Source organism: Dromaius novaehollandiae, chromosome 12, assembly GCF_036370855.1.
Source record: "Dromaius novaehollandiae isolate bDroNov1 chromosome 12, bDroNov1.hap1, whole genome shotgun sequence".
NCBI lineage: Eukaryota > Metazoa > Chordata > Aves > Casuariiformes > Dromaiidae > Dromaius > Dromaius novaehollandiae.
Genome location: NC_088109.1, coordinates 27,210,833 through 27,271,780, shown reverse-complemented (window position 1 = coordinate 27,271,780; position 60,948 = coordinate 27,210,833). Strand labels below are relative to the sequence as shown.

The window sequence follows — 60,948 nt, the reverse complement described above, 5'->3', positions numbered from 1 at the left end:
GAGACTAGAGGCTGTCTAAGGGGCCTGGAGATTCCAAATATATCTGGGGGGCCCAATTCTGTGGAAAGGAGGGGTCCAGGGCGCACTAGAGGGGTGCTAAGGCGTCTACACTGTCAAGAAATGGCTCTGGGGAAGAAGGGAGCAATGTGGAGGGGTTGCGAGCACACTGTAGGGTGTCTAAGGGTACTGGGGGCCCAGAAGAGAGCTGGGGGGGCCCACTCTGTGGAAAAGAGGGATCCAGAGCAAAGTAGAGAGGTGCTAAGGGGTCTACACTGTCCATAAATGCCTCTGGGGAAGAATGGAGAAATCTGGAGGGGTTGCGAGCACACTAAAGGCTGCCTAAAGGGGTTTCGGAAGCCAGAAGAGAGCTGGGGGGCCGAATTCTGTGGAAAAGAGGGGTCCAGAGTGCACTAGAGGGGCACTAGGGCGTCTACACTGTCCATAAATGCTTCTGGGGAAGAAGGGAGAAATCTGCAGGGGTTGCGAGGAGACTAGAGGGGGTCTGGGGGACCAAATATATCTGGGGGGCCCCCTTCTGTTTAAAAGTGGGGTCCAGAGTGCACTAGAGGGGTGCTAAGGCATCTACATGGTCCAGAAATGCCTCTGAGGAAGAAGGGAGAAATCAGGAGGGGTTGCGAGGAGACTAGAGGGGGTACAAGGGTCTGGGGGGCCCGAAGAGAGCTGGGGGGGCCAATTCTGTGGAAAAGAGGGGTCCAGAGTGCACTAGAGGGGTGCTAAGGTGTCTACGCTGTGAAGAAATGGCTCTGAGCAAGAAGGGAGAAATCTGGAGGGGTTGCAAGGAGACTAGACGGTGTCTAAAGCGTCTGGAGATCCGAAAGATATCTGGTGGGCCCAATTCTGTGGAAAAGGGGGGTCCAGAGCGCACTAGAGGGGTGCTAAGGCGTCTACACTGTCCATAAATGCTTCTGGGGAAGAAGGGAGAAATCTGGAGGGGTTGCGAGGAGACTAGAGGGTGTCTAAGGGGCCTGGAGATTCCAAATATATCTGGGGGGCCCAATTCTGTGGAAAAGAGGGGTCCAGAGTGCACTAGAGGAGTGCTAATGTGTGTACATTGTCAAATAATGCCTCTAGGGAAGAAGGGAGAAATCTGGAGGGCTTGCGAGTAGACTAGAGGATGGCTAAGGTTTCGGGGGGGCACCAAAAGAGCTGGGGGGCCACATTTCTGTGGAAAAGAGGGATCCAGAGCGCACTAGAGGGGTGCTAAGGTGTCTACATAGTCCAGAAATGCCTCTGGGGAAGAAGGGAGAAATCTGGAGGGGTTGCGAGGAGACTAGAGGATGTCTAAAGCGGTCTGGGGGCCAGAAGACAGCTGGGGGGCCAATTCTGTGGAAAAGAGGAGTCCAGAGCGCACTAGAGGGGTGCTAAGGTGTCAACATGGTCAAGAAATGCCTCTGGGGAAGAAGGGAGCAATCTGGAGGGCTTGCGAGGAGACTAGAGGGTGTCTAAGGGGTCTGGTGGGCCAGAAGATATCTGGGGGGCACAATTCTGTGGAACAGAGGGGTCCAGAGTGCACTAGAGGGGTGCTAAGGCCTCTACACTGTCAAGAAATGCCTCTGGGGAAGAACGGAGAAATCTGGAAGGGTTGCGAGCACACTGTAGGGTGTCTAAGGGGCCTGGGGGGCCAGAAGAGAGCTGGGATCTAGACTCTGTGGAAAAGAGCACCCCTCTAGTGTACTCTGGACCCCTCTGTTCCACAGAATTTGGCCACCCAGCACTCTTCTGTGCCCCCAGACCCCTTAGACACCCTCTAGTCTCTTCGCAACCCCTCCAGATTTCTCCCTTCTTCCCCAGAGCCATTTCTGGACCATGTAGACACCTTAGCACCCCCTCTAGTGCGCTCTGGACACCTCTTTTCCACAGAATTGGGCCCCCAGCTCTCTTATGGCCCCCTAGACCACTTAGACACCCTCTAGTCTCCTCAGAAGGCCTCCAGATTGCTCCCTTCTTTCCCAGAGACATTTCTTAACCATGTAGACACCTTAGCACCCCTCTAGTGCGCTCCGGACCCCTAAGGTGTCTACATGGTCCAGAAATGCCTCTGGGGAAGAAGGGAGAAATCTGGAGGAGTTTCGAGGAGACTAGAGGATGTCTAAGGGGTCTGGGGTGCCACAGGAGGGGTGGGGGGCCCCACTCTGTGGAAAAGAGGGGTCCAGAGCACACTAGAGGGATGTTAAGGTGTCTACACTGTCAAGAAATGCCTCTGGGGAAGAAGGGAGAAATCTGGAGGGGTTGCGAGGAGACTAGAGGGTGTCTAAGGGGTCTGGGGGGCCAAAAGATATCTGGGGGGGCCAATTCTGTGGAAAAGAGGAGTCCAAAGCGCACTAGAAGGGTGCTAAGGCGTCTACATGGTCCAGAAATGGCTCTGAGGAAAAAGGGAACAATCTGGAGGCATTGCTAGGAGACTAGAGGATGTCTAAGGGGCCTGGGGGGCCAGAAGAGAGCTGGGGGCCCAATTCTCTGGAAGAGAGTGGTCCAGAGCGCACTAGATGGGTGCCAAGACGTATACACTGTCAAGAAATGCCTCTGGGGAAGAAAGGAAATATGTGGAGCGGTTGCGAGGAGACTAGAGGGTGTCTAAGGAGTCTGGGGGCCAAAAGAGAAGTGGGGGCCCCATTCTGTGGATAAGAAGGGTCCAGAGTGCACTAGAGGGGTGCTAAGGTGTCTACACTGTCAAGAAATGCCTCTGGGCAAGAAGGAAGAAATCTAGAGGGGTGCCAAGGAGACTAGAGGGGATCTAAGGGGCCTGGAGGTCCCAAAGATACCTGGGGGGCCCAATTCTTTGGAAAAGAGGGGTCCAGAGCGCACTAGAGGGGTGCTAAGTGGTCTACACTGTCAAGAAATGCCTCTGGGCAAGAAGGAAGAAATCTACAGGGGTCGCGAGCACACTATAGGGTGTCTAAGGGTACTGGGGGCCCAGAAGAGAGCTGGGGGGGCCCACTCTGTGGAAAAGAGGGATCCAGAGCAAAGTAGAGAGGTGCTAAGGGGTCTACACTGTCCATAAATGCCTCTGGGGAAGAATGGAGAAATCTGGAGGGGTTGCGAGCACACTAAAGGCTGCCTAAAGGGGTTTGGGAGGCCAGAAGAGAGCTGGGGGGCTGAATTCTGTGGAAAAGAGGGGTCCAGAGTGCACTAGAGGGGCACTAGGGCATCTACACTGTCCATAAATGCTTCTGGGGAAGAAGGGAGAAATCTGCAGGGGTTGCGAGGAGACTAGAGGGGGTCTGGGGGACCAAATATATCTGGGGGGCCCCCTTCTGTTTAAAAGTGGGGTCCAGAGTGCACTAGAGGGGTGCTAAGGCATCTACATGGTCCAGAAATGCCTCTGAGGAAGAAGGGAGAAATCAGGAGGGGTTGCGAGGAGACTAGAGGGGGTACAAGGGTCTGGGGGGCCCGAAGAGAGCTGGGGGGGCCAATTCTGTGGAAAAGAGGGGTCCAGAGTGCACTAGAGGGGTGCTAAGGTGTCTACGCTGTGAAGAAATGGCTCTGAGCAAGAAGGGAGAAATCTGGAGGGGTTGCAAGGAGACTAGACGGTGTCTAAAGCGTCTGGAGATCCGAAAGATATCTGGTGGGCCCAATTCTGTGGAAAAGGGGGGTCCAGAGCGCACTAGAGGGGTGCTAAGGCGTCTACACTGTCCATAAATGCTTCTGGGGAAGAAGGGAGAAATCTGGAGGGGTTGCGAGGAGACTAGAGGGTGTCTAAGGGGCCTGGAGATTCCAAATATATCTGGGGGGCCCAATTCTGCGGAAAAGAGGGGTCCAGAGTGCACTAGAGGAGTGCTAATGTGTGTACATTGTCAAATAATGCCTCTAGGGAAGAAGGGAGAAATCTGGAGGGCTTGCGAGTAGACTAGAGGATGGCTAAGGTTTCGGGGGGGCACCAAAAGAGCTGGGGGGCCACATTTCTGTGGAAAAGAGGGATCCAGAGCGCACTAGAGGGGTGCTAAGGTGTCTACATAGTCCAGAAATGCCTCTGGGGAAGAAGGGAGAAATCTGGAGGGGTTGCGAGGAGACTAGAGGATGTCTAAAGCGGTCTGGGGGCCAGAAGACAGCTGGGGGGCCAATTCTGTGGAAAAGAGGAGTCCAGAGCGCACTAGAGGGGTGCTAAGGTGTCAACATGGTCAAGAAATGCCTCTGGGGAAGAAGGGAGCAATCTGGAGGGCTTGCGAGGAGACTAGAGGGTGTCTAAGGGGTCTGGGGGGCCAGAAGATATCTGGGGGGCACAATTCTGTGGAACAGAGGGGTCCAGAGTGCACTAGAGGGGTGCTAAGGCCTCTACACTGTCAAGAAATGCCTCTGGGGAAGAACGGAGAAATCTGGAAGGGTTGCGAGCACACTGTAGGGTGTCTAAGGGGCCTGGGGGGCCAGAAGAGAGCTGGGATCTAGACTCTGTGGAAAAGAGCACCCCTCTAGTGTACTCTGGACCCCTCTGTTCCACAGAATTTGGCCACCCAGCACTCTTCTGTGCCCCCAGACCCCTTATACACCCTCTAGTCTCTTCGCAACCCCTCCAGATTTCTCCCTTCTTCCCCAGAGCCATTTCTGGACCATGTAGACACCTTAGCACCCCCTCTAGTGCGCTCTGGACACCTCTTTTCCACAGAATTGGGCCCCCAGCTCTCTTATGGCCCCCTAGACCACTTAGACACCCTCTAGTCTCCTCAGAAGGCCTCCAGATTGCTCCCTTCTTTCCCAGAGACATTTCTTAACCATGTAGACACCTTAGCACCCCTCTAGTGCGCTCCGGACCCCTAAGGTGTCTACATGGTCCAGAAATGCCTCTGGGGAAGAAGGGAGAAATCTGGAGGAGTTTCGAGGAGACTAGAGGATGTCTAAGGGGTCTGGGGTGCCACAGGAGGGGTGGGGGGCCCCACTCTGTGGAAAAGAGGGGTCCAGAGCACACTAGAGGGATGTTAAGGTGTCTACACTGTCAAGAAATGCCTCTGGGGAAGAAGGGAGAAATCTGGAGGGGTTGCGAGGAGACTAGAGGGTGTCTAAGGGGTCTGGGGGGCCAAAAGATATCTGGGGGGGCCAATTCTGTGGAAAAGAGGAGTCCAAAGCGCACTAGAAGGGTGCTAAGGCGTCTACATGGTCCAGAAATGGCTCTGAGGAAAAAGGGAACAATCTGGAGGCATTGCTAGGAGACTAGAGGATGTCTAAGGGGCCTGGGGGGCCAGAAGAGAGCTGGGGGCCCAATTCTCTGGAAGAGAGTGGTCCAGAGCGCACTAGATGGGTGCCAAGACGTATACACTGTCAAGAAATGCCTCTGGGGAAGAAAGGAAATATGTGGAGCGGTTGCGAGGAGACTAGAGGCTGTCTAAGGAGTCTGGGGGCCAAAAGAGAAGTGGGGGCCCCATTCTGTGGATAAGAAGGGTCCAGAGTGCACTAGAGGGGTGCTAAGGTGTCTACACTGTCAAGAAATGCCTCTGGGCAAGAAGGAAGAAATCTAGAGGGGTGCCAAGGAGACTAGAGGGGATCTAAGGGGCCTGGAGGTCCCAAAGATACCTGGGGGGCCCAATTCTTTGGAAAAGAGGGGTCCAGAGCGCACTAGAGGGGTGCTAAGGGGTCTACACTGTCAAGAAATGCCTCTGGGCAAGAAGGAAGAAATCTACAGGGGTCGCGAGCACACTATAGGGTGTCTAAGGGTACTGGGGGGCCAGAAGAGAGCTGGGGGGGCCCACTCTGTGGAAAAGAGGGATCCAGAGCAAAGTAGAGAGGTGCTAAGGGGTCTACACTGTCCATAAATGCCTCTGGGGAAGAATGGAGAAATCTGGAGGGGTTGCGAGCACACTAAAGGCTGCCTAAAGGGGTTTGGGAGGCCAGAAGAGAGCTGGGGGGCCGAATTCTGTGGAAAAGAGGGGTCCAGAGTGCACTAGAGGGGCACTAAGGGGTCTACACGGTCAAGAAATGCCTGTGGGGAAGAAGGGAGAAATCTGGAGGGGTTGCGAGGAGACTAGAGGATGTCTAAGGGGCCTGGAGATTCCAAATATATCTGGGGGGCCCAATTCTGTGGAAAAGAGGGGTCCAGAGTGCACTAGAGGAGTGCTAATGTGTGTACATTGTCAAATAATGCCTCTAGGGAAGAAGGGAGAAATCTGGAGGGTTTGCGAGGAGACTACAGGGTGGCTAAGGTTTCGGGGGGGCACCAAAAGAGCTGGGGGGCCACATTTCTGTGGAAAAGAGGGGTCCAGAGCGCACTAGAGGGGTGCTAAGGTGTCTACATGGTCCAGAAATGCCTCTGGGGAAGAAGGGAGAAATCTGGAGGGGTTGCGAGGAGACTAGAGGTTGTCTAAAGCGGTCTGGGGGCCAGAAGACAGCTGGGGGGCCAATTCTGTGGAAAAGAGGAGTCCAGAGCGCACTAGAGGGGTGCTAAGGTGTCGACACTGTCAAGAAATGCCTCTGGGGAAGAAGGGAGCAATCTGGAGGGGTTGCGAGGAGACTAGAGGGTGTCTAAGGGGTCTGGGGGGCCAGAAGAGAGCTGGGGGGCTGCATTCTGTGGAAAAGAGAGGTCCAGAGCGCACTAGAGGGGTTCTATGGCGTCTACACAGTCAAAAAATGCCTCCGGGGAAGAAGGAAGAAATCTGGAGGGGTTGCGAGGAGACTAGAGGGTGTCTAAGGGGTCTGCGGTGCCACAGGAAAGGTGGGGGTCCCACCCTGTGGAAAAGAGGGGTCCAGAGCGCACTAGAGGGGGGCTAAGGGGTCTACACGGTCAAGAAATGCCTCTGGGGAAAAAGGAATAAATCTGGAGGGCTTGCGAGGAGACTAGAGGGTGTCTAAAGCGGTCTGGGGGCCAGAAGACAGCTGGGGGGCCAATTCTGTGGAAAAGAGGAGTCCAGAGCGCACTAGAGGGGTGCTAAGGCGTCTACACTGTCAAGAAATGCCTCTGGGGAAGAAGTGAGAAATCTGGAGGGGTTGCGAGGAGACTAGAGGGTGTCTAAGGGGACTGGGGGGCCAGAAGAGAGCTGGGGGGGCCCATTCGATAGAAAAAAGAGCTCCAGAGTGCACTAGAGGGATGCTAAGGCATCTACGCTGTCAAGAAATGTCTCTGGGGAAGAAGGGAGAAATCTGGAAGGGTTGCGAGCACACTATAGGGTGTCTAAGGGGCCTGGGGGGCCAGAAGAGAGCTGAGGGCCCCATTCTGTGGAAAAGAGGGGTCCAGAGTGCACTAGAGGGATGCTAAGGCGTCTACATGGTCCAGAAATGCCTCTGGAGAAGAAGGGAGAAATCTGGAGGGCTTGCGAGGAGACTATAGGGTGTCTAAGGGCTCTGGGGGGCCAGAAAAGAGCTGGGGGGCCCCATTCTGTGGAAAAGAGGGGTCCACAGTGCACTAGAGGGGTGCTAAGGCGTCTACATTGTCCAGAAATGCTTCTGGGGAAGAAGGGAGCAATCTGGAGGGGTTGCCAGGAGACTAGAGGGTGGCTAAGGGTTCTGGGGGGCCACAAGAGAGCTGGGGGGCCCCATTCTGTGGAAAAGAGGGGTCCAGAGCGCACTTGAGGGGTGCTAAAGCATCTACATGGCATAGAATTGGCTAACGTGCTAAGATGTCTACACTGTCAAGAAATGCCTCTGGGTAAGAAGGGAGAAATCAAAAGGGGTTGCGAGGAGATTAGAGGCTGTTTAAGGGGTCTGGGGGCCTCAAGAGAGCTGGGGGGCCACATTCTGGGGAAAGAGGGGTCCAGAGCGCACTACAAGGGTGCTAAGGTGTCTACATGGTCCATAAATTGCTCGGGGGAAGAAGGTAGAAATCTGGAGGGGCTGCGAAAAGACTAGAGGCTGTCTAAGGGCTCTGGGGGGCAAGAAGATATCTGGGGGGCCCCATTCTGTGGAAAAGAGGGGTCCAGAGCGCACTAGAGGGGTGCTAAGGTGTCTACATGGTCCAGAAATGCCTCTGGGGAAGAAGGGAGAAATCTGGAGGGGTTGCGAGGAGACTAGAGGGTGTCTAAGGAGTCTGGGGGGCCAGAAGATATCTGGGGGGCCCAATTCTGTGGAAAAGAGGGGTCCAGAGCGCACTAGAGGGGTGCTAAGGCGTCTACACTGTCAAGAAATGGCTCTGGGGAAGAAGGGAGCAATGTGGAGGGGTTGCGAGCACACTGTAGGGTGTCTAAGGGTACTGGGGGGCCAGAAGAGAGCTGGGGGGCCGAATTCTGTGGAAAAGAGGGATCCAGAGCAAAGTAGAGAGGTGCTAAGGGGTCTACACTGTCCATAAATGCCTCTGGGGAAGAATGGAGAAATGTGGAGGGGTTGCGAACACACTAAAGGCTGCCTAAAGGGGTTTGGGAGGCCAGAAGACAGCTGGGGGGCCCCATTCTGTGGAAAAGAGGGGTCCAGAGTGCTCTAGAGGGGCACTAAGGGGTCTACACTGTCAAAAAATGCCTCTGGGGAAGAAGGGAGAAATCTGGAGGGGCTGCGAAAAGACTAGAGGCTGTCTAAGGGCTCTGGGGGGCAAGAAGATATCTGGGGGGCCCCCTTCTGTTTAAAAGTGGGGTCCAGAGCGCACTAGAGGGGTGCTACGGCGTCTACATGGTCCAGAAATGCCTCTAGGGAAGAAGGGAGAAATCTGGATGGGTTGCGAGGAGACTAGTGGGGGTCTAAGGGGTCTGGGGGGCCAGAAGAGGGCTGGGGGGCCCAATTCTATCGAAAAGAGGGGTCCAGAGTGCACTAGAGGGGTGCTAAGGTGTCTACGCTGTGAAGAAATGCCTCTGGGGAAGAAGGGAGAAATCCGGAGGGGTTGCGAGGAGACTAGAGGGTGTCTAAGGGGTCTGGGGGGCCAGAAGAGAGCTGGGGGGGCCCATTCGATAGAAAAAAGAGCTCCAGAGTGCACTAGAGGGATGCTAAGGCATCTACACTGTCAAGAAATGCCTCTGGGGAAGAAGGGAGAAATCTGGAAGGGTTGCGAGCACACTATAGGGTGTCTAAGGGGCCTGGGGGGCCAGAAGAGAGCTGGGGGCCCCATTCTGTGGAAAAGAGGGGTCCACAGCGCACTAGAGAGGTGCTAAGACATCTACACTGTCAAGAAATGCCTCTGGGGAAGAAGGGAGAAATCTGGAGGGGTTGCGAGGAGACTAGAGGCTGTCTAAGGGGCCTGGGGGGCAGAAGAGAGCTGGGGGCCCCATTCTGTGGAACAGAGGGGTCCAGAGTGCACTAGAGGGGTGCTAAGGCCTCTACACTGTCAAGAAATGCCTCTGGGGAAGAACGGAGAAATCTGGAAGGGTTGCGAGCACACTGTAGGGTGTCTAAGGGGCCTGGGGGGCCAGAAGAGAGCTGGGATCTAGACTCTGTGGAAAAGAGCACCCCTCTAGTGTACTCTGGACCCCTCTGTTCCACAGAATTTGGCCACCCAGCACTCTTCTGTGCCCCCAGACCCCTTAGACACCCTCTAGTCTCTTCGCAACCCCTCCAGATTTCTCCCTTCTTCCCCAGAGCCATTTCTGGACCATGTAGACACCTTAGCACCCCTCTAGTGCGCTCTGGACACCTCTTTTCCACAGAATTGGGCCCCCAGCTCTCTTATGGCCCCCTAGACCACTTAGACACCCTCTAGTCTCCTCAGAAGGCCTCCAGATTGCTCCCTTCTTTCCCAGAGACATTTCTTAACCATGTAGACACCTTAGCACCCCTCTAGTGCGCTCCAGACCCCTAAGGTGTCTACATGATCCAGAAATGCCTCTGGGGAAGAAGGGAGAAATCTGGAGGAGTTTCGAGGAGACTAGAGGATGTCTAAGGGGTCTGGGGTGCCACAGGAGGGGTGGGGGGCCCCACTCTGTGGAAAAGAGGGGTCCAGAGCACACTAGAGGGATGTTAAGGTGTCTACACGGTCAAGAAATGCCTGTGGGGAAGAAAGGAGATATCTGGAGGGGTTGCGAGGAGACTAGAGGATGTCTAAGGGGTCTGGAGATTCCAAATATATCTGGGGGGCCCAATTCTATGGAAAAGAGGGGTCCAGAGTGCACTAGAGGAGTGCTAATGTGTGTACATTGTCAAATAATGCCTCTAGGGAAGAAGGGAGAAATCTGGAGGGTTTGCGAGGAGACTAGAGGGTGTCTAAAGCGGTCTGGGGGCCAGAAGACAGCTGGGGGGCCAATTCTGTGGAAAAGAGGAGTCCAGAGCGCACTAGAGGGGTGCTAAGGCGTCTACACTGTCAAGAAATGCCTCTGGGGAAGAAGTGAGAAATCTGGAGGGGTTGCGAGGAGACTAGAGGGTGTCTAAGGGGCCTGGGGGGCCAGAAGAGAGCTGGGGGGGCCCAATTCTGTGGAAAAGAGGAGTCCAGAGTGCATTAGAGGAGTGCTAAGGTGCCTCCATGGTCTACAAATGGCTCTAGGGAAGAAGGGAGAAATCCGGAGGGGTTGCGAGGAGACTAGAGGGTGTCTAAGGGGTCTGGGGGCCAGAAGAGAGCTGGGGGCCCGATTTTGTGGAAAAGAGTGGTCCAGATCGCACTAGAGGGGTGCTAAGGTATCTACACTGTCAAGAAATGCCTCTGGGGAAGAAGGGAGCAATCTGGAGGGGTTGTGAGGAGAGTAGAGGGTGCCTAAAGGGGACTGGGGGCCAGAAGACAGCTTGGGGGGCCCAATTCTGCGGAAAAGACGGGTCCAGACTGCACTAGAAGGGTGCTAAAGTGTCTACATGGTCCATAAATGGCTCTGGGTAATATGGGAGAAATCTGGAGGGGTTGCGAGGAGACTAGAGGGTGTCTAAGGGGTCTAGGGGGCCACAAGAGAGCTGGGGGGGGCCACGCTGAGGAATAGAGGGGTCCAGAGTGCACTAGAGGGGTGCTAAAGCATCTACATGGTCAAGAAATGCCTCTGGGGAAGAAGGGAGAAATCTGGAGGGGTTGCGAGGAGACTAGAGGGTGGCTAAGGTTTCGGGGGGGCACCAAAAGAGCTGGGGGGCCACATTTCTGTGGAAAAGAGGGGTCCAGAGCGCACTAGAGGGGTGCTAAGGGGTCTACACTGTCCAGAAATGGCTCGGGGGAAGAAGGGAGAAATCTGGAAGGGTTGCGAGCATACTATAGGGTGTCTAAGGGTCCTGGGGGGCCAGAAGTGAGCTGGTGGGGGTCACTCTGTGGAAAAGAGGGGTCCAGAGCGCACTAGAGGGGTGCTAAGGTGACTACACTGTCCAGAAATGGCTCGGGGGAAGAAGGAAGAAATCTGGAGGAGTAACGATGAGACTAGAGGGTGTCTAAGGGGTCTGGAGGTCCCAAAGATATATGGGGGGCCCCATTCTGTGGAAAAGACGGGTCCAGCGCACACTAGAGGGGTGCTAAGGTGTCTACACTGTCAAGATATGCCTCTGGGGAAGAAGGGAGAAATCTGGAGGGGTTGCCAGGAGACTAGAGGGTGGCTAAGGGTTCTGGGGGGCCCCAAGAGAGCTGGGGGGCCCCATTCTGTGGAAAAGAGGGGTCCAGAGCGCACTTGAGGGGTGCTAAAGCATCTACATGGCATAGAATTGGCTAACGTGCTAAGATGTCTACACTGTCAAGAAATGCCTCTGGGTAAGAAGGGAGAAATCAAGAGGGGTTGCAAGGAGACTAGAAGCTGTTTAAGGGGTCTGGGGGCCTCAAGAGAGCTGGGGGGGGGGCATTCTGTGGAAAAGAGGGGTCCAGAGTGCACTAGAGGGGCACTAAGGTGTCTACACTGTCAAAAAATGCCTCTGGGGAAGAAGGGAGAAATCTGGAGGGGTTGTGAGGAGACTAGAGGGGGTTTAAGGGGTCTGGGGTGCCACAGGAGGGGTGGGGGGCCCCACTCTGTGGAAAAGAGGAATCCAGAGCACACTAGAGGGGTGCTAAGACATCTACATGGTCCAGAAATACCTCTGGGGAAGAAGGGAGAAATCTGGAGGGGTTGCGAAGAGACTAGAGGATGTCTAAGTGGTCTGGGGGGACCAAAGAGAGCTGGGGGCCCTATTCTGTGGAAAAGAGGGGTCCAGAGCGCACTAGAGGGGTGCTAAGGGGTCTACACTGTCAAGAAATGCCTCTGGGGAAGAAGGGAGAAATCTGGAGGGGTTGCGAGGAGACTAGAGGCTGTCTAAGGCGCCTGGGGGGCCCGAAGACAGCTCCAGGTCACAGCAAGCACCCCAGTAGGGGTGTTCTGAGCAGGCGAGGAGTTTTAAGGGGACTAGGTGGCCAAAAACCCAACTGTGGGGAACCAGGACGAAATATGAAAGGTTTCTGAGGAGACCAGCTATTCTCTAGGAGGCCTGGGGTCCAGAGAACAGCTCTGGGGCCATACCAGCACCCCAGGAGGCATGCTCAGCAGAGCAGAGGGGTCCTAAGGGGCCTAAACAGCCAAAATGGAGAACTGGCTAACAAGGAAGACCTCAGGACGTGCTCTGAGGGGACAGGAGGGGATGGATTTTGAGCAGACTAGGGGACGCATAGAGGTATGTGAGGCACAACCAAGGAAGACAGAGGAGCCTTAAGGGGACTGGAAGGAAAGGGGAGCGGAAGGAAAGGGGATCTGATGGGATAGAGGGCACATGGAATGGTCATAGCGATAGGGCATAGAGAGGACTCTACAGTGCAGCCAATGGAAAAGAAGGGCTGTAGGGCATACTGAAAGGGCGCAATGAATGCATAGGGTTCTGGGGTACCCCCAAGGCAAACCAAGGCGTCCTGAGGGCAGCGTGTGGCACTCAGAGGGGTTCTGATGGGGCTAAAGGGCTAGGAGATGGACCCTAAGGGGCTCAGAGGGCAAAGAGAGGCATCCTGAGAGGACTAGAGGGAAAAGCAAAGGCGCCGAGACGCACCAATGGCAAACGGAGAGGTTTTGAGGAGACTAGAGGGAAAAGAGGGGGGACTTAATAGGACAAGAGGACAAACATAGGAGTCTTGATGCTACCAGAGGGCCTACAGACACCAAATGTCAGAATAACCTTGCAGGAACTAGAAAGAAGCAAAGAATTTTGAAGGGACAAGAGAACAAATGGAGTGCCTTGGAGCATACCTAAAAGCAAATGGATTGGTCCTGAGGGAACTAGGGAGCAAATGGGTGAGTCCTGGGGGGGACGCGGAGGAAAACTGAAGGTTCTGGGGCATTAGCTCACCTGCCATAATCTTCCTGTGTGGAGCCTGCTTCTTCCCTCTGAGAAGTTGGCCTTTGCTTTCATTGCACAGGCAGCTGTGAGCTGTTGCGTAGTCTCGGCAGACAAGTTGGGGATCGCTGCCCAGGCAGTCGTGACCTGCAACACTGCATGCTCAGAACAGTTCTCAGGAAGTCACGCGTACTCATAACCTGAAGAGCAAAAAGCAAATCTCTCTTAAGGTCAGTTTTTATTTCATCATAGGAGCAAGCTTTCCCTCTCTTCTGCACTGTACTGCCTCTAACAGCACACCTTCCTCATCACCATTTTCCCCTGCTCCTTTCACTCCTCTCAGTTGCCCCTGCGTCTTAGATCTCTAAAGCAGCTGTTTCTCATCCACAGGTACTTTCCTGTCCTGTTGCCGATTCACCCCCCGGTTGTCCTATAGCAAGCAGTTGAGACACCTTGGCCTAATTCTTAGCCGCACACGCCTTTTGATCTGGCAAGCAGCTCAGACAGAGCAGAGGGCAGCAAGAAAGGTGGATCTGAATGTAGTAGACTTGGGCACCGAGCAAGATGGAAGCAGCAGCAAGGCATCAAAGAGATGGCATCTTTGTAAAGAAAAGAGATATAGTTCCAGGCTACCGGGGATTCTCTGTACCTGTGGCCAGGGCTCCTGCCTGCAGGCTCTTTCCACACAGTTAAAGGTAGCTGAACGCAGTGCCCTTGGGAGGCAGTGACATGGTGTCCCCGGTACTGCTGTGGGGTGGCTGTTCCAGGGTCTCTCAGGCTGTTTTGGGGTCCTTGGACAGAGACAGTGCTGTTCACATTTCCTTGAGGACTTTCCCTTGTGCTGCACAGCAGGACAGCTCTGCACCATGCCCTCCCAGCACTGCCACTCCTCATAGCTGCTGCCTAATTGGCCCCAATCTTGAGCAAAGCTACAACTACCAGGAGCCCGCAGCGCCCTCCTACTCTCCCTGCCCTCCCCATTTCCAAGAGGGACGGCCCCAGCCCCTGGGGGCAAGCCTGCCTGGTCACACCAGAGATGGAAAATGCTTCCTGCCTTGTACCAGGGAAAACCAGGGAAATGCCACTGTCCCCAATGACCTATGGGGACTCCTGCGTGAGCGGCACATGTCCAGTAAGGAACAGACCCAGCGGGCCACTGCTGCAGGGCTGAGAAGGCACCGGCACCTGGAACTGCAGCTCCTGGCCTGCCACAGAGCATAACGTGGCCGGCTGGTGAGAACCCCGCTGGCAAAGGACTGCCCCTCCGGCCGCCTCGAGAGGCACAGCATGCTGTCCGAGCAGCCCAATGCGGGAAGACTACATCTCCCGGCATGCCGTTCAAACAAAAAAAAGGCCTCCCGGAAGCCCGGTGCCGGAAGACTACCGCTCCCGGCATGCCAGCGGCGCCCCCCCGGACCCCTCCCCTCCCCCCGTAGCGCTAGGTGAAGTTTAACCCTGTGGAGATTCCGTTCCTTTCCGTCCCGCCCCCGTTCCCTTTTCCTCCCTGTCTCCCCGGAATCCACCGCAGAGCCCCGAGCGCGACCCCGCGATCCCCAGCACCGGCCCGGGGCTCCCCCGACACCGCCGCGGCCGGCTACGGGTCAACTCCAACACTGCCCCTGCCTCCCCCCACGACCCTCCCTGCGCTTCCCCTGGGATCCCTCCTCCCCCTCCCCAACGCGGTCCCCAGCGGACATAGGAGACACCCCCCCCCTCCCCGTGCTCCTCCGACTGCGCAATAAACCGCACCACAGCCCCAGCGGACCGCCTGCCTTCCCCCCTGCCCCATCCTGGCGCACCCCCCTTCTTCCCCCCCAGCACCACTGCAGACCCACCGCACCTCCTTCCTCCCCACCCGAACCCCAACGCACCCCCTTACCCCCCCCATACCACCACAGCCTCGGCACACCCCCTTCCTCCCTCCCTCCACCTCCATGGCCCCGGAGCACTGCTCTTCCCCACCACATCCTCAGCCCCCACTGCCCCAGCACACCACCCTCCCTAGCCCCGGTGCAGTTTCCCCTGGCCCCAGTGCACCCCAGTTGTGCTGCGCTGCCCGGGACACTCCCACCCACCAGGACCCCCGGCACATGAGGGACCTGCAGCCCGGAGCGCGCACCCCCCCAGCCCCGCTCACCTCCTCCGCAGGGCAGCCGCGTGCCGGTCCCAGGCAGCAGTGCTCAGCAGCAGCTCCATCGTCCAGAACCAGCCCCAGCATGAGCTTCCCCCAAATGCAGCCCCAGCCCAGGCGTGTGCCCGCCCTTGCCATCAGCCCCACCTGGGGCTTGTCCCACCTGCCCCAGCCATGGAGCCCCACCTGGGGCCTGTCCTGCCACCCAGCTCCACCTGGCATTCATCCCAGCCCCAGGGCCTGCAGCTGCAGCCCATCAGGAACTGGGGAGAGGGAATGGCCATCAGCCCCATCAGGGACAACTGGGGCTGCCAGGGCAGCAGAGGCACCCCCACTCCTGAGAGCAGCTTCCTGAAAGCTGAAGGGAGAGGCCTGGGGTATAGAGAGGGGAAAGGGGAGTATGCAGAGGACAAGAGAACAAATGGAGAGCTCTGGGTGCAACAGAAGTAGAAAAAGGCAATGACAGAGCAAACAGAGTGACTCTGGGGGCACCACCAAGAAGCACCCAGAAAACTCTGGGACAGGAGAGAAAGCTAAACAGAGAACTTTGCAGTGTGCTGCAAAACAACCACAGGGCCCAACAAAAGGCACACAGAGGCCTTGGGGGCAACCCAAAATGTGACTTGAGGGCTCCGGAGGGCATCAGAGGGCAAATGCAGGGCTCTGGGGCAAAGCAAAATACAAATAAAGGGGCTTAGGGCACACCAGAGGGGTCATAAGGCATGTCACAGGGCTCAGTGCAGCTGACAGGATGGTGCCTGCAGGCTCCCCCCACCCCCATGGAAACTCTATCTCCCCACTCCAGGCACACAGGCCCTGGCACCAGAACCACAAGGGACACTGGGGAGTGCTGAAAGCAAATCCAGAAGCAGTCTGGTGACCTCACACAGCCCTGCAGGGGCCCTGGGTGCCCCCACAATGATGGGAAACACCCCCAAGAGCCCAGGCAATGCAAGGGAAATTCCCCACAGCTCTGTCAACAGCACTGGGTTCCCTGGGAAGCGCAGGCACTCCAAAGTACAAGGGACTCGGGGACCAGCTCCCAGCCCCGGACACAATGTGTAATCTCCTCCCCTGGGCATCATCTTCAGGCAAACCAACAGCAGGAACCACAGAGATGAGTGCAAAGAATAAAGCAACTGTTTATTGTTTTACTGCGCAGAAACAATAGCTGGAAGCAAGTCTGCCATGGAGCTCAGTGTCAGCATGCTTCCCCTTACCTGTGATGCCTGAAGAGTCATCACTACACCAGCGTCCATCCATCCATCAGGGAAGGGTCATCTCCTGCTGCTGCCCTTGATGTGGCAGGTGTCCGAGTAGCTGACAGCCTACTCCTCTGCTTTTTCCTTCAGGGATAGGATTCAGCTCAGAGATGAGAGGAAAATGCCTGATCTTGCCTGTCTGCACTTCTGCCCTACCCCAGGCTAGAGCCCTGCAAGACACTTCCACAGCTCTCAGCTCACCCGTCACATTGCCAGTCTCCGTGTGATGGGCCTGCGCCATATCAAATCCAGAGCGCAGGTCGGTGTGCAGAGCTGAACGCTGGGTACAGGGGAAGGTTACAAAGCCCAAAGAAGGGTTTGCAGCCTGCTGCTTAGGCTTCAGGGCTTACAGTTTATCTAAGGATTTAGCCCTTTTCCTTTATCAGTAAGTCATAAGCCCTGAACACTAACTGCAGGTCTTGGAACCCTAATAGTTGCCGAGACTTTAAAATTTATGGCTAAGGTTGGATTTTAAATTCTGCGCCCTGATCACTAAACGAGCAAACTGTAAACCCTGACTGATAAAGACTGAGCCCCACAAAAGAAAGGAATAAACTGTAACTCCGGAGTGAGAGACCCTCAACAACAAACTAAACAATAAACCTTAAGTGAAAAATTCCAAACCCTCAGCTTTAAGCAACAAACACCAAAGCACCCATACGCATGAAAACAGTAAAGAGAAGGCAAGGAGTTTTGCCCACAGCTTAAGAAGTTTTCCCTTCCTCTAGAAGCACAGCAGAACGGGAAGACATGCACCAGAATCACGTTACAGCTGCTGTTTAGAGGCTTGGTTTTAGCCACCATTCAAATGTGAGCATGTGCAAGAATCACTCCACAGGACTGCACTAGGCTGCACTTGCACTGAACCTACCTGAAGCACTGCAAGCACTAATTCATCTCCGGGTCAGACAATTAATATTTTTGGTCCTCTCAGCTCCATGGGCAAACATCCACAGCCAGTGACACCAGTGACCACCTAGGGAACAATCACCTCGCACCTCCCAGCACTGCTCACATATGATGCAGCCCAGGACTTAGCTGTGTCCACGCTGCAAGTCAGAGCTCACTCTCCACGGCCAGCCGCGCATCTCCGCAGAGCTCCCAGCTGTGACAAGGCTCCTTCGACTGCCCGACTGGGCTTCGGCACCTGCAAAGAGGCCAGAGCAGTTAGTTAGAGGCCGGGCAACTGCACAGCCCTCCTAGAACTACTCCCTAGTCCAAGGCCCGTAATTGTTCCCACAGTTATGACTGACCCTCCGTGCTGCTTCAGTCACCCTCTCTGGCTCCATTTCATCACAAAGATGTCACAGCAGCTCTCACGGACAGGCAGGCTCGCTCAGGCACCTGGCCGCCTCCAGCCTTTGCTAGATGGTCCTCTGCAGGGAAACTCTGCCTCTGATGGACACTCTCAGAAAGCACCGTCCAGCCAAGGCAGGATAAAAAGTAAGGCCTCCAAAACCTCCAAACCCTGGAGAGATGGAGCTGATGGGAAACTGACTTGTGCTACCAGTACTGTAGATTATGGCTTTGCTGTGTACTACGGTGCTGTTGCTCATACACATGTAACCCCATTTCTCTGCTATAGCAAAGTTACTGTTGTAGCTGGCTCCTGAAAGAAACAGTAACTTGCGAAAACGAAAATCCCAGGTAAGACAGTTGCATACTTAAGACATGAGTTGTGAAGGACCTTTACTCTCAAAGTACAAACAATACTGGAACCTCTGGACTTCAAAGAAGGAAGGTCTAGAAGGTTTAGGGCCCAACACTAATAATGCTAGAAACAGAAATTGTTTGGAGGGACCAGAACAGCAAAGAGAAAGGAGTTCCAAGGAAAGAAACAAGCCAGAAGCTATGTAAATGTTTGCATTCATCAGGAAGCGATGGCAGGGGTGGGGTGGGTGTGCGTGTTGACAGCACAGCATATCCCCTCAGGAAGCACTAAATCAACAACATGGGTTGAGCTGTAGACATAGGGAAGACACCACTTTGCATAAAGGCAGACCTGACAGAAAAGTGGGCTCAATGCCAGCATCGCAATCGCAACTCAAGCTGCACCACGTGACAGCCCTGGCTGCGCGCAGGCAGACAAGAGGCAGTAACTGCAGACCGCGCTGACGAGTAGGACAGACAGCAGCAGCAGCTCCAGACCGCCCTACCGCGAGCGCCTGTCCTAACGCCCAAGGTCTCGGAGCCTCTGCTGCTCTCTGCCTCCGTGACACCTTCCCCAGGAGCCTCTTCGCTGCCTGCCGCGTACCCCACGGCATCTCTAGCCCGCTAGCGCTCCCCCGCTGCACAGCCACAGCCCCGCGCCTCCGCGGGCAGAGTCCCCGCGGAGGTGTCCGACGTGACCCGAACCAGACCGACCGACGGCACCCTCCGGGCGCTGCCGATCACCATCTCTGCCGAGTGCCGACCACCTCTCGCCACCCGCCGCACCAGACAAAACGCAAAGGAACGACAGACCTCCACCTGGACGCGGGGACAGGGGGGAGAACAAAAGAAAAGAGGGGCAGAGAGCTTGGCAGATGGATGGAGGGAGAAAGAAAGAGAGGGACAGAGAGCCGGCCCCAGGGTCTGGGCACTGGACAAAGGAAGAGAAAGAGAGGGACAGAGGGCCACACAGATGGAGGGAGGGCTGCACAGAGGACCGGGGAGCAGAAGAGAGAAAAATGGGGAAGGCGAGGCGGCCAGAGGAACGGCAAGGGAGCAACAGAGAAGGGGGGAGAACCGGAGAGAGGAACGGGGACGGGAAGAGAGGGACAGGGAGCCAGTAGGAGCGATGGGAAGAGGACGAGAACGACGAAGAGCTGGCCAGAAAGGTGGAGAGAGAAAAAGAGGGAGGGCAATTCAGACAGAGAGATGGGACAAAACAGGGGAAAAGAGGGATAGGGAGGCAAATAGATGGATGAGGAGCTGAGCAGAGGGATGGAAATAGAGAGAGATGGCTGGAGGGGTGGACAGAGGGCTGGGAAGGCAAAGAGAAGTACAGGCAGAAAGGCAGACGAGAGCGGCAGACGGATGGGGAGCCGCACGGAAGGACAGCGGGCAGGTACTGGGATAGGAAGAGGAAGAGGACGATGAAGAGCTGGATAGAGCGATAGAGAGCCAGTTAGATGGACGCAGATATTGTCACAGAGATGGAAAGAGTACAAGAGGGATGGGGGAGCTGGGCAGAGGAACGAGTAGCTAAACAAAGGGATGGGGCACTGGACAGAGCCACGGGGAAAGAAAGAGAAGGATGGAGCGCTGGACAGAGGGGCAGGGAGCGGAACCGGATGGATTCCGACAGCCTGGCTCGCCATGCTCTGACTCCACCCCACCGGCTGAGCCCGCAGCGCTCTCTGCGCACCGCTGTGCCCAAAGTCCGCTCGTGGGCCTGCTCACCCGTTTCCCTACGGCTCCGGGGTGTCTGTGGGAGCGAGGGTGCACACACGGGCCCAGGCCGGGGAGGAACCTCGCGTTCAGTCACAGCATTTTACCGTTCCTCGTGCATTAGCCCTTCTCAGATGCTCAACGCCAAACGCCCTCAGCCCGTAACAACTTCAGTACCCGCGGCACCCAGTTTTTCCACGCTCTCAAATCTTCCTTGCTCTTTCCCGTCTTGTTTGAAAACCCTCCCAGACCCCTTCTGTACTTACGTGCTTCCTCAAAACAGCATCACCAAAGTCAACAAAAAGGGCCGAGCTGCATCCCTTCGAGTTGCTGGCCCTCAGAACAGCATCCTGCAAGTGAATCAAGCCACCAAGGTCACTGGGAGATTCTCCTTTTAGAGCTTTCTTCCCCCAAAACTTTAATGATGGCTCCCTAACCTGGGCAAATGCAGAGCCTCCCTTAAGCGCTGCGGCAGTTTTTACTCTGGTGTCCCAAGTTGCTGCTAGGCAGCGAAGCAAGGCAAAGACGGGTGCGGTCACAGCTGACCCATCTAGCCACGAAAATTCTTATTTTAGGCCTCACTGGTCATTCCAGGTAAACAGACCAAAACAGAGCTCCAAACAGACAGGCGAGGCTTCGCACAGACCTCGTGGCCCAGCTAGCAACAGTAAGACTCTGTCTTACTGAAGACTCTGGGCTACCAGTCGCTATCCCCCCCTCCTTTGCCGGTCCATGCATCGCGGCTTATTACCCGCGAGTCCGGTAAGGACGCTGCCGACCTTCCTGTGGCCGAAGCCTCCTCGTCGGGACCGGGCGGAGAACCTTTCTGCTGGCATTTGAATTCTCCTGGAAGCTCTCGACGCGTGATAACTTACAAAGGTCCGAGAGCAGTGGTAGCCTGTAGTTCTTCACGGCAGCACACAGTCGTTCCCCGAGGTCCTGAACGCCTACGATTAACACAGTTTATCAAAACAAAAATACTACTGCTACAGGGTGTAAAGGCAAGCTAAAATTTCCGCAGCCAAAGAAAACCCCTTCGCGTCTGACACAACGAGCCACACGCACCAGCGCCTATAGCTCGAGGCTAGCAACCCCTCCTGGGCGACGTTCTTCTGGCAGGCTGCGGATCTGAACTCCTCCATCTCGCCTAAGAGTCTCCGCTGGGACACAGCAACTTTGCCAGCCAGGGCTCGTTGACGGAGGCATAGTAAAATCCATCAGGGAGGGAGCAAAGCAAAAAAAAAAAAAAACAAACCGAGAAGAAAAAGAAAAAAAGAAAAAGATCAAAGCTCTGCAGAAAATCATAAGAATCCAAAGTTGTTTATAAGCACAAAAGCAGATCCAATATACACACTCAAGCAAGGTAAACGAGAATACGCAAGCCACAAGCACCGCTTCCCCTAACCCCTGTTCTGGGAGCTATGAAGACAGTCGGGCTTGCCGCGAAAGGGAAGTCAGACTAAGTAGCCGCTAGAGATCAACCTCTCGGAAACCTCCTGCGTCCGCGTTTTTGGCGCAACCGTGCTCTGCCCCTCAGTCAATTCAGACGCGCACAAGAAGAGCCACTGCTTGTAACACTTGCACAGCAACTGCCCCCCTGCCCCCGCTCGTTAAGATCAGCGCCCACTGCGCCACTCGGATAGATGATACTCCGCTGTCTCTTCATTTCCCTGACGTGATTACTTTAGAGGGAACTGAATAGATTGGATGGCCCCTGCGCGATCAAAGCTAAAAGTCTCAAAGACGGTTACAGCCCACATCGCTGCTGAACAGTCTTTCTCACAGCCAGAGACTTTTTGTTCCACCCCCAAAGGGGACGTAAAGGTGAGGCGACCGGCACCCGCTTTCCTTTACTGCCGTTTTCTAGCGGTGCTGCTCCCACACAGTCAGCAGATGTGGAAAGCATTACCGAAAAAGGCTTTCCTTGTCCTGGGAATTTGAGGGCAGGAGGTTTTATAGCCACTTCTTCCAGTTCAGTGAAAGCAGAGTCACGTTCCTCGTCCCAGCTCCCTTCCCGACTCCCTCCCAGTACTTTCCACCACGGTCTGCTGACACCGGCAAAGCCACCTTAATGCTGCTGGAGGAAACTAAATCCTCCTACAATTGCTCTAAGCGGGAACCGGTGAGAAGGAGCCTTAATTCCATGAGGCTTCAACCTATCTACTGTCATCCCGTCTCCCCAAAATACCATTGCCAGGTAACCAACCCGGGGCTTGCGCTGATTGAGCCTTCCTGAAATCGATCTCTCAGTTTTACACTTCAGACCCTTCTCTCCCTCCCTTCCTCTTCAGTAGCTCTGGTCACTTGACCACCACTCCCCCAAGATAATAATTTGCTGTCTCGCAGCTCGTGAAGTATGACGCTTCACAGGCACGTAAAGTCACACACATGGAGACACATGTCCGCAGAGCACTTCTCGTAATGCATACAGACCTTCCGTTATACGCTGGCGATCTATTATTCGGATCGCTATTAATGGGGCTCCTTCCTCGCCAGGAGGAACGGGCTTTCCCTTTTTCTGGCAGAGAAAGACAACTTTCACTTGGCTCCCTTGGATTCTATTACTTCAGCTTGCTCACGTTTTTTACTCTCTTCAACCTCAGCCGTGGCAATTAATCTAAGAGAGCATTCGTTCTGTCTTTCCCTTTCCACGTACGCGTGTGCAGTAACAACGCAAAATAGAAACAGCCAAAGCAAAGCTAAGGCAGATACAGGGAACAGCAGCCACAGGGCAGGAACGGGTTACTCAGTCCTCAGCGCTGCCTCGGGGAGGCCAAAATAACTGCTAACGGTCATTAGCCATACTTACCCTAGTTACCCGTGCCAGAACGCCTCCTCCTGTAGCAGTTCCTGGTGATATCGAGGGGCCGCTGCATTCTGGCTTCCTTGTTTCATCCCGTCCCTTCGGTATTAACCACAAGCAAACGCTCGTCCGTCTCTTCTCTTCGTCAGCATTTGCTGTCCTTGGTTCCATCTCTGTAAGGAAGCGATAAACTCGCGTTTTACTTCCAGTGAAACGCTTAGGTTTATGCATGATCTTTTTCTCTTTACCCTGTTTTCTTTTTCCCCCTTTTTTTTCTTCTTCTTTTCCTTCAGGGAAAGGTCTTAATACGGCACTTTGCACCATACGTTGCAGGGTAAACGGTCTGGAAACGTTACACACAGCAATTAGGGCTAGGTTATTAGGCAGGCGGGCACGTCGCCTAATACCTACCTAACGCCATCTTCCACGAAACCTTACTTTTATTCCGCTTCAGTGTTATTGTTACTGTTCGCAAACCCTCGTATGCATGCGCTTAACCGACAACTCTCTCCGTCTTTAACTGTGTGGAAGAACGATAGCCCTCGATTTGCCTGTCTCCCTTTCAGACCTATTACCTTTTTGAGACTGCTCCTAGCTTCCTCTTACTCTTGCATGCTGGCCTCACAGGCGACAACCAAAATGAACCACCGGATCCCCAGGTCTTGCTGCTTCTCTTCGAGATGTCCCCCTTCGGTGGGCTACCCTGCCAAACAAACCAAAAAGACTGCCGAGGCCGCGAGGGTACCAGATTTTCAGACCGCTTCTCCGAGGCTTTCGGGGTGACTGACGTCACCGCTTCGCTTCACGTTACTCACAGCTACCTTCGTCTATTACTTAGGGCTAAACCTGTTTCTGTTTGCAGAGGGGCTTGTTGCTTGTTTAAACTTGACATATAGTCCATAACCTGCTCTGCATGCTCCCTAGTCCCTTCTGCTTTTGCAACACTTGTGGTAATTCAAGGCAGTAATTAAGAGTCCCCATTGCCCCATAGGCTGGAGCGAGACATTGCTGCTGCTCTGAGGAGGTGCCTAAAAGCCACGCTGTTTTCGCTAGCATCACTGGGGCTTCCCAGAGCCCATCGGTGTTCTCTTTGGCTCTTCCCGAGCCTTTTAGGTTTTTTAGGCTATTCCTTAGCCCTCCATTTTAGGGCAATGTTCTCCTTAAGCACTGCGCACAGCACGATTATCCCAGATCAGCCACATCGTGCACACACAGAGGCTTCTGAGAGGCGGCTCAGAAGAAAAGAGAGAAAAGTCTCTTTGTCATCCGCACATTCACCCGTCAACACTCTTCACCAGGAAGTGCTGTAAGTTCCTGTTTCTCTAAAGCGGGACTGAGTCGAGGCGGAGACGCAGATCGCACCCCATCTTTGTTAGAACGCCTCACTGCTGCGGGCACTGGGTCTGGCAGCAGTTTGAGGAATGTTTGGGGCCTTGCACAGAGTGCAGGGGAAGGTCTGGAGTCAGTGACAACATTGCGGCAGGGCTCGGAGGCGTTTTGGGGCCTGTGGGGGTGTTGGGGCAGGATTTGTGGGTGGTTTAATGGCTCTGGGGGGGCTGGTTGCAGGAAGGGTGGGACTCTGCGGGGCCCTCAGGGCAGGGGTGCCATCCCAGATGCGTAGTGAGCACACAGGGGTGCCCTACGTGGCTCTCAGCTCGGCGGGAGCAGCCACCGGTCTCCCACCCCACCAGACAGGGGAGCGGGGCGGGGGGGGGGGGGGGGGGAGGAGAGGAGGTGGAGGGATCTATGAGCTCGCAGAGAACGCCAGAGGAGGCAGCAGGGAACTCCCCAAGGACCCCGCGTCCCAGACGAGAGGAGGCATCAGGCTGCCGTGCCGCTGCTAGAGACATCCAGACCCCCGCGCAGACACCCCCCCCACACTCCTCCAGGCTGCGTCCGCAGGGGCGAGCGCACGCCCCGGCCCGCGCTGGGGAGGAACCGGGGCCCTACAGGCGACACACGCAAAAGGGAGAGTCAGAGCCGCGCTCCGGCAGACCCGGCGCCGCGCAGACCCGGCGCGGCGCGGCCCCCAGCCCGACTCCCCCCCCCCGCCCCGCCGCCTCCACGCAGCGACGGCCCCGGCTGGCAGGACACAGCCCGACACCCGCGGCCACCCGAAGGCGCACGCTCGCCTCACCTCGCCTCACCGCGGCCCCCACATGCTCGACTCCAGCCCGCCTCTGCCCTCGCCCGCCGCCGTCCAGCCAAAACACCCGCCCTGCTCGCCGCCATCTTGCCCGCCGCCGCACCGCGCGTGCGCCGGCCGCCCAGGGCTCGCGCCGCCGCACCGCGCGTGCGCCGGACCAGGACCGCGCGAGAGGGGCGGGGGGAGCGCGAGGGGCGGGGGGAGCGCAGCGCGAGGGGCGGGGGGAGCGCAGCGCGAGGGGCGGGGGGAGCGCAGCGCGAGGGGCGGGGGGAGCGCAGCGCGAGGGGCGGGGGGAGCGCAGCGCGAGGGGCGGGGGGAGCGCAGCGCGAGGGGCGGGGGGAGCGCAGCGCGAGGGGCGGGGGGAGCGCAGCGCGAGGGGCGGGGGGAGCGCAGCGCGAGGGGCGGGGGGAGCGCAGCGCGAGGGGCGGGGGGAGCGCAGCGCGAGGGGCGGGGGGAGCGCAGCGCGAGGGGCGGGGGGAGCGCAGCGCGAGGGGCGGGGGGAGCGCAGCGCGAGGGGCGGGGGGAGCGCAGCGCGAGGGGCGGGGGGAGCGCAGCGCGAGGGGCGGGGGGAGCGCAGCGCGAGGGGCGGGGGGAGCGCAGCGCGAGGGGCGGGGGGAGCGCAGCGCGAGGGGCGGGGGGAGCGCAGCGCGAGGCAGCCCAGACCCGCAATGGCCCCACCCTCGCGTGGTCGCAGCGCCGCGCTGCAGCCGGCCGGCTCCCGCGCGCCAACCGCAGCCCGCCGCGCCACCCCGGCGCTCAGGCCGAGCAGCGAGCGCCCCGAGGCTGCTCTGCCCGCGCCCAAGAGAGCGGCGGGGATCAGCGAGCAGGCGCTGGGGCTGCCCCGGGGAGAGAGCGCCGCGGAGCAGCTCCGAGACGGCACTGCCCGTCCCCGCGCCCCCAGGAAGCACCGAGAAGGAAAAGCCCTCTCGGGAAAAGCGCTCCCGGTCCGTGAGCACCGGGCAGGGGGCACGAGCGCGGCCCCTGCGCTTACCCGTCCCCGAGAGAGCGCAGAATAGCGGCCAACGCGGCGACCGGCAGCGCGCGCGTGTGCGCCGGCTGCCCGCAACGGTCTCCGTACGCAGCGGTGGCCGCCGGCGGCTGCAGTGCTGCCTTGTCGACACGCGAGGGCAGCCGTGAGCGCGCCGGAACGCAATGCGCATGCGCGCCCCCCCTCCCGCGTGCAGTGCCGCCTTTCAGACACGCGAGGGCAGCAAGGAGCAGGGCGCAGCGCTTTCCTGCCCCCCTTGCAAAATACTCGCTAGGCAAAAGTGGCTTGGGCTCCTCCCGAACGCTTACCTGGCTTCATTACTACAGCTATTAGGAACCGAAGTGCATAGCCTTCTAGCAAAGGGAACGACCGTCTTTTCAAAACTTCCCGCGACTCCCCAGAATTGTCACTGCCTTGCATCAGCAGCCAGCTTCTTCCAACCCAGCCGCAAGAAACATTTTGCCTTCCCGGCAGAACTTTCTGCTCCCTGGGGGGTCCAAAGGAAACCCGTCACTCACTACTGTCTGTCAAAACGTACCGGAAGCCCTCAAATACAGGACAAGACGCCTTCTCTAAGGAAGCTGACTACTAGGTCTGCTTCACGGCAGCTTCTCCCCAGTATCAGGGCCCACTCAATAAACAAAATAGGACGAGAAATGTCTTAATCTGCTCCAAGTGCTTTCGTATAAGAGAACAACATCAAAACGAGGTATTATTGCATTTAGCCTCCACTACACGTGCTACCCCAGCGCCACGGACTTGCTTTAAAGCATCAGTGACGTACGCGGTCTGGCAGTAATTAATATTCACAGAATGAATATGCACTCGATCGAGTACGGGTGTTCATAAAAAGCTTTGCCAGTGCGTCGCTAGGTAACAAACCTAGACAAGCAGCTATTTGCCCTGATCCTTCGGCTTACATTTCTTCTGCCGGATGTAGTCAAACGTACCTGAACGCAGTGGCCTTGCGAGGCAGTGACACGGTGTCCGTGGGGTGGCTGTTCCAGGGTCTCTCGGGCTGTTCCAGGGTCCTCGGACAGCAACGGTGCTGGTCGACTTTCCCTTGCGCTGCACAGCAGGACAGCTCCGCACCGTGCCCTCCCAGCACCGCTACTCCTCCCAGCAGCTGCCTAACCGGCCCCAATCCTGAGCAAAGCTACGACCCCCAGGAGCCCGCAGCACCCCTCCTACTCTTCCCGCCCTCCCCATTTCCAAGAGGGACAGCCCCAGCCCCCGGGGACAACCCTGCCTGGTCACGCTGCTGTCCGAAAAGCGGATTCGTTGCCCGCTGTGCACTAAGCCAATAATGACACGCTCAGGAGAGACATTTGCTTATTTATTTCAGAGTTGTGCAAGCCTGGCTGCTCGGTGTTTTCCCCACAAATCAAGCGCAACTTCCCCCCCCCGCCCCGGCTTTCCAAGTAGCATTTATACAAGTTGCAAGGTTTGCAACTTTCCCTCTTACACCGGTTGGTTAGTGATTTACATACAATTCTAATATTGCTTACACACCATTTTAAAACTACGCATGCTCAGGGGAGGGGTCTTCACCCGGGCACAGGTCTTTCTGACCTATGGGCGTGATTTTCTTGTATTATAATGAGGACAGTTCAGTTCGGGGATACCTCGAATTCCTTTGCTAAATCGGCAACGTCTACATAGAAAACAAAACATTTTGATTTACTATTTCTTTAAGGCTTTAGCACTTCTAGCATGGCCTTGATTAAAGAATTATTTCCTCCCAGGAAATGGGGGGGGGGGGGGTGTTCCTCCTCATCTGCCTAGTTTAAACAGCAGGAACACTCTTTCTGAGCTTCCAAGGTTGTCTTGCAACACCATCGGAGATGGAAAACACTTCCTGCCCTGTACCGGGGAAAAACAGGGGCATTCCACTGTCCCCCGTGACCTGTGGGGACTCAGGCGTGAGTGACACACGTCCAGTAAGGAACAGACCCAGCGGGCACTACAGCTCCTGGCCTGCCACGCGGCCACCCGCTGGGAACCCCGCTGGCAGGGACCTGCCGCCGCCGCCCCCCCCGCGGGGCCACCTCGAGAGGCGCAGCATGGTCACCCAGTAGCCCCGCCTGAGAAGACTACACCTCCCAGCATACCGTGCACGCGAGAAGGGCGGCCCGGAAGCCCAGTGCCGGAAGACTACTGCTCCCGGCATGCCATGCCAAGCAACATGGCCGCCCGGAAGCCCAGTGCCGGAAGACTACCGCTCCCAGCATGCCGCGCTCAGAACAAACATGCCCCACCGGAAGCCCAGTGCCGGAAGACTACTGCTCCCGGCATGCCGCGCCGAAAGCTACGGCTCCCCGCAGTCCCGCACCCCAACTCCCGCCCCCCACCCGCAGCGCTGGGGCACCTTTGACCCTCGGCACATTCCGTTCCTTTCCGTCCCGCCCCCCTTCCCCTTCCCCCCTGTCCCCCCGGAAACGGCCGCAGAGCCCCGAGCGCGGCCCCGCCGGCCCCACCACCGGCCCGGGGCTCCCCCGACACCCCCGACACCGGCCCCGCCTCAGCTCCGACACTGCCCCCGCCCCTCCACGACCCTCCTCCCCCCGCTCCCCGACACGCTCCCGAGCTGACACAGGAGACCCCCCCCCCCGCCCCGCGCTCCTCCGACCGCGCAGTAAACCGCACCACAGCCCCGGCGCACCCCCTTCCTCCCCCCGCCTCCGTGGCCCCGGGACGCTCCCAGCCGCCGGGACCCCCGGCACATGCGGGACCCGCAGCCTGCAGCGCGCCTCCCCCGGCCTCGCTCACCTCCTCCGCGGGGCGGCCGCCGGGCTGGGCCCGAAGGGCCGTGCTCCGTGGCAGCTCCGCTGCCCAGCTCCTGCCCCAGCGCCAGCTCCCCCCAACTGCAGCCCCAGCCCCCAAATGTGGGCCTGCCCTTGCCATCAGCCCCACCTGGGGCCTGTCCTGCCACCCAGCTCCCCCTGGCATTCATCCCAGCCCCAGGGCCCGCAGCTGTGGGCCTGCAGGAACTGGGCAGGGGGCCTGGCCATCAGCCCCTTCAGGGACAGCTGGGGCTGCCAGGGCAGCAGAGGCACCCCCACTCTCCTGACAGCAGCTTGCTGAGAGCTGAAGGGAGAGCCCTGCCTGGGGTGTAGAGTGCGGAAAGGGGAGTATGCGGAGCACAAGAGAACAAATCGAGAGCTCTGGGTGCAACACAAGTCAAGAAAAAAAAAAAAAAAAAAAAAAAAGAACAACGATAGAGCAAACAGAGTGACTCGGGGGGCACCAAAAGGAGGGCCCTGGGGCACACCCAGAAGCACCCAGAAAACTCCAGGACAGGAGAAAAAGCTAAACAGAGACCTCTGCGGCGTGCCGCAAAACACACACGGGGCCACGGGGCGCACCGAAAGGCACGCAGAGGGCTCGGGGGCAACCCAGAATGTGAACTGAGGGGTCCTGAGGGCATCAGAGGGCAAGTGCAGGGCTCTGGGGCAGACCAAAATACAGAGGAAGGGCCTTGGCGCACACCAGAGGGGTCACCAGGCACGCCGCAGGGCTCAACGCGGCTGACAGGATGGCGCCTGCAGGCTGCCCCAGGCACACGAGCGACACTGCGGAGTGCCAAAAGCAAATCCGGGAGCGGTTCGGGGACCTCACGCAGCCCTGGAGGGGCTCTGGCAGCCCTCGCGATGAGGGGAAACACCCCCAAGAGCCCCGAGGGTCCAGGCAACGCAAGGGAAATTCCCCGCAGCTCTGGGAACAGCACCGGGCACCCTGGCAAGCGCAGGCACTCCCAAGTACATGGGACTCGGGGACCAGCTCCCAGCCCCGGACACAATGCATAACCTCCTGCCTCAGGCATCGTGTTCAGGCAAACCGCCCCGGAGCTCGGCACCAGCGTGCCTCCCCTTACCTACGATATCCAAAGAGTCACCGCCGCACCAGCGTCTGTCCGTACGTCTGTCCGTCGGGGAAGGGTCAGCTCCTGCCCCTGCCCTCGACTTGGCAGGTGTCCGAGTAGCCTCCCCCCAGTGCTTTTTCCTTCAGGGCTAGGATTCAGCTCGGAGAGCTGAGAGGAAAATGCCTGATCCCGCCTGCCTGCACTTCTGCCCCAACCCAGGCCAGAGCCCCTCAGGTTACTTAGTCCTCAGCGCTGCCTCGGGGAGGCCAAAATAACTGCTAACGGTCATTAGCCATACTTACCCTAGTTACCCGTGCCAGAACGCCTCCTCCTGTAGCAGTTCCTGGTGATATCGAGGGGCCGCTGCATTCTGGCTTCCTTGTTTCATCCCGTCCCTTCGGTATTAACCGCAAGCAAACGCTCGTCCGTCTCTTCTCCTCGTCAGCATTTGCTGTCCTTGGTTCCATCTCTGTAAGGAAGCGATAAACTCGCGTTTTACTTCCAGTGAAACGCTTAGGTTTATGCATGATCTTTTTCTCTTTACCCTGTTTTCTTTTTCCCCCTTTTTTTTCTTTTTTTCTTCTTCTTTTCCTTAAGGGAAAGGTCTTAATACGGCACTTTGCACCATACGTTGCAGGGTAAACGGTCTGGAAACGTTACACACAGCAATTAGGGCTAGGTTATTAGGCAGGCGGGCACGTCGCCTAATACCTTCCTAACGCCATCTTCCACGAAACCTTATTTTTATTCCGCTTCAGTGTTATTGTTACTGTTCGCAAACCCTCGTATGCATGCGCTTAACCGACAACTCTCTCGGTCTTTAACTACGTGGAGGAACGACAGCCCTCGATTTGCCTGTCTCCCTTTCAAACCTATTACCTTTTTGAGACTGCTCCTAGCTTCCTCTTACTCTTGCATGCTGGCCTCACAGGCGATGACCAAAACGAACAACTGCATCGCTAGGTCTAGCCCCCTCTCTTCAAGATGTGCCCCTTCGCGGCTTACGTTTCTTGGTCTCTTCAACTTCAGCCGTGGCAATTAATCTAAAAAAGTAAGTATGACATCTATTCCTTTCCGTAGCTGCGTGTACGATAACAAAACAAAAGAGAAACAGCCAAAGCAAAGCTAAGGCAGATACAAGGAACAGCAGCCACAGGGCAGGAACGGGTTACTCAGTCCTCAGCGCTGCCTCGGGGAGGCCGAAATAACTGCTAACGGTCATTAGCCATACTTACCCTAGTTACCCGTGCCAGAACGCCTCCTCCTGTAGCAGTTCCTGGTGATATCGAGGGGCCGCTGCATTCTGGCTTCCTTGTTTCATCCCGTCCCTTCGGTATTAACCGCAAGCAAACGCTCGTCTGTCTCTTCTCCTCGTCAGCATTTGCTGTCCTTGGTTCCATCTCTGTAAGGAAGCGATAAACTCGCGTTTTACTTTCAGTGAAACGCTTAGGTTTATGCATGATCTTTTTCTCTTTACCCTGTTTTCTTTTTCCCCCTTTTTTTTCTTTTTTTCTTCTTCTTTTCCTTAAGGGAAAGGTCTTAATACGGCACTTTGCACCATACGTTGCAGGGTAAACGGTCTGGAAACGTTACACACAGCAATTAGGGCTAGGTTATTAGGCAGGCGGGCACGTCGCCTAATACCTTCCTAACGCCATCTTCCACGAAACCTTACTTTTATTCCGCTTCAGTGTTATTGTTACTGTTCGCAAACCCTCGTATGCATGCGCTTAACCGACAACTCTCTCGGTCTTTAACTACGTGGAGGAACGACAGCCCTCGATTTGCCTGTCTCCCTTTCAGACCTATTACCTTTTTGAGACTGCTCCTAGCTTCCTCTTACTCTTGCATGCTGGCCTCACAGGCGACGACCAAAACGAACAACTGCATCGCTAGGTCTAGCCCCCTCTCTTCAAGATGTGCCCCTTCGCGGCTTACGTTTCTTGGTCTCTTCAACTTCAGCCGTGGCAATTAATCTAAAAAAGTAAGTATGACATCTATTCCTTTCCGTAGCTGCGTGTACGATAACAAAACAAAAGAGAAACAGCCAAAGCAAAGCTAAGGCAGATACAGGGAACAGCAGCCACAGGGCAGGAACGGGTTACTCAGTCCTCAGCGCTGCCTCGGGGAGGCCGAAATAACTGCTAACGGTCATTAGCCATACTTACCCTAGTTACCCGTGCCAGAACGCCTCCTCCTGTAGCAGTTCCTGGTGATATCGAGGGGCCGCTGCATTCTGGCTTCCTTGTTTCATCCCGTCCCTTCGGTATTAACCGCAAGCAAACGCTCGTCCGTCTCTTCTCCTCGTCAGCATTTGCTGTCCTTGGTTCCACCTCTGTAAGGAAGCGATAAACTCGCGTTTTACTTCCAGTGAAACGCTTAGGTTTATGCATGATCTTTTTCTCTTTACCCTGTTTTCTTTTTCCCCCTTTTTTTTCTTTTTTTCTTCTTCTTTTCCTTAAGGGAAAGGTCTTAATACGGCACTTTGCACCATACGTTGCAGGGTAAACGGTCTGGAAACGTTACACACAGCAATTAGGGCTAGGTTATTAGGCAGGCGGGCACGTCGCCTAATACCTACCTAACGCCATCTTCCACGAAACCTTACTTTTATTCCGCTTCAGTGTTATTGTTACTGTTCGCAAACCCTCGTATGCATGCGCTTAACCGACAACTCTCTCGGTCTTTAACTACGTGGAGGAACGACAGCCCTCGATTTGCCTGTCTCCCTTTCAGACCTATTACCTTTTTGAGACTGCTCCTAGCTTCCTCTTACTCTTGCATGCTGGCCTCACAGGCGACGACCAAAATGAACCACCGGATCCCCAGGTCTTGCTGCTTCTCTTCGAGATGTCCCCCTTCGGTGGGCTACCCTGCCAAACAAACCAAAAAGACTGCCGAGGCCGCGAGGGTACCAGATTTTCAGACCGCTTCTCCGAGGCTTTCGGGGTGACTGACGTCACCGCTTCGCTTCACGTTACTCACAGCTACCTTCGTCTATTACTTAGGGCTAAACCTGTTTCTGTTTGCAGAGGGGCTTGTTGCTTGTTTAAACTTGACATATAGTCCATAACCTGCTCTGCATGCTCCCTAGTCCCTTCTGCTTTTGCAACACTTGTGGTAATTCAAGGCGGTAATTAAGAGTCCCCATTGCCCCATAGGCTGGAGCGAGACATTGCTGCTGCTCTGAGGAGGTGCCTAAAAGCCACGCTGTTTTCGCTAGCATCACTGGGGCTTCCCAGAGCCCATCGGTGTTCTCTTTGGCTCTTCCCGAGCCTTTTAGGTTTTTTAGGCTATTCCTTAGCCCTCCATTTTAGGGCAATGTTCTCCTTAAGCACTGCGCACAGCACGATTATCCCAGATCAGCCACATCGTGCACACACAGAGGCTTCTGAGAGGCGGCTCAGAAGAAAAGAGAGAAAAGTCTCTTTGTCATCCGCACATTCACCCGTCAACACTCTTCACCAGGAAGTGCTGTAAGTTCCTGTTTCTCTAAAGCGGGACTGAGTCGAGGCGGAGACGCAGATCGCACCCCATCTTTGTTAGAACGCCTCACTGCTGCGGGCACTGGGTCTGGCAGCAGTTTGAGGAATGTTTGGGGCCTTGCACAGAGTGCAGGGGAAGGTCTGGAGTCAGTGACAACATTGCGGCAGGGCTCGGAGGCATTTTGGGGCCTGTGGGGGTGTTGGGGCAGGATTTGTGGGTGGTTTAATGGCTCTGGGGGGGCTGGTTGCAGGAAGGGTGGGACTCTGCGGGGCCCTCAGGGCAGGGGTGCCATCCCAGATGCGTAGTGAGCACACAGGGGTGCCCTACGTGGCTCTCAGCTCGGCGGGAGCAGCCACCGGTCTCCCACCCCACCAGACAGGGGAGCGGGGCGGGGGGGGGGGGGAGGAGAGGAGGTGGAGGGATCTATGAGCTCGCAGAGAACGCCAGAGGAGGCAGCAGGGAACTCCCCAAGGACCCCGCGTCCCAGACGAGAGGAGGCATCAGGCTGCCGTGCCGCTGCTAGAGACATCCAGACCCCCGCGCAGACACCCCCCCCACACTCCTCCAGGCTGCGTCCGCAGGGGCGAGCGCACGCCCCGGCCCGCGCTGGGGAGGAACCGGGGCCCTACAGGCGACACACGCAAAAGGGAGAGTCAGAGCCGCGCTCCGGCAGACCCGGCGCCGCGCAGACCCGGCGCGGCGCGGCCCCCGGCCCGACTCCCCCCCCCCGCCCCGCCGCCTCCACGCAGCGACGGCCCCGGCTGGCAGGACACAGCCCGACACCCGCGGCCACCCGAAGGCGCACGCTCGCCTCACCTCGCCTCACCGCGGCCCCCACATGCTCGACTCCAGCCCGCCTCTGCCCTCGCCCGCCGCCGTCCAGCCAAAACACCCGCCCTGCTCGCCGCCATCTTGCCCGCCGCCGCACCGCGCGTGCGCCGGCCGCCCAGGGCTCGCGCCGCCGCACCGCGCGTGCGCCGGACCAGGACCGCGCGAGAGGGGCGGGGGGAGCGCGAGGGGCGGGGGGAGCGCAGCGCGAGGGGCGGGGGGAGCGCAGCGCGAGGGGCGGGGGGAGCGCAGCGCGAGGGGCGGGGGGAGCGCAGCGCGAGGGGCGGGGGGAGCGCAGCGCGAGGGGCGGGGGGAGCGCAGCGCGAGGGGCGGGGGGAGCGCAGCGCGAGGGGCGGGGGGAGCGCAGCGCGAGGGGCGGGGGGAGCGCAGCGCGAGGGGCGGGGGGAGCGCAGCGCGAGGCAGCCCAGACCCGCAATGGCCCCACCCTCGCGTGGTCGCAGCGCCGCGCTGCAGCCGGCCGGCTCCCGCGCGCCAACCGCAGCCCGCCGCGCCACCCCGGCGCTCAGGCCGAGCAGCGAGCGCCCCGAGGCTGCTCTGCCCGCGCCCAAGAGAGCGGCGGGGATCAGCGAGCAGGCGCTGGGGCTGCCCCGGGGAGAGAGCGCCGCGGAGCAGCTCCGAGACGGCACTGCCCGTCCCCGCGCCCCCAGGAAGCACCGAGAAGGAAAAGCCCTCTCGGGAAAAGCGCTCCCGGTCCGTGAGCACCGGGCAGGGGGCACGAGCGCGGCCCCTGCGCTTACCCGTCCCCGAGAGAGCGCAGAATAGCGGCCAACGCGGCGACCGGCAGCGCGCGCGTGTGCGCCGGCTGCCCGCAACGGTCTCCGTACGCAGCGGTGGCCGCCGGCGGCTGCAGTGCTGCCTTGTCGACACGCGAGGGCAGCCGTGAGCGCGCCGGAACGCAATGCGCATGCGCGCCCCCCCTCCCGCGTGCAGTGCCGCCTTTCAGACACGCGAGGGCAGCAAGGAGCAGGGCGCAGCGCTTTCCTGCCCCCCTTGCAAAATACTCGCTAGGCAAAAGTGGCTTGGGCTCCTCCCGAACGCTTACCTGGCTTCATTACTACAGCTATTAGGAACCGAAGTGCATAGCCTTCTAGCAAAGGGAACGACCGTCTTTTCAAAACTTCCCGCGACTCCCCAGAATTGTCACTGCCTTGCATCAGCAGCCAGCTTCTTCCAACCCAGCCGCAAGAAACATTTTGCCTTCCCGGCAGAACTTTCTGCTCCCTGGGGGGTCCAAAGGAAACCCGTCACTCACTACTGTCTGTCAAAACGTACCGGAAGCCCTCAAATACAGGACAAGACGCCTTCTCTAAGGAAGCTGACTACTAGGTCTGCTTCACGGCAGCTTCTCCCCAGTATCAGGGCCCACTCAATAAACAAAATAGGACGAGAAATGTCTTAATCTGCTCCAAGTGCTTTCGTATAAGAGAACAACATCAAAACGAGGTATTATTGCATTTAGCCTCCACTACACGTGCTACCCCAGCGCCACGGACTTGCTTTAAAGCATCAGTGACGTACGCGGTCTGGCAGTAATTAATATTCACAGAATGAATATGCACTCGATCGAGTACGGGTGTTCATAAAAAGCTTTGCCAGTGCGTCGCTAGGTAACAAACCTAGACAAGCAGCTATTTGCCCTGATCCTTCGGCTTACATTTCTTCTGCCGGATGTAGTCAAACGTACCTGAACGCAGTGGCCTTGCGAGGCAGTGACACGGTGTCCGTGGGGTGGCTGTTCCAGGGTCTCTCGGGCTGTTCCAGGGTCCTCGGACAGCAACGGTGCTGGTCGACTTTCCCTTGCGCTGCACAGCAGGACAGCTCCGCACCGTGCCCTCCCAGCACCGCTACTCCTCCCAGCAGCTGCCTAACCGGCCCCAATCCTGAGCAAAGCTACGACCCCCAGGAGCCCGCAGCACCCCTCCTACTCTTCCCGCCCTCCCCATTTCCAAGAGGGACAGCCCCAGCCCCCGGGGACAACCCTGCCTGGTCACGCTGCTGTCCGAAAAGCGGATTCGTTGCCCGCTGTGCACTAAGCCAATAATGACACGCTCAGGAGAGACATTTGCTTATTTATTTCAGAGTTGTGCAAGCCTGGCTGCTCGGTGTTTTCCCCACAAATCAAGCGCAACTTCCCCCCCCCGCCCCGGCTTTCCAAGTAGCATTTATACAAGTTGCAAGGTTTGCAACTTTCCCTCTTACACCGGTTGGTTAGTGATTTACATACAATTCTAATATTGCTTACACACCATTTTAAAACTACGCATGCTCAGGGGAGGGGTCTTCACCCGGGCACAGGTCTTTCTGACCTATGGGCGTGATTTTCTTGTATTATAATGAGGACAGTTCAGTTCGGGGATACCTCGAATTCCTTTGCTAAATCGGCAACGTCTACATAGAAAACAAAACATTTTGATTTACTATTTCTTTAAGGCTTTAGCACTTCTAGCATGGCCTTGATTAAAGAATTATTTCCTCCCAGGAAATGGGGGGGGGGGGGTGTTCCTCCTCATCTGCCTAGTTTAAACAGCAGGAACACTCTTTCTGAGCTTCCAAGGTTGTCTTGCAACACCATCGGAGATGGAAAACACTTCCTGCCCTGTACCGGGGAAAAACAGGGGCATTCCACTGTCCCCCGTGACCTGTGGGGACTCAGGCGTGAGTGACACACGTCCAGTAAGGAACAGACCCAGCGGGCACTACAGCTCCTGGCCTGCCACGCGGCCACCCGCTGGGAACCCCGCTGGCAGGGACCTGCCGCCGCCGCCCCCCCCGCGGGGCCACCTCGAGAGGCGCAGCATGGTCACCCAGTAGCCCCGCCTGAGAAGACTACACCTCCCAGCATACCGTGCACGCGAGAAGGGCGGCCCGGAAGCCCAGTGCCGGAAGACTACTGCTCCCGGCATGCCATGCCAAGCAACATGGCCGCCCGGAAGCCCAGTGCCGGAAGACTACCGCTCCCAGCATGCCGCGCTCAGAACAAACATGCCCCACCGGAAGCCCAGTGCCGGAAGACTACTGCTCCCGGCATGCCGCGCCGAAAGCTACGGCTCCCCGCAGTCCCGCACCCCAACTCCCGCCCCCCACCCGCAGCGCTGGGGCACCTTTGACCCTCGGCACATTCCGTTCCTTTCCGTCCCGCCCCCCTTCCCCTTCCCCCCTGTCCCCCCGGAAACGGCCGCAGAGCCCCGAGCGCGGCCCCGCCGGCCCCACCACCGGCCCGGGGCTCCCCCGACACCCCCGACACCGGCCCCGCCTCAGCTCCGACACTGCCCCCGCCCCTCCACGACCCTCCTCCCCCCGCTCCCCGACACGCTCCCGAGCTGACACAGGAGACCCCCCCCCCCGCCCCGCGCTCCTCCGACCGCGCAGTAAACCGCACCACAGCCCCGGCGCACCCCCTTCCTCCCCCCGCCTCCGTGGCCCCGGGACGCTCCCAGCCGCCGGGACCCCCGGCACATGCGGGACCCGCAGCCTGCAGCGCGCCTCCCCCGGCCTCGCTCACCTCCTCCGCGGGGCGGCCGCCGGGCTGGGCCCGAAGGGCCGTGCTCCGTGGCAGCTCCGCTGCCCAGCTCCTGCCCCAGCGCCAGCTCCCCCCAACTGCAGCCCCAGCCCCCAAATGTGGGCCTGCCCTTGCCATCAGCCCCACCTGGGGCCTGTCCTGCCACCCAGCTCCCCCTGGCATTCATCCCAGCCCCAGGGCCCGCAGCTGTGGGCCTGCAGGAACTGGGCAGGGGGCCTGGCCATCAGCCCCTTCAGGGACAGCTGGGGCTGCCAGGGCAGCAGAGGCACCCCCACTCTCCTGACAGCAGCTTGCTGAGAGCTGAAGGGAGAGCCCTGCCTGGGGTGTAGAGTGCGGAAAGGGGAGTATGCGGAGCACAAGAGAACAAATCGAGAGCTCTGGGTGCAACACAAGTCAAGAAAAAAAAAAAAAAAAAAAAAAAAAAAAGAACAACGATAGAGCAAACAGAGTGACTCGGGGGGCACCAAAAGGAGGGCCCTGGGGCACACCCAGAAGCACCCAGAAAACTCCAGGACAGGAGAAAAAGCTAAACAGAGACCTCTGCGGCGTGCCGCAAAACACACACGGGGCCACGGGGCGCACCGAAAGGCACGCAGAGGGCTCGGGGGCAACCCAGAATGTGAACTGAGGGGTCCTGAGGGCATCAGAGGGCAAGTGCAGGGCTCTGGGGCAGACCAAAATACAGAGGAAGGGCCTTGGCGCACACCAGAGGGGTCACCAGGCACGCCGCAGGGCTCAACGCGGCTGACAGGATGGCGCCTGCAGGCTGCCCCAGGCACACGAGCGACACTGCGGAGTGCCAAAAGCAAATCCGGGAGCGGTTCAGGGACCTCACGCAGCCCTGGAGGGGCTCTGGCAGCCCTCGCGATGAGGGGAAACACCCCCAAGAGCCCCGAGGGTCCAGGCAACGCAAGGGAAATTCCCCGCAGCTCTGGGAACAGCACCGGGCACCCTGGCAAGCGCAGGCACTCCCAAGTACATGGCACTCGGGGACCAGCTCCCAGCCCCGGACACAATGCATAACCTCCTGCCTCAGGCATCGTGTTCAGGCAAACCGCCCCGGAGCTCGGCACCAGCGTGCCTCCCCTTACCTACGATATCCAAAGAGTCACCGCCGCACCAGCGTCTGTCCGTACGTCTGTCCGTCGGGGAAGGGTCAGCTCCTGCCCCTGCCCTCGACTTGGCAGGTGTCCGAGTAGCCTCCCCCCAGTGCTTTTTCCTTCAGGGCTAGGATTCAGCTCGGAGAGCTGAGAGGAAAATGCCTGATCCCGCCTGCCTGCACTTCTGCCCCAACCCAGGCCAGAGCCCCTCAGGTTACTTAGTCCTCAGCGCTGCCTCGGGGAGGCCAAAATAACTGCTAACGGTCATTAGCCATACTTACCCTAGTTACCCGTGCCAGAACGCCTCCTCCTGTAGCAGTTCCTGGTGATATTGAGGGGCCGCTGCATTCTGGCTTCCTTGTTTCATCCCGTCCCTTCGGTATTAACCGCAAGCAAACGCTCGTCCGTCTCTTCTCCTCGTCAGCATTTGCTGTCCTTGGTTCCATCTCTGTAAGGAAGCGATAAACTCGCGTTTTACTTCCAGTGAAACGCTTAGGTTTATGCATGATCTTTTTCTCTTTACCCTGTTTTCTTTTTCCCCCTTTTTTTTCTTTTTTTCTTCTTCTTTTCCTTAAGGGAAAGGTCTTAATACGGCACTTTGCACCATACGTTGCAGGGTAAACGGTCTGGAAACGTTACACACAGCAATTAGGGCTAGGTTATTAGGCAGGCGGGCACGTCGCCTAATACCTTCCTAACGCCATCTTCCACGAAACCTTACTTTTATTCCGCTTCAGTGTTATTGTTACTGTTCGCAAACCCTCGTATGCATGCGCTTAACCGACAACTCTCTCGGTCTTTAACTACGTGGAGGAACGACAGCCCTCGATTTGCCTGTCTCCCTTTCAAACCTATTACCTTTTTGAGACTGCTCCTAGCTTCCTCTTACTCTTGCATGCTGGCCTCACAGGCGATGACCAAAACGAACAACTGCATCGCTAGGTCTAGCCCCCTCTCTTCAAGATGTGCCCCTTCGCGGCTTACGTTTCTTGGTCTCTTCAACTTCAGCCGTGGCAATTAATCTAAAAAAGTAAGTATGACATCTATTCCTTTCCGTAGCTGCGTGTACGATAACAAAACAAAAGAGAAACAGCCAAAGCAAAGCTAAGGCAGATACAGGGAACAGCAGCCACAGGGCAGGAACGGGTTACTCAGTCCTCAGCGCTGCCTCGGGGAGGCCGAAATAACTGCTAACGGTCATTAGCCATACTTACCCTAGTTACCCGTGCCAGAACGCCTCCTCCTGTAGCAGTTCCTGGTGATATCGAGGGGCCGCTGCATTCTGGCTTCCTTGTTTCATCCCGTCCCTTCGGTATTAACCGCAAGCAAACGCTCGTCCGTCTCTTCTCCTCGTCAGCATTTGCTGTCCTTGGTTCCATCTCTGTAAGGAAGCGATAAACTCGCGTTTTACTTTCAGTGAAACGCTTAGGTTTATGCATGATCTTTTTCTCTTTACCCTGTTTTCTTTTTCCCCCTTTTTTTTCTTTTTTTCTTCTTCTTTTCCTTAAGGGAAAGGTCTTAATACGGCACTTTGCACCATACGTTGCAGGGTAAACGGTCTGGAAACGTTACACACAGCAATTAGGGCTAGGTTATTAGGCAGGCGGGCACGTCGCCTAATACCTTCCTAACGCCATCTTCCACGAAACCTTACTTTTATTCCGCTTCAGTGTTATTGTTACTGTTCGCAAACCCTCGTATGCATGCGCTTAACCGACAACTCTCTCGGTCTTTAACTACGTGGAGGAACGACAGCCCTCGATTTGCCTGTCTCCCTTTCAGACCTATTACCTTTTTGAGACTGCTCCTAGCTTCCTCTTACTCTTGCATGCTGGCCTCACAGGCGACGACCAAAACGAACAACTGCATCGCTAGGTCTAGCCCCCTCTCTTCAAGATGTGCCCCTTCGCGGCTTACGTTTCTTGGTCTCTTCAACTTCAGCCGTGGCAATTAATCTAAAAAAGTAAGTATGACATCTATTCCTTTCCGTAGCTGCGTGTATGATAACAAAACAAAAGAGAAACAGCCAAAGCAAAGCTAAGGCAGATACAGGGAACAGCAGCCACAGGGCAGGAACGGGTTACTCAGTCCTCAGCGCTGCCTCGGGGAGGCCGAAATAACTGCTAACGGTCATTAGCCATACTTACCCTAGTTACCCGTGTCAGAACGCCTCCTCCTGTAGCAGTTCCTGGTGATATCGAGGGGCCGCTGCATTCTGGCTTCCTTGTTTCATCCCGTCCCTTCGGTATTAACCGCAAGCAAACGCTCGTCCGTCTCTTCTCCTCGTCAGCATTTGCTGTCCTTGGTTCCACCTCTGTAAGGAAGCGATAAACTCGCGTTTTACTTCCAGTGAAACGCTTAGGTTTATGCATGATCTTTTTCTCTTTACCCTGTTTTCTTTTTCCCCCTTTTTTTTCTTTTTTTCTTCTTCTTTTCCTTAAGGGAAAGGTCTTAATACGGCACTTTGCACCATACGTTGCAGGGTAAACGGTCTGGAAACGTTACACACAGCAATTAGGGCTAGGTTATTAGGCAGGCGGGCACGTCGCCTAATACCTTCCTAACGCCATCTTCCACGAAACCTTACTTTTATTCCGCTTCAGTGTTATTGTTACTGTTCGCAAACCCTCGTATGCATGCGCTTAACCGACAACTCTCTCGGTCTTTAACTACGTGGAGGAACGACAGCCCTCGATTTGCCTGTCTCCCTTTCAGACCTATTACCTTTTTGAGACTGCTCCTAGCTTCCTCTTACTCTTGCATGCTGGCCTCACAGGCGACGACCAAAACGAACAACTGCATCGCTAGGTCTAGCCCCCTCTCTTCAAGATGTGCCCCTTCGCGGCTTACGTTTCTTGGTCTCTTCAACTTCAGCCGTGGCAATTAATCTAAAAAAGTAAGTATGACATCTATTCCTTTCCGTAGCTGCGTGTACGATAACAAAACAAAAGAGAAACAGCCAAAGCAAAGCTAAGGCAGATACAGGGAACAGCAGCCACAGGGCAGGAACGGGTTACTCAGTCCTCAGCGCTGCCTCGGGGAGGCCGAAATAACTGCTAACGGTCATTAGCCATACTTACCCTAGTTACCCGTGTCAGAACGCCTCCTCCTGTAGCAGTTCCTGGTGATATCGAGGGGCCGCTGCATTCTGGCTTCCTTGTTTCATCCCGTCCCTTCGGTATTAACCGCAAGCAAACGCTCGTCCGTCTCTTCTCCTCGTCAGCATTTGCTGTCCTTGGTTCCACCTCTGTAAGGAAGCGATAAACTCGCGTTTTACTTCCAGTGAAACGCTTAGGTTTATGCATGATCTTTTTCTCTTTACCCTGTTTTCTTTTTCCCCCTTTTTTTTCTTTTTTTCTTCTTCTTTTCCTTAAGGGAAAGGTCTTAATACGGCACTTTGCACCATACGTTGCAGGGTAAACGGTCTGGAAACGTTACACACAGCAATTAGGGCTAGGTTATTAGGCAGGCGGGCACGTCGCCTAATACCTTCCTAACGCCATCTTCCACGAAACCTTACTTTTATTCCGCTTCAGTGTTATTGTTACTGTTCGCAAACCCTCGTATGCATGCGCTTAACCGACAACTCTCTCGGTCTTTAACTACGTGGAGGAACGACAGCCCTCGATTTGCCTGTCTCCCTTTCAGACCTATTACCTTTTTGAGACTGCTCCTAGCTTCCTCTTACTCTTGCATGCTGGCCTCACAGGCGACGACCAAAATGAACCACCGGATCCCCAGGTCTTGCTGCTTCTCTTCGAGATGTCCCCCTTCGGTGGGCTACCCTGCCAAACAAACCAAAAAGACTGCCGAGGCCGCGAGGGTACCAGATTTTCAGACCGCTTCTCCGAGGCTTTCGGGGTGACTGACGTCACCGCTTCGCTTCACGTTACTCACAGCTACCTTCGTCTATTACTTAGGGCTAAACCTGTTTCTGTTTGCAGAGGGGCTTGTTGCTTGTTTAAACTTGACATATAGTCCATAACCTGCTCTGCATGCTCCCTAGTCCCTTCTGCTTTTGCAACACTTGTGGTAATTCAAGGCGGTAATTAAGAGTCCCCATTGCCCCATAGGCTGGAGCGAGACATTGCTGCTGCTCTGAGGAGGTGCCTAAAAGCCACGCTGTTTTCGCTAGCATCACTGGGGCTTCCCAGAGCCCATCGGTGTTCTCTTTGGCTCTTCCCGAGCCTTTTAGGTTTTTTAGGCTATTCCTTAGCCCTCCATTTTAGGGCAATGTTCTCCTTAAGCACTGCGCACAGCACGATTATCCCAGATCAGCCACATCGTGCACACACAGAGGCTTCTGAGAGGCGGCTCAGAAGAAAAGAGAGAAAAGTCTCTTTGTCATCCGCACATTCACCCGTCAACACTCTTCACCAGGAAGTGCTGTAAGTTCCTGTTTCTCTAAAGCGGGACTGAGTCGAGGCGGAGACGCAGATCGCACCCCATCTTTGTTAGAACGCCTCACTGCTGCGGGCACTGGGTCTGGCAGCAGTTTGAGGAATGTTTGGGGCCTTGCACAGAGTGCAGGGGAAGGTCTGGAGTCAGTGACAACATTGCGGCAGGGCTCGGAGGCATTTTGGGGCCTGTGGGGGTGTTGGGGCAGGATTTGTGGGTGGTTTAATGGCTCTGGGGGGGCTGGTTGCAGGAAGGGTGGGACTCTGCGGGGCCCTCAGGGCAGGGGTGCCATCCCAGATGCGTAGTGAGCACACAGGGGTGCCCTACGTGGCTCTCAGCTCGGCGGGAGCAGCCACCGGTCTCCCACCCCACCAGACAGGGGAGCGGGGCGGGGGGGGGGGGGGAGGAGAGGAGGTGGAGGGATCTATGAGCTCGCAGAGAACGCCAGAGGAGGCAGCAGGGAACTCCCCAAGGACCCCGCGTCCCAGACGAGAGGAGGCATCAGGCTGCCGTGCCGCTGCTAGAGACATCCAGACCCCCGCGCAGACACCCCCCACACACTCCTCCAGGCTGCGTCCGCAGGGGCGAGCGCACGCCCCGGCCCGCGCTGGGGAGGAACCGGGGCCCTACAGGCGACACACGCAAAAGGGAGAGTCAGAGCCGCGCTCCGGCAGACCCGGCGCCGCGCAGACCCGGCGCGGCGCGGCGCGGCCCCCGGCCCGACTCCCCCCCCCCGCCCCGCCGCCTCCACGCAGCGACGGCCCCGGCTGGCAGGACACAGCCCGACACCCGCGGCCACCCGAAGGCGCACGCTCGCCTCACCTCGCCTCACCGCGGCCCCCACATGCTCGACTCCAGCCCGCCTCTGCCCTCGCCCGCCGCCGTCCAGCCAAAACACCCGCCCTGCTCGCCGCCATCTTGCCCGCCGCCGCACCGCGCGTGCGCCGGCCGCCCAGGGCTCGCGCCGCCGCACCGCGCGTGCGCCGGCCGCCCAGGGCTCGCGCCGCCGCACCGCGCGTGCGCCGGCCGCCCAGGGCTCGCGCCGCCGCACCGCGCGTGCGCCGGCCGCCCAGGGCTCGCGCCGCCGCACCGCGCGTGCGCCGGCCGCCCAGGGCTCGCGCCGCCGCACCGCGCGTGCGCCGGCCAAGGACCGCGCGAGAGGGGCGGGGGGAGCGGAGCGCGAGGGGCGGGGGGAGCGGAGCGCGAGGGGCGGGGGGAGCGGAGCGCGAGGGGCGGGGGGAGCGGAGCGCGAGGGGCGGGGGGAGCGGAGCGCGAGGGGCGGGGGGAGCGGAGCGCGAGGGGCGGGGGGAGCGGAGCGCGAGGGGCGGGGGGAGCGCAGCGCGAGGGGCGGGGGGAGCGCAGCGCGAGGGGCGGGGGGAGCGCAGCGCGAGGGGCGGGGGGAGCGCAGCGCGAGGGGCGGGGGGAGCGCAGCGCGAGGGGCGGGGGGAGCGCAGCGCGAGGCAGCCCAGACCCGCAATGGCCCCACCCTCGCGTGGTCGCAGCGCCGCGCTGCAGCCGGCCGGCTCCCGCGCGCCAACCGCAGCCCGCCGCGCCACCCCGGCGCTCAGGCCGAGCAGCGAGCGCCCCGAGGCTGCTCTGCCCGCGCCCAAGAGAGCGGCGGGGATCAGCGAGCAGGCGCTGGGGCTGCCCCGGGGAGAGAGCGCCGCGGAGCAGCTCCGAGACGGCACTGCCCGTCCCCGCGCCCCCAGGAAGCACCGAGAAGGAAAAGCCCTCTCGGGAAAAGCGCTCCCGGTCCGTGAGCACCGGGCAGGGGGCACGAGCGCGGCCCCTGCGCTTACCCGTCCCCGAGAGAGCGCAGAATAGCGGCCAACGCGGCGACCGGCAGCGCGCGCGTGTGCGCCGGCTGCCCGCAACGGTCTCCGTACGCAGCGGTGGCCGCCGGCGGCTGCAGTGCTGCCTTGTCGACACGCGAGGGCAGCCGTGAGCGCGCCGGAACGCAATGCGCATGCGCGCCCCCCCTCCCGCGTGCAGTGCCGCCTTTCAGACACGCGAGGGCAGCAAGGAGCAGGGCGCAGCGCTTTCCTGCCCCCCTTGCAAAATACTCGCTAGGCAAAAGTGGCTTGGGCTCCTCCCGAACGCTTACCTGGCTTCATTACTACAGCTATTAGGAACCGAAGTGCATAGCCTTCTAGCAAAGGGAACGACCGTCTTTTCAAAACTTCCCGCGACTCCCCAGAATTGTCACTGCCTTGCATCAGCAGCCAGCTTCTTCCAACCCAGCCGCAAGAAACATTTTGCCTTCCCGGCAGAACTTTCTGCTCCCTGGGGGGTCCAAAGGAAACCCGTCACTCACTACTGTCTGTCAAAACGTACCGGAAGCCCTCAAATACAGGACAAGACGCCTTCTCTAAGGAAGCTGACTACTAGGTCTGCTTCACGGCAGCTTCTCCCCAGTATCAGGGCCCACTCAATAAACAAAATAGGACGAGAAATGTCTTAATCTGCTCCAAGTGCTTTCGTATAAGAGAACAACATCAAAACGAGGTATTATTGCATTTAGCCTCCACTACACGTGCTACCCCAGCGCCACGGACTTGCTTTAAAGCATCAGTGACGTACGCGGTCTGGCAGTAATTAATATTCACAGAATGAATATGCACTCGATCGAGTACGGGTGTTCATAAAAAGCTTTGCCAGTGCGTCGCTAGGTAACAAACCTAGACAAGCAGCTATTTGCCCTGATCCTTCGGCTTACATTTCTTCTGCCGGATGTAGTCAAACGTACCTGAACGCAGTGGCCTTGCGAGGCAGTGACACGGTGTCCGTGGGGTGGCTGTTCCAGGGTCTCTCGGGCTGTTCCAGGGTCCTCGGACAGCAACGGTGCTGGTCGACTTTCCCTTGCGCTGCACAGCAGGACAGCTCCGCACCGTGCCCTCCCAGCACCGCTACTCCTCCCAGCAGCTGCCTAACCGGCCCCAATCCTGAGCAAAGCTACGACCCCCAGGAGCCCGCAGCACCCCTCCTACTCTTCCCGCCCTCCCCATTTCCAAGAGGGACAGCCCCAGCCCCCGGGGACAACCCTGCCTGGTCACGCTGCTGTCCGAAAAGCGGATTCGTTGCCCGCTGTGCACTAAGCCAATAATGACACGCTCAGGAGAGACATTTGCTTATTTATTTCAGAGTTGTGCAAGCCTGGCTGCTCGGTGTTTTCCCCACAAATCAAGCGCAACTTCCCCCCCCCGCCCCGGCTTTCCAAGTAGCATTTATACAAGTTGCAAGGTTTGCAACTTTCCCTCTTACACCGGTTGGTTAGTGATTTACATACAATTCTAATATTGCTTACACACCATTTTAAAACTACGCATGCTCAGGGGAGGGGTCTTCACCCGGGCACAGGTCTTTCTGACCTATGGGCGTGATTTTCTTGTATTATAATGAGGACAGTTCAGTTCGGGGATACCTCGAATTCCTTTGCTAAATCGGCAACGTCTACATAGAAAACAAAACATTTTGATTTACTATTTCTTTAAGGCTTTAGCACTTCTAGCATGGCCTTGATTAAAGAATTATTTCCTCCCAGGAAATGGGGGGGGGGGGGTGTTCCTCCTCATCTGCCTAGTTTAAACAGCAGGAACACTCTTTCTGAGCTTCCAAGGTTGTCTTGCAACACCATCGGAGATGGAAAACACTTCCTGCCCTGTACCGGGGAAAAACAGGGGCATTCCACTGTCCCCCGTGACCTGTGGGGACTCAGGCGTGAGTGACACACGTCCAGTAAGGAACAGACCCAGCGGGCACTACAGCTCCTGGCCTGCCACGCGGCCACCCGCTGGGAACCCCGCTGGCAGGGACCTGCCGCCGCCGCCCCCCCCGCGGGGCCACCTCGAGAGGCGCAGCATGGTCACCCAGTAGCCCCGCCTGAGAAGACTACACCTCCCAGCATACCGTGCACGCGAGAAGGGCGGCCCGGAAGCCCAGTGCCGGAAGACTACTGCTCCCGGCATGCCATGCCAAGCAACATGGCCGCCCGGAAGCCCAGTGCCGGAAGACTACCGCTCCCAGCATGCCGCGCTCAGAACAAACATGCCCCACCGGAAGCCCAGTGCCGGAAGACTACTGCTCCCGGCATGCCGCGCCGAAAGCTACGGCTCCCCGCAGTCCCGCACCCCAACTCCCGCCCCCCACCCGCAGCGCTGGGGCACCTTTGACCCTCGGCACATTCCGTTCCTTTCCGTCCCGCCCCCCTTCCCCTTCCCCCCTGTCCCCCCGGAAACGGCCGCAGAGCCCCGAGCGCGGCCCCGCCGGCCCCACCACCGGCCCGGGGCTCCCCCGACACCCCCGACACCGGCCCCGCCTCAGCTCCGACACTGCCCCCGCCCCTCCACGACCCTCCTCCCCCCGCTCCCCGACACGCTCCCGAGCTGACACAGGAGACCCCCCCCCCCGCCCCGCGCTCCTCCGACCGCGCAGTAAACCGCACCACAGCCCCGGCGCACCCCCTTCCTCCCCCCGCCTCCGTGGCCCCGGGACGCTCCCAGCCGCCGGGACCCCCGGCACATGCGGGACCCGCAGCCTGCAGCGCGCCTCCCCCGGCCTCGCTCACCTCCTCCGCGGGGCGGCCGCCGGGCTGGGCCCGAAGGGCCGTGCTCCGTGGCAGCTCCGCTGCCCAGCTCCTGCCCCAGCGCCAGCTCCCCCCAACTGCAGCCCCAGCCCCCAAATGTGGGCCTGCCCTTGCCATCAGCCCCACCTGGGGCCTGTCCTGCCACCCAGCTCCCCCTGGCATTCATCCCAGCCCCAGGGCCCGCAGCTGTGGGCCTGCAGGAACTGGGCAGGGGGCCTGGCCATCAGCCCCTTCAGGGACAGCTGGGGCTGCCAGGGCAGCAGAGGCACCCCCACTCTCCTGACAGCAGCTTGCTGAGAGCTGAAGGGAGAGCCCTGCCTGGGGTGTAGAGTGCGGAAAGGGGAGTATGCGGAGCACAAGAGAACAAATCGAGAGCTCTGGGTGCAACACAAGTCAAGAAAAAAAAAAAAAAAAAAAAAAAAAAAGAACAACGATAGAGCAAACAGAGTGACTCGGGGGGCACCAAAAGGAGGGCCCTGGGGCACACCCAGAAGCACCCAGAAAACTCCAGGACAGGAGAAAAAGCTAAACAGAGACCTCTGCGGCGTGCCGCAAAACACACACGGGGCCACGGGGCGCACCGAAAGGCACGCAGAGGGCTCGGGGGCAACCCAGAATGTGAACTGAGGGGTCCTGAGGGCATCAGAGGGCAAGTGCAGGGCTCTGGGGCAGACCAAAATACAGAGGAAGGGCCTTGGCGCACACCAGAGGGGTCACCAGGCACGCCGCAGGGCTCAACGCGGCTGACAGGATGGCGCCTGCAGGCTGCCCCAGGCACACGAGCGACACTGCGGAGTGCCAAAAGCAAATCCGGGAGCGGTTCGGGGACCTCACGCAGCCCTGGAGGGGCTCTGGCAGCCCTCGCGATGAGGGGAAACACCCCCAAGAGCCCCGAGGGTCCAGGCAACGCAAGGGAAATTCCCCGCAGCTCTGGGAACAGCACCGGGCACCCTGGCAAGCGCAGGCACTCCCAAGTACATGGGACTCGGGGACCAGCTCCCAGCCCCGGACACAATGCATAACCTCCTGCCTCAGGCATCGTGTTCAGGCAAACCGCCCCGGAGCTCGGCACCAGCGTGCCTCCCCTTACCTACGATATCCAAAGAGTCACCGCCGCACCAGCGTCTGTCCGTACGTCTGTCCGTCGGGGAAGGGTCAGCTCCTGCCCCTGCCCTCGACTTGGCAGGTGTCCGAGTAGCCTCCCCCCAGTGCTTTTTCCTTCAGGGCTAGGATTCAGCTCGGAGAGCTGAGAGGAAAATGCCTGATCCCGCCTGCCTGCACTTCTGCCCCAACCCAGGCCAGAGCCCCTCAGGTTACTTAGTCCTCAGCGCTGCCTCGGGGAGGCCAAAATAACTGCTAACGGTCATTAGCCATACTTACCCTAGTTACCCGTGCCAGAACGCCTCCTCCTGTAGCAGTTCCTGGTGATATTGAGGGGCCGCTGCATTCTGGCTTCCTTGTTTCATCCCGTCCCTTCGGTATTAACCGCAAGCAAACGCTCGTCCGTCTCTTCTCCTCGTCAGCATTTGCTGTCCTTGGTTCCATCTCTGTAAGGAAGCGATAAACTCGCGTTTTACTTCCAGTGAAACGCTTAGGTTTATGCATGATCTTTTTCTCTTTACCCTGTTTTCTTTTTCCCCCTTTTTTTTCTTTTTTTCTTCTTCTTTTCCTTAAGGGAAAGGTCTTAATACGGCACTTTGCACCATACGTTGCAGGGTAAACGGTCTGGAAACGTTACACACAGCAATTAGGGCTAGGTTATTAGGCAGGCGGGCACGCCGCCTAATACCTTCCTAACGCCATCTTCCACGAAACCTTACTTTTATTCCGCTTCAGTGTTATTGTTACTGTTCGCAAACCCTCGTATGCATGCGCTTAACCGACAACTCTCTCGGTCTTTAACTACGTGGAGGAACGACAGCCCTCGATTTGCCTGTCTCCCTTTCAAACCTATTACCTTTTTGAGACTGCTCCTAGCTTCCTCTTACTCTTGCATGCTGGCCTCACAGGCGATGACCAAAACGAACAACTGCATCGCTAGGTCTAGCCCCCTCTCTTCAAGATGTGCCCCTTCGCGGCTTACGTTTCTTGGTCTCTTCAACTTCAGCCGTGGCAATTAATCTAAAAAAGTAAGTATGACATCTATTCCTTTCCGTAGCTGCGTGTACGATAACAAAACAAAAGAGAAACAGCCAAAGCAAAGCTAAGGCAGATACAGGGAACAGCAGCCACAGGGCAGGAACGGGTTACTCAGTCCTCAGCGCTGCCTCGGGGAGGCCGAAATAACTGCTAACGGTCATTAGCCATACTTACCCTAGTTACCCGTGCCAGAACGCCTCCTCCTGTAGCAGTTCCTGGTGATATCGAGGGGCCGCTGCATTCTGGCTTCCTTGTTTCATCCCGTCCCTTCGGTATTAACCGCAAGCAAACGCTCGTCCGTCTCTTCTCCTCGTCAGCATTTGCTGTCCTTGGTTCCATCTCTGTAAGGAAGCGATAAACTCGCGTTTTACTTTCAGTGAAACGCTTAGGTTTATGCATGATCTTTTTCTCTTTACCCTGTTTTCTTTTTCCCCCTTTTTTTTCTTTTTTTCTTCTTCTTTTCCTTAAGGGAAAGGTCTTAATACGGCACTTTGCACCATACGTTGCAGGGTAAACGGTCTGGAAACGTTACACACAGCAATTAGGGCTAGGTTATTAGGCAGGCGGGCACGTCGCCTAATACCTTCCTAACGCCATCTTCCACGAAACCTTACTTTTATTCCGCTTCAGTGTTATTGTTACTGTTCGCAAACCCTCGTATGCATGCGCTTAACCGACAACTCTCTCGGTCTTTAACTACGTGGAGGAACGACAGCCCTCGATTTGCCTGTCTCCCTTTCAGACCTATTACCTTTTTGAGACTGCTCCTAGCTTCCTCTTACTCTTGCATGCTGGCCTCACAGGCGACGACCAAAACGAACAACTGCATCGCTAGGTCTAGCCCCCTCTCTTCAAGATGTGCCCCTTCGCGGCTTACGTTTCTTGGTCTCTTCAACTTCAGCCGTGGCAATTAATCTAAAAAAGTAAGTATGACATCTATTCCTTTCCGTAGCTGCGTGTACGATAACAAAACAAAAGAGAAACAGCCAAAGCAAAGCTAAGGCAGATACAGGGAACAGCAGCCACAGGGCAGGAACGGGTTACTCAGTCCTCAGCGCTGCCTCGGGGAGGCCGAAATAACTGCTAACGGTCATTAGCCATACTTACCCTAGTTACCCGTGCCAGAACGCCTCCTCCTGTAGCAGTTCCTGGTGATATCGAGGGGCCGCTGCATTCTGGCTTCCTTGTTTCATCCCGTCCCTTCGGTATTAACCGCAAGCAAACGCTCGTCCGTCTCTTCTCCTCGTCAGCATTTGCTGTCCTTGGTTCCATCTCTGTAAGGAAGCGATAAACTCGCGTTTTACTTCCAGTGAAACGCTTAGGTTTATGCATGATCTTTTTCTCTTTACCCTGTTTTCTTTTTCCCCCTTTTTTTTCTTTTTTTCTTCTTCTTTTCCTTAAGGGAAAGGTCTTAATACGGCACTTTGCACCATACGTTGCAGGGTAAACGGTCTGGAAACGTTACACACAGCAATTAGGGCTAGGTTATTAGGCAGGCGGGCACGTCGCCTAATACCTTCCTAACGCCATCTTCCACGAAACCTTACTTTTATTCCGCTTCAGTGTTATTGTTACTGTTCGCAAACCCTCGTATGCATGCGCTTAACCGACAACTCTCTCGGTCTTTAACTACGTGGAGGAACGACAGCCCTCGATTTGCCTGTCTCCCTTTCAGACCTATTACCTTTTTGAGACTGCTCCTAGCTTCCTCTTACTCTTGCATGCTGGCCTCACAGGCGACGACCAAAACGAACAACTGCATCGCTAGGTCTAGCCCCCTCTCTTCAAGATGTGCCCCTTCGCGGCTTACGTTTCTTGGTCTCTTCAACTTCAGCCGTGGCAATTAATCTAAAAAAGTAAGTATGACATCTATTCCTTTCCGTAGCTGCGTGTACGATAACAAAACAAAAGAGAAACAGCCAAAGCAAAGCTAAGGCAGATACAGGGAACAGCAGCCACAGGGCAGGAACGGGTTACTCAGTCCTCAGCGCTGCCTCGGGGAGGCCGAAATAACTGCTAACGGTCATTAGCCATACTTACCCTAGTTACCCGTGTCAGAACGCCTCCTCCTGTAGCAGTTCCTGGTGATATCGAGGGGCCGCTGCATTCTGGCTTCCTTGTTTCATCCCGTCCCTTCGGTATTAACCGCAAGCAAACGCTCGTCCGTCTCTTCTCCTCGTCAGCATTTGCTGTCCTTGGTTCCACCTCTGTAAGGAAGCGATAAACTCGCGTTTTACTTCCAGTGAAACGCTTAGGTTTATGCATGATCTTTTTCTCTTTACCCTGTTTTCTTTTTCCCCCTTTTTTTTCTTTTTTTCTTCTTCTTTTCCTTAAGGGAAAGGTCTTAATACGGCACTTTGCACCATACGTTGCAGGGTAAACGGTCTGGAAACGTTACACACAGCAATTAGGGCTAGGTTATTAGGCAGGCGGGCACGTCGCCTAATACCTTCCTAACGCCATCTTCCACGAAACCTTACTTTTATTCCGCTTCAGTGTTATTGTTACTGTTCGCAAACCCTCGTATGCATGCGCTTAACCGACAACTCTCTCGGTCTTTAACTACGTGGAGGAACGACAGCCCTCGATTTGCCTGTCTCCCTTTCAGACCTATTACCTTTTTGAGACTGCTCCTAGCTTCCTCTTACTCTTGCATGCTGGCCTCACAGGCGACGACCAAAACGAACAACTGCATCGCTAGGTCTAGCCCCCTCTCTTCAAGATGTGCCCCTTCGCGGCTTACGTTTCTTGGTCTCTTCAACTTCAGCCGTGGCAATTAATCTAAAAAAGTAAGTATGACATCTATTCCTTTCCGTAGCTGCGTGTACGATAACAAAACAAAAGAGAAACAGCCAAAGCAAAGCTAAGGCAGATACAGGGAACAGCAGCCACAGGGCAGGAACGGGTTACTCAGTCCTCAGCGCTGCCTCGGGGAGGCCGAAATAACTGCTAACGGTCATTAGCCATACTTACCCTAGTTACCCGTGTCAGAACGCCTCCTCCTGTAGCAGTTCCTGGTGATATCGAGGGGCCGCTGCATTCTGGCTTCCTTGTTTCATCCCGTCCCTTCGGTATTAACCGCAAGCAAACGCTCGTCCGTCTCTTCTCCTCGTCAGCATTTGCTGTCCTTGGTTCCACCTCTGTAAGGAAGCGATAAACTCGCGTTTTACTTCCAGTGAAACGCTTAGGTTTATGCATGATCTTTTTCTCTTTACCCTGTTTTCTTTTTCCCCCTTTTTTTTCTTTTTTTCTTCTTCTTTTCCTTAAGGGAAAGGTCTTAATACGGCACTTTGCACCATACGTTGCAGGGTAAACGGTCTGGAAACGTTACACACAGCAATTAGGGCTAGGTTATTAGGCAGGCGGGCACGTCGCCTAATACCTTCCTAACGCCATCTTCCACGAAACCTTACTTTTATTCCGCTTCAGTGTTATTGTTACTGTTCGCAAACCCTCGTATGCATGCGCTTAACCGACAACTCTCTCGGTCTTTAACTACGTGGAGGAACGACAGCCCTCGATTTGCCTGTCTCCCTTTCAGACCTATTACCTTTTTGAGACTGCTCCTAGCTTCCTCTTACTCTTGCATGCTGGCCTCACAGGCGACGACCAAAATGAACCACCGGATCCCCAGGTCTTGCTGCTTCTCTTCGAGATGTCCCCCTTCGGTGGGCTACCCTGCCAAACAAACCAAAAAGACTGCCGAGGCCGCGAGGGTACCAGATTTTCAGACCGCTTCTCCGAGGCTTTCGGGGTGACTGACGTCACCGCTTCGCTTCACGTTACTCACAGCTACCTTCGTCTATTACTTAGGGCTAAACCTGTTTCTGTTTGCAGAGGGGCTTGTTGCTTGTTTAAACTTGACATATAGTCCATAACCTGCTCTGCATGCTCCCTAGTCCCTTCTGCTTTTGCAACACTTGTGGTAATTCAAGGCGGTAATTAAGAGTCCCCATTGCCCCATAGGCTGGAGCGAGACATTGCTGCTGCTCTGAGGAGGTGCCTAAAAGCCACGCTGTTTTCGCTAGCATCACTGGGGCTTCCCAGAGCCCATCGGTGTTCTCTTTGGCTCTTCCCGAGCCTTTTAGGTTTTTTAGGCTATTCCTTAGCCCTCCATTTTAGGGCAATGTTCTCCTTAAGCACTGCGCACAGCACGATTATCCCAGATCAGCCACATCGTGCACACACAGAGGCTTCTGAGAGGCGGCTCAGAAGAAAAGAGAGAAAAGTCTCTTTGTCATCCGCACATTCACCCGTCAACACTCTTCACCAGGAAGTGCTGTAAGTTCCTGTTTCTCTAAAGCGGGACTGAGTCGAGGCGGAGACGCAGATCGCACCCCATCTTTGTTAGAACGCCTCACTGCTGCGGGCACTGGGTCTGGCAGCAGTTTGAGGAATGTTTGGGGCCTTGCACAGAGTGCAGGGGAAGGTCTGGAGTCAGTGACAACATTGCGGCAGGGCTCGGAGGCATTTTGGGGCCTGTGGGGGTGTTGGGGCAGGATTTGTGGGTGGTTTAATGGCTCTGGGGGGGCTGGTTGCAGGAAGGGTGGGACTCTGCGGGGCCCTCAGGGCAGGGGTGCCATCCCAGATGCGTAGTGAGCACACAGGGGTGCCCTACGTGGCTCTCAGCTCGGCGGGAGCAGCCACCGGTCTCCCACCCCACCAGACAGGGGAGCGGGGCGGGGGGGGGGGGGAGGAGAGGAGGTGGAGGGATCTATGAGCTCGCAGAGAACGCCAGAGGAGGCAGCAGGGAACTCCCCAAGGACCCCGCGTCCCAGACGAGAGGAGGCATCAGGCTGCCGTGCCGCTGCTAGAGACATCCAGACCCCCGCGCAGACACCCCCCACACACTCCTCCAGGCTGCGTCCGCAGGGGCGAGCGCACGCCCCGGCCCGCGCTGGGGAGGAACCGGGGCCCTACAGGCGACACACGCAAAAGGGAGAGTCAGAGCCGCGCTCCGGCAGACCCGGCGCCGCGCAGACCCGGCGCGGCGCGGCGCGGCCCCCGGCCCGACTCCCCCCCCCCGCCCCGCCGCCTCCACGCAGCGACGGCCCCGGCTGGCAGGACACAGCCCGACACCCGCGGCCACCCGAAGGCGCACGCTCGCCTCACCTCGCCTCACCGCGGCCCCCACATGCTCGACTCCAGCCCGCCTCTGCCCTCGCCCGCCGCCGTCCAGCGAAAACACCCGCCCTGCTCGCCGCCATCTTGCCCGCCGCCGCACCGCGCGTGCGCCGGCCGCCCAGGGCTCGCGCCGCCGCACCGCGCGTGCGCCGGCCGCCCAGGGCTCGCGCCGCCGCACCGCGCGTGCGCCGGCCGCCCAGGGCTCGCGCCGCCGCACCGCGCGTGCGCCGGCCGCCCAGGGCTCGCGCCGCCGCACCGCGCGTGCGCCGGCCGCCCAGGGCTCGCGCCGCCGCACCGCGCGTGCGCCGGCCGCCCAGGGCTCGCGCCGCCGCACCGCGCGTGCGCCGGCCGCCCAGGGCTCGCGCCGCCGCACCGCGCGTGCGCCGGCCGCCCAGGGCTCGCGCCGCCGCACCGCGCGTGCGCCGGCCGCCCAGGGCTCGCGCCGCCGCACCGCGCGTGCGCCGGCCGCCCAGGGCTCGCGCCGCCGCACCGCGCGTGCGCCGGCCGCCCAGGGCTCGCGCCGCCGCACCGCGCGTGCGCCGGCCGCCCAGGGCTCGCGCCGCCGCACCGCGCGTGCGCCGGCCGCCCAGGGCTCGCGCCGCCGCACCGCGCGTGCGCCGGCCGCCCAGGGCTCGCGCCGCCGCACCGCGCGTGCGCCGGCCGCCCAGGGCTCGCGCCGCCGCACCGCGCGTGCGCCGGCCAAGGACCGCGCGAGAGGGGCGGGGGGAGCGCGAGGGGCGGGGGGAGCGGAGCGCGAGGGGCGGGGGGAGCGGAGCGCGAGGGGCGGGGGGAGCGGAGCGCGAGGGGCGGGGGGAGCGGAGCGCGAGGGGCGGGGGGAGCGGAGCGCGAGGGGCGGGGGGAGCGGAGCGCGAGGGGCGGGGGGAGCGCAGCGCGAGGGGCGGGGGGAGCGCAGCGCGAGGGGCGGGGGGAGCGCAGCGCGAGGGGCGGGGGGAGCGCAGCGCGAGGGGCGGGGGGAGCGCAGCGCCAGGGGCGGGGGAGCGCAGCGCGAGGGGCGGGGGGAGCGCAGCGCGAGGCAGCCCAGACCCGCAATGGCCCCACCCTCGCGTGGTCGCAGCGCCGCGCTGCAGCCGGCCGGCTCCCGCGCGCCAACCGCAGCCCGCCGCGCCACCCCGGCGCTCAGGCCGAGCAGCGAGCGCCCCGAGGCTGCTCTGCCCGCGCCCAAGAGAGCGGCGGGGATCAGCGAGCAGGCGCTGGGGCTGCCCCGGGGAGAGAGCGCCGCGGAGCAGCTCCGAGACGGCACTGCCCGTCCCCGCGCCCCCAGGAAGCACCGAGAAGGAAAAGCCCTCTCGGGAAAAGCGCTCCCGGTCCGTGAGCACCGGGCAGGGGGCACGAGCGCGGCCCCTGCGCTTACCCGTCCCCGAGAGAGCGCAGAGTAGCGGCCAACGCGGCGACCGGCAGCGCGCGCGTGTGCGCCGGCTGCCCGCAACGGTCTCCGTACGCAGCGGTGGCCGCCGGCGGCTGCAGTGCTGCCTTGTCGACACGCGAGGGCAGCCGTGAGCGCGCCGGAACGCAATGCGCATGCGCGCCCCCCCTCCCGCGTGCAGTGCCGCCTTTCAGACACGCGAGGGCAGCAAGGAGCAGGGCGCAGCGCTTTCCTGCCCCCCTTGCAAAATACTCGCTAGGCAAAAGTGGCTTGGGCTCCTCCCGAACGCTTACCTGGCTTCATTACTACAGCTATTAGGAACCGAAGTGCATAGCCTTCTAGCAAAGGGAACGACCGTCTTTTCAGAACTTCCCGCGACTCCCCAGAATTGTCACTGCCTTGCATCAGCAGCCAGCTTCTTCCAACCCAGCCGCAAGAAACATTTTGCCTTCCCAGCAGAACTTTCTGCTCCCTGGGGGGTCCAAAGGAAACCCGTCACTCACTACTGTCTGTCAAAACGTACCGGAAGCCCTCAAATACAGGACAAGACGCCTTCTCTAAGGAAGCTGACTACTAGGTCTGCTTCACGGCAGCTTCTCCCCAGTATCAGGGCCCACTCAATAAACAAAATAGGACGAGAAATGTCTTAATCTGCTCCAAGTGCTTTCGTATAAGAGAACAACATCAAAACGAGGTATTATTGCATTTAGCCTCCACTACACGTGCTACCCCAGCGCCACGGACTTGCTTTAAAGCATCAGTGACGTACGCGGTCTGGCAGTAATTAATATTCACAGAATGAATATGCACTCGATCGAGTACGGGTGTTCATAAAAAGCTTTGCCAGTGCGTCGCTAGGTAACAAACCTAGACAAGCAGCTATTTGCCCTGATCCTTCGGCTTACATTTCTTCTGCCGGATGTAGTCAAACGTACCTGAACACAGTGGCCTTGCGAGGCAGTGACACGGTGTCCGTGGGGTGGCTGTTCCAGGGTCTCTCGGGCTGTTCCAGGGTCCTCGGACAGCAACGGTGCTGGTCGACTTTCCCTTGCGCTGCACAGCAGGACAGCTCCGCACCGTGCCCTCCCAGCACCGCTACTCCTCCCAGCAGCTGCCTAACCGGCCCCAATCCTGAGCAAAGCTACGACCCCCAGGAGCCCGCAGCACCCCTCCTACTCTTCCCGCCCTCCCCATTTCCAAGAGGGACAGCCCCAGCCCCCGGGGACAACCCTGCCTGGTCACGCTGCTGTCCGAAAAGCGGATTCGTTGCCCGCTGTGCACTAAGCCAATAATGACACGCTCAGGAGAGACATTTGCTTATTTATTTCAGAGTTGTGCAAGCCTGGCTGCTCGGTGTTTTCCCCACAAATCAAGCGCAACTTCCCCCCCCCGCCCCGGCTTTCCAAGTAGCATTTATACAAGTTGCAAGGTTTGCAACTTTCCCTCTTACACCGGTTGGTTAGTGATTTACATACAATTCTAATATTGCTTACACACCATTTTAAAACTACGCATGCTCAGGGGAGGGGTCTTCACCCGGGCACAGGTCTTTCTGACCTATGGGCGTGATTTTCTTGTATTATAATGAGGACAGTTCAGTTCGGGGATACCTCGAATTCCTTTGCTAAATCGGCAACGTCTACATAGAAAACAAAACATTTTGATTTACTATTTCTTTAAGGCTTTAGCACTTCTAGCATGGCCTTGATTAAAGAATTATTTCCTCCCAGGAAATGGGGGGGGGGGGGGGGTGTTCCTCCTCATCTGCCTAGTTTAAACAGCAGGAACACTCTTTCTGAGCTTCCAAGGTTGTCTTGCAACACCATCGGAGATGGAAAACACTTCCTGCCCTGTACCGGGGAAAAACAGGGGCATTCCACTGTCCCCCGTGACCTGTGGGGACTCAGGCGTGAGTGACACACGTCCAGTAAGGAACAGACCCAGCGGGCACTACAGCTCCTGGCCTGCCACGCGGCCACCCGCTGGGAACCCCGCTGGCAGGGACCTGCCGCCGCCGCCCCCCCCGCGGGGCCACCTCGAGAGGCGCAGCATGGTCACCCAGTAGCCCCGCCTGAGAAGACTACACCTCCCAGCATACCGTGCACGCGAGAAGGGCGGCCCGGAAGCCCAGTGCCGGAAGACTACTGCTCCCGGCATGCCATGCCAAGCAACATGGCCGCCCGGAAGCCCAGTGCCGGAAGACTACCGCTCCCAGCATGCCGCGCTCAGAACAAACATGCCCCACCGGAAGCCCAGTGCCGGAAGACTACTGCTCCCGGCATGCCGCGCCGAAAGCTACGGCTCCCCGCAGTCCCGCACCCCAACTCCCGCCCCCCACCCGCAGCGCTGGGGCACCTTTGACCCTCGGCACATTCCGTTCCTTTCCGTCCCGCCCCCCTTCCCCTTCCCCCCTGTCCCCCCGGAAACGGCCGCAGAGCCCCGAGCGCGGCCCCGCCGGCCCCACCACCGGCCCGGGGCTCCCCCGACACCCCCGCGACCGGCCCCGCCTCAGCTCCGACACTGCCCCCGCCCCTCCACGACCCTCCTCCCCCCGCTCCCCGACACGCTCCCGAGCTGACACAGGAGACCCCCCCCCCCCGCCCCGCGCTCCTCCGACCGCGCAGTAAACCGCACCACAGCCCCGGCGCACCCCCTTCCTCCCCCCGCCTCCGTGGCCCCGGGACGCTCCCAGCCGCCGGGACCCCCGGCACATGCGGGACCCGCAGCCTGCAGCGCGCCTCCCCCGGCCTCGCTCACCTCCTCCGCGGGGCGGCCGCCGGGCTGGGCCCGAAGGGCCGTGCTCCGTGGCAGCTCCGCTGCCCAGCTCCTGCCCCAGCGCCAGCTCCCCCCAACTGCAGCCCCAGCCCCCAAATGTGGGCCTGCCCTTGCCATCAGCCCCACCTGGGGCCTGTCCTGCCACCCAGCTCCCCCTGGCATTCATCCCAGCCCCAGGGCCCGCAGCTGTGGGCCTGCAGGAACTGGGCAGGGGGCCTGGCCATCAGCCCCTTCAGGGACAGCTGGGGCTGCCAGGGCAGCAGAGGCACCCCCACTCTCCTGACAGCAGCTTGCTGAGAGCTGAAGGGAGAGCCCTGCCTGGGGTGTAGAGTGCGGAAAGGGGAGTATGCGGAGCACAAGAGAACAAATCGAGAGCTCTGGGTGCAACACAAGTCAAGAAAAAAAAAAAAAAAAAAAAAAAAAAAAGAACAACGATAGAGCAAACAGAGTGACTCGGGGGGCACCAAAAGGAGGGCCCTGGGGCACACCCAGAAGCACCCAGAAAACTCCAGGACAGGAGAAAAAGCTAAACAGAGACCTCTGCGGCGTGCCGCAAAACACACACGGGGCCACGGGGCGCACCGAAAGGCACGCAGAGGGCTCGGGGGCAACCCAGAATGTGAACTGAGGGGTCCTGAGGGCATCAGAGGGCAAGTGCAGGGCTCTGGGGCAGACCAAAATACAGAGGAAGGGCCTTGGCGCACACCAGAGGGGTCACCAGGCACGCCGCAGGGCTCAACGCGGCTGACAGGATGGCGCCTGCAGGCTGCCCCAGGCACACGAGCGACACTGCGGAGTGCCAAAAGCAAATCCGGGAGCGGTTCGGGGACCTCACGCAGCCCTGGAGGGGCTCTGGCAGCCCTCGCGATGAGGGGAAACACCCCCAAGAGCCCCGAGGGTCCAGGCAACGCAAGGGAAATTCCCCGCAGCTCTGGGAACAGCACCGGGCACCCTGGCAAGCGCAGGCACTCCCAAGTACATGGGACTCGGGGACCAGCTCCCAGCCCCGGACACAATGCATAACCTCCTGCCTCAGGCATCGTGTTCAGGCAAACCGCCCCGGAGCTCGGCACCAGCGTGCCTCCCCTTACCTACGATATCCAAAGAGTCACCGCCGCACCAGCGTCTGTCCGTACGTCCGTCCGTCGGGGAAGGGTCAGCTCCTGCCCCTGCCCTCGACATGGCAGGTGTCCGAGTAGCCTCCCCCCAGTGCTTTTTCCTTCAGGGCTAGGATTCAGCTCGGAGAGCTGAGAGGAAAATGCCTGATCCCGCCTGCCTGCACTTCTGCCCCAACCCAGGCCAGAGCCCCTCATGTTACTTAGTCCTCAGCGCTGCCTCGGGGAGGCCAAAATAACTGCTAACGGTCATTAGCCATACTTACCCTAGTTACCCGTGCCAGAACGCCTCCTCCTGTAGCAGTTCCTGGTGATATCGAGGGGCCGCTGCATTCTGGCTTCCTTGTTTCATCCCGTCCCTTCGGTATTAACCGCAAGCAAACGCTCGTCCGTCTCTTCTCCTCGTCAGCATTTGCTGTCCTTGGTTCCACCTCTGTAAGGAAGCGATAAACTCGCGTTTTACTTCCAGTGAAACGCTTAGGTTTATGCATGATCTTTTTCTCTTTACCCTGTTTTCTTTTTCCCCCTTTTTTTTCTTTTTTTCTTCTTCTTTTCCTTAAGAGAAAGGTCTTAATACGGCACTTTGCACCATACGTTGCAGGGTAAACGGTCTGGAAACGTTACACACAGCAATTAGGGCTAGGTTATTAGGCAGGCGGGCACGTCGCCTAATACCTTCCTAACGCCATCTTCCACGAAACCTTATTTTTATTCCGCTTCAGTGTTATTGTTACTGTTCGCAAACCCTCGTATGCATGCGCTTAACCGACAACTCTCTCGGTCTTTAACTACGTGGAGGAACGACAGCCCTCGATTTGCCTGTCTCCCTTTCAGACCTATTACCTTTTTGAGACTGCTCCTAGCTTCC

General features: G+C 58.0%; 1 protein-coding gene and 2 long non-coding RNA genes across 6 annotated transcripts; all 3 read right to left on the bottom strand.

Moving 5' to 3' along the window:
* Positions 1–16,297: 16,297 nt before the first annotated feature.
* On the bottom strand, positions 16,298–22,591 carry LOC135329725 (proline-rich protein 36-like). Of its 4 annotated transcripts, XR_010391332.1 has the most exons (4): positions 20,875–22,591; positions 20,561–20,756; positions 20,076–20,159; positions 17,308–17,584 (listed from the first exon to the last, which is right to left on the bottom strand). XR_010391332.1 is itself a non-coding variant. In XM_064519285.1 (2 exons), the coding sequence occupies exon 1, from the start codon at positions 19,737–19,739 to the stop codon at positions 18,828–18,830; it is 912 nt and encodes a 303-aa protein (XP_064375355.1). In that variant the 5' UTR covers positions 19,740–20,050; the 3' UTR covers positions 16,298–16,521; positions 17,309–18,827. The 4 variants fall into 4 exon arrangements, 2 of the variants coding, with proteins under 2 accessions (XP_064375355.1, XP_064375354.1); XR_010391333.1 differs by lacking the exons at positions 20,561–20,756; positions 20,875–22,591 and adding an exon at positions 20,247–20,553; XM_064519285.1 differs by lacking the exons at positions 20,076–20,159; positions 20,561–20,756; positions 20,875–22,591 and adding an exon at positions 16,298–16,521 and having other exon boundaries at positions 17,309–20,050.
* Positions 22,592–39,730: 17,139 nt separating this feature from the next.
* On the bottom strand, positions 39,731–41,016 carry LOC135329724 (uncharacterized). Its single transcript, XR_010391331.1, has 3 exons — positions 40,711–41,016; positions 40,355–40,518; positions 39,731–39,944 (listed from the first exon to the last, which is right to left on the bottom strand). It is a non-coding gene; the product is annotated as an uncharacterized LOC135329724 (long non-coding RNA).
* Positions 41,017–49,805: 8,789 nt separating this feature from the next.
* On the bottom strand, positions 49,806–52,028 carry LOC135329723 (uncharacterized). The gene is made up of 4 exons (XR_010391330.1): positions 51,723–52,028; positions 51,367–51,530; positions 50,434–50,956; positions 49,806–50,023 (listed from the first exon to the last, which is right to left on the bottom strand). It is a non-coding gene; the product is annotated as an uncharacterized LOC135329723 (long non-coding RNA).
* Positions 52,029–60,948: the final 8,920 nt, after the last annotated feature.

What these genes read in the sequence shown, in the direction of transcription:
- LOC135329725 (XM_064519285.1), bottom strand. Translation starts at nt 19,739, where the DNA reads ATGGCGAGCCAGGCTGTCGGAATCCATCCGGTTCCGCTCCCTGCCCCT.